Genomic DNA, 72,089 nt, shown 5'->3' on the forward strand with positions numbered 1-72,089 from the left:
TCTTCCAGGGGTGACTGTATCGGTGGTTGAAGAGATCCAGTTGGAGAAGTTTTGGACATCGATGTTTAATACAAACAGTAGGAATAGGTATTGCTTCATTGAGGGTGGCGGTTCAGAGGGGTTCGGTCACTTTGCTTCAGTTGCATTGAGGGAGGGATTGGTGTTCATCGGGGGTTGGAGAGGGCTGTCAATGAAGAAGTGAACGATGCTGTGGTTTGTCCTGGTCAGCTCAGTGGTGTGTGAGGACTTGGCATGGTCGTTGGTGGAGAAGATGGGGTCCAGGGTGTGTCCAGCACTGTGACTGGGGGTGTTATTTAAAGAAGCGTGGTGGAGAGTGTGTTGTTGGGGTCCTCGAGGTGGAAGTTCAGGTCTACCAGGAAGGTGTAGTGGTTGGAGTCTATAGCCAATGGGGCGATGAAGTCCGGTATGTCGATGCGGTAGCTGGAGCAGAGGCTTGGTGGTTTGTAGGTGAGGGTTCCTCTGGTGGCGGTTTTAGCATCTGAAAGTTGAAGTGTTCCATGACTAGGTGTTGCGTTGTTGTCCAAGACGTTGCATTTGAGGGAGTCCTTATGGATTATGGAAATGCCTCCGCCGGGTCTAAGAGGCAGTCATGGTGGATCATCCTGTATCCTGGGGGGGTTGTAGCCGTGGCAATGACAGTGTGTGGATGCATGTATGAGCCAGATTTTGGTGATGAACATCACGTTGGGGGCAAGGGTGGATGTGGTGTTCCAGATTTCCGCAGCGTGCTTGCAGAGGGATCTGATGTTGAGTAGCGTGCAGTGGAACTATTATCTCTGGTATGGTGTGTGTTGCTGATTGGAGGTTGTGGGGGTTCTTACGTTGCAGAGAAGCTGCAGTGGTGGTAGGGGAAGGGACCTTCGGGGGAGCATGGCGTGACGTTGCTGCAGTTGTTGTCTCATGGCTTGGGTTCAAGCTTTTGTGGCTTGGGTATGAGATAATGAGCAGTGCAGTGTGTTAGGTCCTTGTTTGTTCAGATATCGTAAATTCCTAATTTCAGTGTCTTATAGCTTATGTTTATTTATCATAAAATCATTTTTGTTGCATTTCTCAAGGAATTGCTGTGGATTTTTTAAACAAAAGAAACCATAACGTACCTGAATGTATTTCAGTGTTTTAGTTTTTTTGATGATCCAACTCCCATAACAATATATTTCACTATTTCAACCCATTGTAAAGCCAGCACCCACTTTACATAGCCTTGTGCCACGTACAGTGGGGCTGCAGGATTTGCACCCAATCCATTGTGTGCTCCCATTCTTCCATGTAACCAATGTCAAGTGTGCATGGCATTCAGCCACCTACATTTGGGTTCGCTGAAGGACATGGCTTATAGCCACCTACTGCACTAAGCCCATCTTTTGGCCAAGCCCCTCTTCACAGACCCAGGACCCTGAGAACAGCCCACCATGCAGCCAAACCCACAGTGCATATCCGCTGGCAGAGCACAGTAGGAGTTGACTGCAAGACCCGACCTTTGACAAGGCAGTGCACCTAATCTTTATTTTTCCCCATACCCCTCTGCATGTATCTTTAAGCTGTGCTCAGAAGCATGTAGCCACAGGGCTTTCTGCAACCACCATATGGCTTGTCAGAAAGACAAGCACAGCAGGGTTAAACACAGGGCTTTGCTTAAATTCTAACCAGTCAACCAGCAGCACGAGACCCGGTACCAGTCTCTAGCCCACTGAAAAAGCTACATAAGGCCTTTGGCCTTGTGCAGCAAGCTCAGGGTGCAGCATCCTATTCCGTGTCCATGTCCACGGTACTTACAGCACACTGTCCTTGACAGTGCATACTAGCACAGTATGTTTCTTTTCTTTTCGGTCCATGATTCTGTCACCAAAATGGAAACTTGTTTTACTTTTTGGAAAATCATATGCAAATCTGGAATTCTCCCACGTTGGGGCATGAGATAGCTATCCTGCCCACTTATATTCTCCCTACTACTTTGTTTTTTAATTCAAGCTTTGATGACTGTAGCAGTCACCTCAACAAAAATGTCTGTAGCTGCCTGTCAATCAGATTGTTTAGTTGTTTTAGCCCAGAATCATAAACTGTTCAGGAACTAATGGCACAGATATACAAATTTCCCTGGATGATTAATCTTTTGAAGTACACTCAATGAATCAGGGTTTGTGACACAATAAACTTGGTTTTTGGAGCAACCCTCCTGAGAGAGCGCTTTCATTTGGATGGACGTTGAACTTTCAGACTAGCACGCTCTGCATGCACTACACCTTCGGGGCGTGTAAGGTGTAATGGGAGCCTCTATTTCACGGAGGTTAGGGTGGAACGGGAGCCTCTATTTTTGTGTATATATGTAAAAAAACTTAATGAAAATTGCATTGGCATTTTGCTTTTTATGACCCCCACTTTTTACTTGGTCCCCGCATGATGAATCACTCTGAAACTTCCATGAAGGAAATAAGCAAAAAGGGTCACTTTCTTAGAAAGATTCGACAAATGCGCCAACGCTTTTAGCAAACCAAGCAAGCCATTTCCTATGGAAACACCATTTTAAGTATAACTACCCAAATAATAGGCACAACAAAGCTGCTATGTAGTTATGGTGCAATCTCACCGAATAACTGAATATATATACACACGTCCAGTCACACTTCCAAACAGCCGCTCAGACACCCACTCACATAGGGATACACACAGTTACACAGCCACTTACATAATATATGTTAGAAATAGTATCACTAATTAGTAGTACACAAAGTATACTAATTTAACTTTCGTTGTACCTTGGTATATATGTTTAACAGTTCTAAACATTTACAAAATACTTTTAATCACTAGATGATGTCATGAGTGATGTCATTTGAGATGTCATGAGTGATGTCATCAGTGATGTCACTCAGCATGTCATGATTGATGTAATATGTGTAGTTATAAGCAGTGCATTGCATGGGCATAAGTTCAGAGAATTTCTAAGGTTTTTTTTAATTCTATTTCCTTGCTATAATGTTGTTGCAAGCTATGTTTTTTTCTGTGAATTTCGGAGGCGATTTTTTTGCTCTATTTTCTAATTCTAATTTCACTGTAACTTTTGTTTTTTTCAGTCAATTTCAATGTTTTGTTTAAACGCTATTTCCTAACTATAATGATCCCTGTAACCTTTGAGTATTGTACTGATTGTCTAAGGATTTTACAATCTTTTTTCCTAACTGTAACCAGTAACCTTTGAGAGTGTGTGTGAGTGGCTCTAGGGGTTTGTGAGTGGGTATGTCAGTGGCTATATGGGTCAGTGAGTGGGTATTTCAGTGGCTTTATGGGCGTGTGAGTGGGTGTATGAGTAAGTGAGTGAGTGTGTGAGTGACTGTTGGAACTGTGATTAGATGTGAAAGTGGCAGAATAGGTATTGAAGTGGGTGTCTGAGTATTTCTGTATGGGTATATCAGTAGCTGAGTGAGTGATTGCACGAGAATTGAATCTCATCTCTCCCTTTCTCCAACAAGAGTCCACAGCTTTGAGCAAAATATCTACCCACCTAGAGTATTTTCTTCTAGATAACTAGTAAGTGCTACCTCATTGAGTTAATGTCTAGTGAGTATTCCACACTGCAGTTGCATAATGGACCACAAGGAAATGTCTCCAGCGACCTTGTGTGCATTTCGGCAATGTGACTGCTCATCCAGAAATCTGTGATAATATGAATCCTCCTATATCAAAGACAACAAGACTACAAAGAGGCAAATATCCACCAAACCAAGGTACTTTCTCCTAGCTATATAAAGCAAATGCTTCTTTTTTTGGTGATGTCCTCCTACTCTTTGGTGCCAAGAAGGTTTCATAAAAATTGGCAGGAATTGTGCTGGAGGACCTTTTAGAAAGGCATTCATCATCCTGGTGGGAAGACCTTTGCACACTGCTAAGGTGGATGTGGCAGGCCACACTGCGGGACCTTCAAGTAATTTAGCACATTTGAACACTAGTAGTCATTTAAAGAGAGAACCATGGTCTCTGCTTTCACCAGGAGAGAAAAAGAAAGAACCAAATTGTCACAGTCATTAAAGATTGCACTCTGATAGATCAATGATGTATTCACCTTCACCAAATATTTCTGATTTTGTTTAATGTGGAACTGCAGAGAAAACACACCTGCTTTGCCTTCACCAAGCCTAGGAAGTTAGGATCATTCCTCTGATACAGTAGTGGAGCTTCAACTGGGGCACCTGCTATTTTTACTATGTAAGTGCTTCCTGTGGAGCTCTAATTTCTATAAAATGAGACTCAGGGCCAGAACGGTCTAGCCAAATCTTAATGGGGAAGGAGGCCACATGACCCTCTTTCTTGGCCTATTTTGGCCACGGGAATTCCATCCCTTGTGGCCCAGCAAAAATTCAATGGGTGAGGGGAGCTTTACCCCTTGGGCTGATTTCTGTCCCAGGGACCCCATCACACGGGCCCAGCCCCTTGCTCCTGGGTGCCCTGGACGTTGAGGTACACAGGGGGACCCTCAATGCCCCATGGTCCCTGCCAGTACCCTGTCTCCAATGGGGCTGTCATTCATCCCACATGCAGGGAGCAACAATAAATACTGTTCCCTGTATATGGGAGCAATTCTGTCATCTGTTGTCCTGCCAAATTGACAGTGGGGAGGGAAAAAGATGAAAACTCCACTTCCAGCGGGCGAGAGCAGTTTTCCTGCTCCTCCCCACTGGAAGCAGGTTTACAGTTTGATCTTGCTTGGAGGGAACTGTCAAAGCCAGAGCCGGCCTTGGTGGGTGGCATTCCCCAGGGCCATTAATGGGTCCAGGCGGGTGGCTACTTGGCTCCCCTCCATTTGTATGCCCAGGACTGGACCTGGAGAGGTGGTGGTGCACATGGCTAAATATGGCCTGGAAGGAGGGCCACTTTACCCCAACCCTTTTCCTTAGTACTGTTGTGACAGTGGGGGTGGCAGTCCCTAGGGAAATTAGAAAGTAAGAGGGGGTTCTGTGCAACCCCCCTCTTTTTTAATGCATAAGCCCCGGGAAGGTGGTGGTCCCCAGTACCTTTAAAGGCATGAGGACCGGGGGTCGCGTGCCACCCTCTAATTGTAAAAATAAATCCTGGGGAAGTGGTCGCCCCCGGGGATAAAACTACCCTAGGGAAGGGGGCTTCATGTGCCCTCCTCCCCTTGTTTTTAATAATTTTGTTGTTACCCTGGGGCCATGGCCCACCTACGGCTGAAAAAAGAACAAGCGTGGGAGATGGCACTTGTTTTTTAAACATTTGTTTTTTGCTCTGAATACTTGTGATTTTGCAGCGAAGTATTTGTTGTGCCATAGCGGGGTCTCTGGTGGTCCCCAGCACAAGGGCAAGGGTATCAGGGTATTCTTACCCTGCCCCTTTTTCTTTATTGTTTCATTTTTGATTGGGACTTGGCTGAGGCCAAGTCCCATAATGGCTGCCAGCACTTTCTGGTTGAAATGTTGGAGCTAATCAGATCTCTGCACGAGATCATCAATACTCAAGAAGGTTTTGCGTCCATATATATAGAAATGTGGACTTTCTTTAATATATTGAAAACTACTGAACAGATGTCAGGTTGTCAGTAGCACAAGAAAAGGAAAATACGCCACTGACCCCTTCTTAGCGGCCAGCAGGAACGGTGACGTAGCCTCCTTCCTTCCCTGATCACTATTCCCAACAATGTTAGAATACCACACTGGGGAAGCAAGCACCCCGAGAAAAGGGCAGAGGATAAAATAATAAAGAATCGCTGTGGAATCGCTCCTGCCTCCTAGGTCTGGTCAAGGTCTAGAACGCCTATCTCCATCGATCAGTGCTGTATAGGTACAAAGTAAGAAAAAGGTATAAGAGGAAGCATTTATATTCTCCCTACTACTTTGTTTTTTAATTCAAGCTTTGATGACTGTAGCAGTCACCTCAACAAAAATGTCTGTAGCTGCCTGTCAATCAGATTGTTTAGTTGTTTTAGCCCAGAATCATAAACTGTTCAGGAACTAATGGCACAGATATACAAATTTCCCTGGATGATTAATCTTTTGAAGTACACTCAATGAATCAGGGTTTGTGCCACAATAAACTTGGTTTTTGGAGCAACCCTCCTGAGAGAGCGCTTTCATTTGGATGGACGTTGAACTTTCAGACTAGCACGCTCTGCATGCACTACACCTTCGGGGCGTGTAAGGTGTAATGGGAGCCTCTATTTCACAGAGGTTAGGGTGGAACGGGAGCCTCTATTTTTGTGTATATATGTAAAAAAACTTAATGAAAATTGTATTGGCATTTTGCTTTTTATGACCCCCACTTTTTACTTGGTCCCCGCATGATGAATCACTCTGAAACTTCCATGAAGGAAATAAGCAAAAAGGGTCACTTTCTTAGAAAGATTCGACAAATGCGCCAACGCTTTTAGCAAACCAAGCAAGCCATTTCCTATGGAAACACCATTTTAAGTATAACTACCCAAATAATAGGCACAAAAAAGCTGCTGTGTAGTTATGGTGCAATCTCACCGAATAACTGAATATATATACACACGTCCAGTCACACTTCCAAACAGCCGCTCAGACACCCACTCACATAGGGATACACACGGTTACACAGCCACTTACATAATATATGTTAGAAATAGTATCACTAATTAGTAGTACACAAAGTATACTAATTCAACTTTCGTTGTACCTTGGTATATATGTTTAACAGTCATAAACATTTACAAAATACTTTTAATCACTAGATGATGTCATGAGTGATGTCATTTGAGATGTCATGAGTGATGTCATCAGTGATGTCACTCAGCATGTCATGATTGATGTAATATGTGAAGTTATAAGCAGTGCATTGCATGGGCATAAGTTCAGTGAATTTCAAAGGTTTTTTTTAATTCTATTTCCTTGCTATAATGTTGTTGCAAGCTATGGTTTTTTTCTGTGAATTTCGGAGGAGATTTTTTTGCTCTATTTTCTAATTCTAATTTCACTGTAACTTTTGTTTTTTTCAGACAATTTCAATGTTTTGTTTAAACGCTATTTCCTAACTATAATGATCCCTGTAACCTTTGGGTATTGTACTGATTGTATAGGGATTTTACAATCTTTTTTCCTAACTGTAACCAGTAACCTTTGAGAGTGTGTGTGAGTGGCTGTAGGGGTTTGTGAGTGGGTATGTCAGTGGCTATATGGGTCAGTGAGTGGGTATTTCAGTGGCTTTATGGGCGTGTGAGTGGGTGTATGAGTAAGTGAGTGAGTGTGTGAGTGACTGTTGGAACTGTGATTAGATGTGAAAGTGGCAGAATAGGTATTGGAGTGGGTGTCTGAGTATCTCTGTAAGGGTATATCAGTAGCTGAGTGAGTGATTGCACGAGAATTGAATCTCATCTCTCCCTTTCTCCAACAAGAGTCCACAGCTTTGCGCAAAATATCTACCCACCGAGAGTATTTTCTTCTAGATAACTAGTAAGTGTTACCTCATTGAGTTAATGTCTAGTGAGTATTCCACACTACAGTTGCATAATGGACCACAAGGAAATGTCTCCAGGGACCTTGTGTGCATTTCGGCAATGTGACTGTTCATCCAGAAATCTGTGATAATATGAATCCTCCTATATCAAAGACAACAAGACTACAAAGAGGCAAATATCCACCAAACCAAAGTACTTTCTCCTAGCTATATAAAGCAAATGCTTCTTTTTTTGGTGATGTCCTCCTACTCTTTGGTGCCAAGAAGGTTTCATAAAAATTGGCAGGAATTGTGCTGGAGGACCTTTTAGAAAGGCATTCATCATCCTGGTGGGAAGACCTTTGCACACTGCTAAGGTGGATGTGGCAGGCCACACTGCGGGACCTTCAAGTAATTTAGCACATTTGAACACTAGTAGTCATTTAAAGAGAGAACCATGGTCTCTGCTTTCACCAGGAGAGAAAAAGAAAGAACCAAATTGTCACAGTCATTAAAGATTGCACTCTGATAAATCAATGATGTATTCACCTTCACCAAATATTTCTAATTTTGTTTAATGTGGAACTGCAGAGAAAACACACCTGCTTTGCCTTCACCAAGCCTAGTAAGTTAGGATCATTTCTCTGATACAGTAGTGGAGCTTTAACTGGGGCACCTGCTATTTTTACTATGTAAGTGCTTCCTGTAGAGCTCTAATTTCTATAAAATGAGACTCAGGGCCAGAACGGTCTAGCCAAATCTTAATGGGGAAGGAGGCCACATGACCCTCTTTCTTGGCCTATTTTGGCCACGGGAATTCCATCCCTTGTGGCCCAGCAAAAATGCAATGGGTGAGGGGAGCTTTACCCCTTGGGCTGATTTCTGTCCCAGGGACCCCATCACACGGGCCCAGCCCCTTGCTCCTAGGTGCCCTGGACGTTGAGGTACACAGGGGGACCCTCAATGCCCCATGGTCTCTGCCAGTACCCTGTCTCCAATAGGGCTGTCATTCATCCCACATGTAGGGAGTGTTGGAACTGGCCCTTCTTGCAGGGTCATCCCCAAACTTTTTGCTTCTTCCTCCCTTAGTTTTCCTGACCCGTGGCTGTTGCCAATAGGACTCTGCGCACTTTACCACTGCTGATCAGTGCTAAAGTGCATATGCTCTCTATGTAAAGTGTTATTCTAATTGGATATACATGTTTGGCATATTTGTATCATCATGAAGTCCCTAGTAAAGTGCACTGGGTGTGCCAGGGCTGGTGATGACAAATGCTACTAATGGGCCTGCAGCACTGATTGTGCCACCCACAGGAGTAGCTCTAAAATGGAGTCTCAGGCCTGCCACTGCAGTGCCTATGGGCAGTTTAGAACTGCCATGTCCGCCTGGTCAGTGTCCCCACTGACCAGGCCTAACCCTTCCCTTTCTGTGCACATCAGTCACCCCTATGGAAGGCCCAAGGTACCCCCCTGGGCAGGGTGCAGTGTATGTGAAAGGTAGAGCATGTACTGGTGCAAGTAACATGTTCTGGTAGTGAATTACAGCCATTTTCGTTTTTCACTATTGTAAGGCTATCTTGCTCCATAGATTAACATGGGGGATGCTGGCTACAGTGGTTAACAGCATTTCTTCCCATAGGAACAAGATAGGACATAAGTATCTAGTATCCCTGAACTCAGAATTTAATAACACATCTTTTAGGAAAGGTTGTTTTTAAATCCTGTGTTTGGGAACAGCACTTTTAGAAAGTTGCTGTTCTGTTGTCTGACCCTTCTGTGTGCCTGGGCCTGTTTGTGTGTTGACTGTCTGGTTTGAGAGTGACAGAGGCTGGGGAATTCCCCAGGAGGGAATTCCCCTGGATGAGTCAGCACTAGGCTGAATGACTGCATTTGCAACTGGAGTAGTGGGAGGAGTTAGCACCTGGGCTGAATAGGGCTGTGCCTGCCTTCCACAATGCTGGCTCCACCCCCCTGCTGGGCGGCTGAGGACCCTGCCCCTCACTCTGAAAGGAAGTCAGAAGCCAGCAAAACAAAGTACTCAGGAAACACCCAGAACTGGTTCAGACCGGGCTCAGGGCCCACATGCACCAAGAGAACAAAGACTTTAGGGGTATAAGTACAGGACCCCTGACAACCGAAAATTAGATCATCCTGGAAATCAAGAAGGAACCTCTGCCAAGGAGAAAGCTGAAACTGAAGAAGGAAGATTGTCCTGCTGTTGCTCTGCTGGACTGACCTGTTGCTTTGCTGCCAAGGAGAGGGGAATGACTTTGCTGCTGAGCTGTGTCCCCTGTCTTGAAAGGAATCTCCAAGGGCCTGAGAAGAGCTGGCTCCCTGTTTTGAAGTCCCAGGAACAAAAGGACTTCACCCCCAGCTTCCCTGAACTCTGCTGAGAGAGTTCTGTCCCTCCCAGAGTGCTTGATCCAGTTGTGGGGCCTCTGGAGGTTGTACCTGTGCTGGGAAGCTTGAGACTAAAGCTTGAGAGACTTTTTGAAACTGAAAAGTGTTGCATCGCTCGCTTGCGGAGCGCATCCCCGACAGTGCGAGAAGTTTCCCGCCGCTACGGAGGTCGAGATCGTCCAGAGACGTCGCATCCTTCGTTTGCGGGACGCACCAGACCGGTGCGGGAGAATCGAACATCGCTGCGATTATCGTCGCAGAGCCTGTCGTCGCTGGGTGAGAACGCCGCACCGCTTGCTTGCGGACCGCATCACGTCGCTGCGAGCATCGTCGCAGAATCAACGCATTGAGGAGCTGCGAGAGAGAGGATCCCCGCTGGACCGCGCATCGTCGCCCCGGAGATCGTCGCAGCCCCTACGAGATCGTCGCATCGTGCCTTTGCGAGAACAGACTTCCTACAGAACCTACGCACCGGAATCCATACAAGTGGCCTTCCTCCCCATACAGACCGGATTCGTCGCAACACGCCCGCTGCTGCAGCGGGGCTGTCGCAAACGCCTCCCCAGGGTCTCAGGAGCAACGCATCGCTTGTTTTCCACCGCACCAGCTTCTGCTTTTGGAACTTTGTTGCAACTAAAGGTACTGTGAGTAAACGTGACGCAACTGTGAACTTTTCACGCATCTGTGGTTTATTTGACCGCAACTTGAAGAATTTTATTGCAACCTTAAGAACTCTTTTTGAAACCATATTCTTGAACTGTGTATGTTGGATTTTTGTCGTTTTGGTCTTGTGTAGTTTAGATTAAAAATACCTTTATTTTTCTAAACTGTTGTGGAGTCAGTTTGTGGTGTTTTCACTGTGTTACTGTGAGTGTTGGTACAAATACTTTACGCATTGCCTCTGGTTAGCCTAGACTGCTCGCGCCAAGCTACCTAGAGGGTGAGCGGAGGTTATCTTAGAGGGTTATCTCCTTGCCCTGACTAAAAGCAAGGGTCCCTATTTGGACAGTGGTACCTACCTCTGCCAACTAGAGACCCCCAGATCTAACATTGGTGGTCAGGCGGTGGGATTTGAACTTGTATTTGTACTTGACCCACAGTAATTGGTGTACATCACTAGTGAGTGCAGACCACTACGCCACCGCATACTACATTTTTTATTTTTGGTTCTATTTTTGATCATAACCCTGAAAGAATCCAAGCATCATGTCTCAGAATGGTAAACCAGCAAGTGATGTTGCAGAACTGGAGTTTGATATTGAAATGTTAAGTGATTACAAAGTAGGTCAACTCAGGCAGTTCTGCAGGAACTTTGGATGCCCCATGAAGCGCCGCTCCAAGAAGGAGGAGCTACAGGAGGCCTTAAGGGCCTGGTGGGAGACCAAAGAGCCTGGGGAGACAGATGATGCAGAAGTGGATGAGGATGCACAAAGGGATGGTTTCAGGCCACAGGATCTGCCTGTGTCCAGAGCAGCCTCAAGGGCTGGCAGCAACCATTCAGCTGAAAGCTTTTCCCCAGAAGAGTTGGAGGAAAACCAAAGGGCTAGAGATCATAAGTTAGAAATGTTGAGGCTTGAAATGGAGCTGAAGCAATTGGAAATGGATAAAGAGAGAGAAAGGGCGGCGGAGGAGAGCAAAAATGCCCGTGCCCTGGAAGAATTGAAATTGACCTTGGCCCATAAATTAAGAATGAAGAAACTTGAGTTGGAGCTCAGGAGGCGCGAGGCCATGAGGGTCTCAGCTGAAGAAGAAACATGGGTAGCTCAAGAGGTGAGCTTTGCTGAGTTGGAGGTGGAGTCCAGCTCAGATGGTGGCAGCATGATTATGATATCTAGTGTGGAAAGAAAGGTACAAACACCCAGAGATGTGGCGCCTGACTTGAGGGAGGGGGTCGACATACACCGGGGGGTTCAGGTTTATGATGTAATTCCAGTGGAGTGCAGTGTCCCTGAAGTAGATTGGGGGACTGGCACAGGGGACCATATTCCTAGTGGTGGGAGGGACACTCTACTGACTCTAGATGAGAGGCAGAGGGAGAGGGGTTCCCCCATGGTAGAAACCTTGGTGTGTGTGTGTGAAGACCAGCCAGAAGAGTGTGGGTTGTGTGACAGAGGCAGTCAGATACTGTCTTGCCAGTCTCAGGAGAGTGGTGTGGGGTACTTGTGTGAGGCACTGGAGGGTGAGGCAAAGGGTAGCTTGGTTAACAACTGTGGGGGGCTGTGTGATTCATTTGTTGGAGAGCATATTTTAAGTCCCTGTTTTCCAGAGCTATGCCAACACCCGGTGGAGTGTGAGTTCTCTGATCCCAGAGAGCTTGCGTTGGAGGCAGACTTCTTGGTGGATTCCAGAGAGTCTGAGGAGGCATTGGGGAGTGATCCCAAAAGGAGTGGCTTAGATATCTTCCAGACCTGTGAGGTGGAAGAGGTTCAGTGTAGCCCAGTTAGGTCCCCGTGTAGTGGGAGGGGTGTAGGGGCTCATGTCCGGTCTCAGTGGAGAAGGAGTGAGTGTGGGACGGTGTGTCTCACGGTGCTCGAAACCCAGTCTCAGGGCCTGGAGGTTTCCTTGAGGGATCACCAGGTTGGGGACCTAGACTGTACTAGTAGGCCATTTGAGGAGGATCTCCTAGTGTCTGTTGAACGGGGAGTGCCTGTAACCAGGCCTCCATCAGTTCTGGTGTCTGGCAGTGCCGCTCCATTTAGGAGGGTACCGAAGTCCAGACAGAGGGATGAGAGGGGGAAGGAGTCCCCAGTGGGGGAACCAGTGGGTCAGGGACCAGTCAGAAGGGCTGAGTCTCCAGTGAGTGACCATGGTGACCACACTTCTGTCCTGGGGAATCTTCCCGCGCTGTCAGGAGGACAGGGGTCGGGAGATCTGCGCCAGGCAGACTGTCACAGGACACATGAGTTGTGTGTCACCCTCATGGGAGTACTGTGTAAGTCCCCAGAAGTCCTGCCGTGCCAGGCAAATGCACAACCGCAGGTTTTGGTCCCTGGGTTAGGAGACCCGGTTCAGGATTTGCCTGACCTGGAAGGAAGGACATCTGTAACCAGTGTCCTGACCAATATGGTTCCCAGGGGTACCCCTCCAGTAGGGATGGTGCAGCGCTCTGGAAGGGGGTGCAGAGGGAGGGAGTCCTCGCCTCTGACCCCGGTACAACCTGAGGGGTTAAACCCTAGGTTGGGAGACCAGATGCTGAAGGGAGGTCCTGAACTGGTAGGAAAGTTGTGTTCTTGGTTGTCTTGGTGGAAATGGTTGCCCCTGATAGGAGGGCTGGAGTCTCACCCTGGGGGTGGACTGGGCCACACCGTTGTGTTGGCCAGGTGGGTACTGTCTACCAGTATAGGCACCTCAGTGAGTGAAGTCCTGGTGTGCCAGGCAAGTGTTCCACTGCAGGGGTTAGTCCCTGGGTGGGGAAGCCAGGTTCAGGTGCTGTCTGACCTGGAGGCTTTGGAGCCTAGGTTTGAGGGCCAGGTCTGGGGTGTCCCCCCTGACCTGGAATACCAGTTGCAGGATAGCACCCCTGAACTGGTGGATGAATGGTGCGGGGCACCTGCCACAGGTGCCCTGGCTATTCTAGAAGGGGGTACCGCTCCAGGTGGGAGGGTACAGAGCCCCAAGGAAGAGGAGGACCTGGTGTGGGGAAGCCCACCTCAGCCTCTTGTCCAGCCGCCGGATACTGGTCCGGGACTGGTGGGTCAGTGCCAGGATGTCAGACATGACCTGACAAGAGAGGGAGTGGACAAAGGGTGCCAAGCACCTGGGGCTACTGCCCCCCACCGTCTGATGCCACAGGGGTTTGAGAGCCATGAGAGGCATGAGGCCTGGGTCTCATCCCTGATCACTGTTGGTGGTCACTGTGGCTTGCTGTCGGTCTGTTGGGACACACCTGTGAGTAAATTAAGGTTAGGTGCTGTACAGGTGGTGTCCACAGGTGAAGAGAAGGTTTCCACATGGATTGGCATAGTGGACTCTGAGAGTATGGATAGAGTGATCCAAATGGGTTTAGGACGGCGTAGAACAGGACTGCCCTGCTGTGTGAGCCCGTTTCCGTGTTCTATCGCCTTAAGCAGGGAATCCCATCGAGGTATCGTTTGGTCTACCCTGGCTTTAGGCTGGAAGGGGGTTGTGTTGGAACTGGCCCTTCTTGCAGGGTCATCCCCAAACTTTTTGCTTCTTCCTCCCTTATTTTTCCTGACCCGTGGCTGTTGCCAATAGGACTCTGCGCACTTTACCACTGCTGATCAGTGCTAAAGTGCATATGCTCTCTATGTAAAGTGTTATTCTAATTGGATATACACGTTTGGCATATTTGTATCACCATGAAGTCCCTAGTAAAGTGCACTGGGTGTGCCAGGGCTGGTGATGACAAATGCTACTAATGGGCCTGCAGCACTGATTGTGCCACCCACAGGAGTAGCTCTAAAATGGTGTCTCAGGCCTGCCACTGCAGTGCCTATGGGCAGTTTAGAACTGCCATGTCCGCCTGGTCAGTGTCCCCACTGACCAGGCCTAACCCTTCCCTTTCTGTGCACATCAGTCACCCCTATGGAAGGCCCAAGGTACCCCCCTGGGACGGGTGCAGTGTATGTGAAAGGTAGAGCATGTACTGGTGCAAGTAACATGTTCTGGTAGTGAATTACAGCTATTTTCGTTTTTCACTATTGTGAGGCTATCTTGCTCCATAGATTAACATGGGGGATGCTGGCTACAGTGGTTAACAGCATTTCTTCCCATAGGAACAAGATAGGACATAAGTATCTAGTATCCCTGAACTCAGAATTTAATAACACATCTTTTAGGAAAGGTTGTTTTTAAATCCTGTGTTTGGGAACAGCACTTTTAGAAAGTTGCTGTTCTCTTGTCTGACCCTTCTGTGTGCCTGGGCCTGTTTGTGTATTGACTGTCTGGTTTGAGAGTGACAGAGGCTGGGGAATTTCCCAGGAGGGAATTCCCCTGGATGAGTCAGCACTAGGCTGAATGACTGCATTTGCAACTGGAGTAGTGGGAGGAGTTAGCACCTGGGCTGAATAGGGCTGTGCCTGCCTTCCACAATGCTGGCTCCACCCCCCTGCTGGGCGGCTGAGGACCCTGCCCCTCACTCTGAAAGGAAGTCAGAAGCCAGCAAAACAAAGTACTCAGGAAACACCCAGAACTGGTTCAGACCGGGCTCAGGGCCCACATGCACCAAGAGAACAAAGACTTTAGGGGTATAAGTACAGGACCCCTGACAACAGAAAATTAGATCATCCTGGAAATCAAGAAGGAACCTCTGCCAAGGAGAAAGCTGAAACTGAAGAAGGAAGATTGTCCTGCTGTTGCTCTGCTGGACTGACCTGTTGCTTTGCTGCCAAGGAGAGGGGAATGACTTTGCTGCTGAGATGTGTCCCCTGTCTTGAAAGGAATCTCCAAGGGCCTGAGAAGAGCTGGCTCCCTGTTTTGAAGTCCCAGGAACAAAAGGACTTCACCCCCAGCTTCCCTGAACTCTGCTGAGAGAGTTCTGTCCCTCCCAGAGTGCTTGATCCAGTTGTGGGGCCTCTGGAGGTTGTACCTGTGCTGGGAAGCTTGAGACTAAAGCTTGAGAGACTTTTTGAAACTGAAAAGTGTTGCATCGCTCGCTTGCGGAGCGCATCCCCGACAGTGCGAGAAGTTTCCCGCCGCTACGGAGGTCGAGATCGTCGCAGCGCCTGACGCCGCTGCCAGAGACGTCGCATCCTTCGTTTGCGGGACGCACCAGACCGGTGCGGGAGAATCGAACATCGCTGCGATTATCGTCGCAGAGCCTGTCGTCGCTGGGTGAGAACGCCGCACCGCATCGCAGAATCAACGCATCGAGGAGCTGCGAGAGAGAGGATCCCCGCTGGACCGCGCATCGTCGCCCCGGAGATCGTCGCAGCCCCTACGAGATCGTCGCATCGTGCCTTTGCGAGAACAGACTTCCTATGGAACCTACGCACCGGAATCCATACAAGTGGCCTTCCTCCCCATACAGACCGGATTCGTCGCAACACGCCCGCTGCTGCAGCGGGGCTGTCGCAAACGCCTCCCCAGGGTCTCAGGAGCAACGCATCGCTTGTTTTCCACCGCACCAGCTTCTGCTTTTGGAACTTTGTTGCAACTAAAGGTACTGTGAGTAAACGTGACGCAACTGTGAACTTTTCACGCATCTGTGGTTTATTTGACCGCAACTTGAAGAATTTTAACGCAACCTTAAGAACTCTTTTTGAAACCATATTCTTGAACTGTGTATGTTGGATTTTTGTCGTTTTGGTCTTGTGTAGTTTAGATTAAATATACCTTTATTTTTCTAAACTGTTGTGGAGTCAGTTTGTGGTGTTTTCACTGTGTTACTGTGAGTGTTGGTACAAATACTTTACGCATTGCCTCTGGTTAGCCTAGACTGCTCGCGCCAAGCTACCTAGAGGGTGAGCGGAGGTTATCTTAGAGGGTTATCTCCTTGCCCTGACTAGAAGCAAGGGTCCCTATTTGGACAGTGGTACCTACCTCTGCCAACTAGAGACCCCCAGATCTAACAAGGAGCAACAAGAAATACTGTTCCCTGTATATGGGAGCAATTCTGTCATCTGTTGTCCTGCCCAATTGACAGTGGGGAGGGAAAAAGATGAAAACTCCACTTCCAGCGGGCAAGAGCAGTTTTCCTGCTCCTCCCCACTGGAAGCAGGTTTACAGTTTGATCTTGCTTGGAGGGAACTGTCAAAGCCAGAGCCGGCCTTGGTGGGTGGCATTCCCCAGGGCCATTAATGGGTCCAGGCGGGTGGCTACTTGGCTCCCTTCCATTTGTATGCCCAGGGCTGGACCTGGAGAGGTGGTGGTGCACATGGCTAAATATGGCCTGGAAGGAGGGCTACTTTACCCCCTCCCTTTTCCTTAGTACTGTTGTGACAGTGGGGGTGGCAGTCCCTGGGGAAATTAGAAAGTAAGAGGGGGTTCTGTGCAACCCCCCTCTTTTTTAATGCATAAGCCCCGGGAAGGTGGTGGTCCCCAGTACCTTTAAAGGCATGAGGACCGGGGGTCGCGTGCCACCCTCTAATTGTAAAAATAAACCCTGGGGAGGTGGTCGCCCCCAGGGATAAAACTACCCTAGGGAAGGGGGCTTCATGTGCCCTCCTACCCTTGTTTTTAATAATTTTGTTGTTTCCCTGGGGCCATGGCCCACCTACGGCTGAAAAAAGAACAAGCGTGGGAGACGGCACTTGTTTTTTAAACATTTGTTTTTTGCTCTGAATACTTGTGATTTTGCAGCGAAGTATTTGATGTGCCATGGCGGGGTCTCTGGTGGTCCCCAGCACCAGGGCAAGGGTATCAGGGTATTCCTACCCTGCCTCTTTTTCTTTATTGTTTCATTTTTGATTGGGACTTGGTTGAGGCCAAGTCCCATAATGGCTGCCAGCACTTTCTGGTTGAAATGTTGGAGCTAATCAGATCTCTGCACGAGATCATCAATACTCAAGAAGGTTTTGCGTCCATATATATACAAATGTGGACTTTCTTTAATATATTGAAAACTACTGAACAGATGTCAGGTTGTCAGTAGCACAAGAAAAGGAAAATACGCCACTGACCCTTTCTTAGCGGCCAGCAGGAACTGTGACGTAGCCTCCTTCCTTCCCTGATCACTATTCCCCACATTGTTAGAATACCACACTGTGGAAGCAAGCACCCCGGGAAAAGGGAAGGGGATAAAATAATAAAGAATCGCTGTGGAATCGCTCCTGCCTCCTAGGTCTGGTCAAGGTCTAGAACGCCTATTTCCATCTATCAGTGCTGTATAGGTACAAAGTAAGAAAAAGGTATAAGAGGAAGCACAGAGAAATACAAGTATACCGTAATATCAAGATTTTTGTATTAACATACACACTCACAGAGAGCTCAGCAGTAATTCTCCCAAAACGTAGTAGAGGCACAATACCTCCAGAACCCAATAGTTAAGTGATAAAATCCGTTGTGCACTGATGTCGTACACAGGTGACAAACAATGTTACTATTGAAAGAAGCAAGAGAGCTTGCTTCACCACTGTTGTACTTCACAGCATGTGTACCAGGAATCGGAGTGCCCTGGGAATGGTTGAGTCTTGACACCAAAGGAAAACAAACACCAAAATTCAAACACGGACGAATCAGGGGATTTTATAACAATACGTACTAGTCCACTGATAACTTTCCACCGTTAGTAATACAGGCATAACAACAGAAACATGGCAGGTAGGAGAGGAGAGCACACCTGTGCATCTCTCTCTCTAACAGGAAATACCTGAAAACTTCCGGGCCGGGAGTTTAGCCTCGCAGTCCTCACGGTCCAAAAACAAACGCCTGAATGCTCCGATGGTCACCAAAGAATCCTCGGGAAGAAAGCAGCGCCTCGGAGACGTTGCCTACGAAGGCCCTCCAGTGGGGAACACCTTCTGCTATACGATCTTGAAAGATTGTCAAGCACCGACTTACAGTAGAGGAGGTGCTTATATTGAGACAGGCTGTTCTTGGACCAACTGGTTCTGTATTCCTCTACTGCACCCCATGGCCTTATGGGACTTGTAGTGTAGTGGTTCTGGAAACAGGCAAACCAGCTTTCACACATGCAGTGAAAGGATGTAGTGCGCACGTTACCCAATCTGCCCTCCCTTCCTGTCTCTGACATGTAATCGCTACAGAACCCCCTCTTAAGGATCGCCTACTAGGCTGTCGTCCAGGTTTACCTGAATGTGCAGCATGGAAGTGTTCAACCAATTCAGGACAGTGAAGGTTCTGTACTGGTTCCCAGGTTCTGTCCTTCACCCGAACCCCTTCCAAACCACCAGATACTGCACACGCCCCTCACTATCCGGGAATCTAGGAGTTTGTGTACCTCGAACTTGTCCTGACCATTAATTTCCAAAGGGAGGGGTCGTTCAAGTAATCTCATGCTAATAGGACAGGGTTGGAGGAGTGAGACGTGTAATACAGGATGGATGTGCCAGGAATTGGGTAAGGATAGTCTCATGGCTACGGGGTTTATGATTTCCTCTATGCTATAGGGGCCACTGTACCTAGGTTTTAGTTTGTTTGCTCCCTTAAGGTGTAAGTTCTTTGTAGCTAACCATACTTGTCCCCCACCTGATAAATGGGTTATTTGGTTCTTTTTCTGTCGGCGAAGTGTTTTTGTGCAAGTTGAGCTGACACAAGATGCTGTTTGGCATCAATCAACACAGTCCTGAGGTGAGCATGATGTTCTTGGATGCTCAGAAGCCTGGATTCTATTGGCCATGCAAAAGGAAGCATATTGGGATGATGACCGTACAAGCAAAAGAACGGAGAACAACCTAGTGTGGAGTGTTCTGCATTGTTGTAGGCGAACTCCGCCATCCACAGTAGTGTATACCAGTTCAATGTATTTGGGAGGGTGAAACAACGGAGATACTGTTCCAGGGTTTGGTTCAAGCACTCTGTCTTTCCATCTGTCTGCGGATGATAGCTGGTGGAAAGCCTGGCTTCAATGTTCATAGTTTTACATAACGCCTTCCAAAAAATGAGAAGTGAACTGCGTTCCTCTGTCTGTGATGAGAACACTTGGTATCCCGTGCATTCTTACCACGTGTTGTAGAAAAACAAGGGCTAATTCAGAGGATGTGGGCAAACGTTTCAGAGGAATGAAATATCCCATCTTCGTTAAATGGTCAACTACCACCAATACTGTTGTGTACCCTTCATATGGGGGCATTTCAACTATAAAGTCTATAGACACTGTATACCAGGGTCAAGGGGGAATGGGCAATGGCTGTAAGAGACTTGTAGGTTTTTTATGGCTAGCCTTTCCCTGTGCACACACGGAACAATTCTGTAGGTATGTCTCAGTGTCTTTCCTCAAGACTCGACATGCCTGGCGCACCCACACTTGTAGTAATCTTAGCAGTGGTAAAGTGTGCCGAGTCCTAAAGCTAGCAAAAAACAAAGTCAGCAAAATAGGAGGATTGATGGCACAAAGTTAGGGGAGAACCACACAAGGGATGCCAGGTCTAATAAACTACAACAGATGGAGTAGATGGAGAACTGGTTAGGGAGATGAGATGGGTGGGGGTAATTGGTGCATGGTTAAGAGGGTGGAGTGATACATCATAGGCAGGCATGAATGAGATAGTACAGACGTGAATTTATGATTGATAATGCATGTTTACATTGATGTGGGCCTTGAGCTCCTTTATGAACTGTAGAACTGTAGGAACAAACATAATTTGGAGGGAGAAAGATTCCATTAGATGGGGCAAAAATTGAGTATGCCTGTATACTAATTCATTCTATCTTGGAGCTTAATTCGACAAGGAACTAATGTCAGGTGCTGCAAACTCTGACAGGGAACACAAGTGTTTCTTGCAGATAGCGTAGGGGTTACATTATGATAGCCTTGCATATTTTTCAGATTATCTTGATGGTGATGCAGTCTTGCAAAGGGAGCTAATGTAATTTGAATAGGATGGGAGTAATATGTTTAAAATAGGTTCTAATGTAGAGCAGGGGATGCCCATGAATATGGCATTTCTCCCATCCAGGAGGTAATGAACTACGTTCTGAGGGTTGATCTGAATGAAGTTGGTGTCCGATAGGGTGAGTTTTGTCTTGTATAAATAAACATAGTACAGGAGTTCAGTCTCTCCATTGTGTCATATGCCGATGACACACAATTAGTGGTCTCAATCTCTGACTCCATAAATTCAGACCATAGGCAACTAGCCCCTTGCCTGGAAAAGATTGATTCATGGATGGCCGACTGTAGGCTTAAGCTGAATGGGGATAAAACCGAGCTTATGATCTTGGGCAGTAACTTCAGCCCACGCTCGGAGATCCCCTGGCCAGCAAAATAGGGTCCATTCCCCCTAAAATTTCCATTAAAAACCTGGGGATGTAGCTGGACCAGAAACTAACGATGGAGATGCAAGCAAAAAAACTTTGAGCACCTGTTTTGGGATACTCCGAATGATCAGGAAAATAATTAGACTGCTCCCAGAAAACTCAAGGAAGACGGTGGTTCAAGCCTTGGTGATGTCGAGTCTTGACTACGGAAACACCTTATACCTGGGCTCCCCCAAATATGTCACAGACAGACTACAGGTTGTACAGAATGCAGCAGCCCAACTGCTCCTGAAGATACCCAGGCATCAGTCAGTAAGAGCCTCCCTTAGGGAGCTACACTGGTTTCCGGTCCAGTCCAGGATCAAATTCAAGTCCCTCTGTTTAGCCCATAGAGCTATGTAGGGAAAAGGCCCTGCGTTGGTACGAGATCTGATCTCCCAGTACTCACCTTGTCATCATCTCAGATCAGGATAACATTTTAGATGGGGTGGAAGGTCGTTCAAACACCTGGTACCCAAGCTGTGGAACAGTATGAACCCAGAGCTATGAATGATTGAGAGCAAAATGACCTTTAAAAAGAGACTAAAAACATGGCTGTTCTCCTAAACCAATGTGCACAATATTTTCCTGTCTTGTTTCATACTAGCGCTGGGATGCCATGGGTAGCCATGCATTTTACAAATCCTTAAACGTAAACATAAAAGCAGTAGTTGATTCCCTGGTTTTTCTTACTTCTAGGCAATGCACCTCACCAAGGAGAGGTATTTTGGGTCAGCTGATTGCTTATTTCCATATACAGCATTGCTGATAGCCATCCATGACTTTTGGGATGATCAGTGTTGTTGGAGATGAAAGAGATGAAAGGAACCCAGTCGTGGTGGAATTAAGCTTTGCATTTGCATTGTCTATTTAGGGCTTTCATTAAGCAGAACTTGGTATGGTGGATGAATTTAAGTGAGGACACTTTAAGGCATAGGTGATGGTCATATGGCTATAGAGGAATGTGGAGACTGTGACCGGTAGAAGGTTTGGAAGGAACTCTCTATATACAGTGAAGTTGACAGGTGAGGGATTGATTTTTTGGTGAGTCTCTATTGGAGACTGGCAATAGTGAAGCTGGATGGGCTCTTCTAGTGTAGTTGTTGATGGTCTAAGAGGTCTGAGGTGAAACAGTGCAGGAGATTGTCTTCTTTGCTAATCCGGCTCTGGAGAATGCTAGTCTTGCCTTGGTGAAAACATGTGCTGAATACTTCTGAGTGAAGAATAATGGTTTTCATCATCCAGCATGCAGATGTCATTATTCATGACATGGTATGTAACCCTTTCTTCTATACATTTGTGAATAAAGCCAGGTTGACAATTCTGAAGGTGGTTATGGGTGTAGATTTGTTTGTAGGTAGATGACTACAGCTTCTTCAAGGGTCTTGTGAATAAAAGAGATTATAGTTGCTGAGGCCATCGGGATCATTTGATGGCTCTGTGAGAGAGGTGAGTATATGGATAGATTTAAGGTTGACAGAGGTAGTCTTGTAAGAGGTTTACATTGATTAAAGAGAGATGTGGGTGCAGATCTTTGAATGTAGCGATTTCAAGACAAAAACAGGTAGAAAGCAATCGATATAGTCAGTGGCCTTGGTGGATGTAAAGATAGGCACGGTCCGTGCAGGTAACAGCAGTGGGGAGGTGGGGCTGGGTAAGGGGTTTTCGAGGGACGATGCAGAGGGAAAATTAAATATTTATTTAATTTTCTTCAGCATCGTCCCTCGAAATCCCCCCTTACCCGACCCCACTGCTCCACCACTGCTACCAGCACAGACTGTGGCTGTGTAAAGATGTTTGTAAGGGATTCAAGGATAGTTGTAAATTGTAGAGTTTGCCTTTGCGCAATGGAAGGAGCAACAGACATTAGAGAGTTTACTTTTATATCATGTCAGATTTTGGGGACTTTGTCAATGATGGCTTGGATGCAGCTAAACTTTCAGGTGAGTGTGGCATCACAAGATTAGTTAAGCTTTGTAACTCAGCTGTAGAATTTTGATAGTGGCTTACTTTGGTAACTCTGATCAGTGTGTAGTAGATTGTGTTTTGCACCAGAAATATTTTTTCTGTGAATTGCACTTTTGCTTTATTTAACTCTGTAGTTTTCTATTGTGCTGATGACTTCCATTTGCTCAGTTTTTCTTAACATGGTCATCTTTGTCTTACTTTGGTGCGAGAGTTGTGGTGCTCAACATTACATTATTTGTTATGTGAATCAGAGAGAGTGTGCGGCTTTGTGGATTGTTAAGATACCATAGACAGTTCATTTTTCTATAGACAATAATTATAATTTGCAATTGAAAAGTTATAAGAAATAAAAGGGTGGTTCAGAGTCCCCAGTTAAGCCAGTGTTTGTATAAAGGACAGTCAGTTCCTGTTGGACAAGGGGCCATGGGTTACTGTGCCTAACAAATACACACAGGAAAAATCACACATACATAATTAAAGTGCAAGGTACAAATGAGCGGTAAAAGCAAAATAGTCAAACTTAGTTTTGTCTTGCTAAAACATCTTCCATGCATTCATTCATTTATTTTTGGACAAATGTAAGTCTCAAGAAATGTAGAGATAAATGAAAAACTGATAAGTCAAATGTCTTTGAGAAAAATCAGTTCTTCAGAGATCAACAGAATGTGAAGAGATTGTGGTATCTCAAAGATATAGAAGTTCTGAGTTCCATTTGGAAATGTTCCTGTCTAAGATCCTTCTCTGACAAACAGAGGGACACTTGAAGAAAGGAGAATCATTTAGCTCTTGTTGGTTGGCTATAGATGTGCTGATGTGCTATAAGACATTCTAAATTAATATGTTTCCATACCTGGTTGAACCAACGAACTGCAGACATCCAGTTTACGATACAATCAAGTAAGAGTAAAATTGACTTCCTTGACATTACCATCGCTGTAGAGGCTGGTTTTCTATTCACCACCTTGTTCCGAAAACCATCTGAACGGAACTCCTTGCTCCAATATTCAAGCCACCACCCCAGGAGTCTTCGAGATAATTTGCCTTACGGACAGTTCCTTCGAGTGCGAAGGAATTGCAGCAAAAAAGATGATTACATGCTACAATCAGGAATACTAATGGAACGACTCCTAGAGAGAGGCTATCCCAAACGTCTCATCAAAAGGGCCAAGAAGAGAGCCTGGTTTTGCCATCGAGATACATTGTTGGAACCTAGCACACGCACAGCCCAATCTGAGAAACGCATGATTTGTGTTACAACTTTCTCTACAAAAAGCAATGCCATTAAAAAGTTGATCAACAAACATTGGGGGCTCATCGCTGAAGATCTAGAGATCACCTGTGTACCCATGCATGCTTTCAAAAAGGCAAGGAATGTGAAAGACTATGTTGTGTCATCTTTTTTGGAAAATCCTCCTGAACCGACTTTGGCATCGTGTTGGAATCAATCGCCAGTCGTGGGACATTTCAGGTGTGGCAAATGTAAAGCTTGCCCGTCTACTATTCAGTCTAAGGAATTTGTCTTCAAGAACCACCGACATGCATATAAGGACCACACAAACTGTAACACGAAAAACGTGATCTATGGGATCATCTGTCCCTGCGACTTAATATATGTCGGCCAAACCCAACAGTGTGTGAAAACCAGATTCCTTTCTCATTGCAGTAGAATTAGGTGTAAGGTGGTGGGGGCTCCCCTTGTTGAACACTGTGAGAAATATAATCACCTGCCAGAAACACTAAAATGGGCGGTTTTGGAACACATAACACTGGGCCCTAGGGGTGGCAATCTATCCAGCATCTTAAATACCAGAGAGATGAAATGGATATATATCTTCAACTCCGTTGCAGAGGGTCTCAATGAATCTGAAAGTAGCTTTGCGCAACTAGCTAACCTCTGAATGTGTTTTTTCTGAATCAGTATTGTGGTTCCACACTGTGACCTGTTACAAATCCTATACACCAAGTATAACTGTCAATCAAATATGCATATAATGTGTATGAGTTTACACCTTCCTGCGAGAAAGGTGCACTCACTATTAACTCACGGTTACAGGCCCTAGGCATGAAGTATAATTATTAATGGGAAGGACATATAATATATATGACATCCTCCTGTGGGAAAGATGCATTCACTAATAACCCATTCCATCACTTTATGCATGAACGTGTGAGTTTACACCATCCTGCGAGACAGGTGCACTCATTATTCCATTTATTGTCTACTTATCCAACCAGATAGAAAATCTTTGTCCATACTGATCCTGAGCCTTGTATCATATGAAAAACATGAGTCTATATTACTCCATGGGACAGGTGTACTCATCCGCTAATACTAAGTTAGTAACTCCCTCTGTGATGTATGTCACGCTATACGCGGGTATGCTATAAAACTATGGAACAGGAGGCAGGGATATAACTATGTTGGGTAATGTGTGTTTATGTTGATGTTAATTATTTAATTCCAATTATTTGTGGAATGTAAGGAACCAACTATATATATATATTTTTCAAGCATGCTAAAAGTACCCAAGATGAGGCATTTATCTATACGGAATCTAATTTGCTCTTGGACCATTTTGGTGGGTCGGATTGCCTAACCGGTTGCTCATTCTCTTTTTTCACGGACGCCCTTTTGGGTGCGAGCGATGTTTCCCTTTGCTGTAGTCCTAATAATGGTTTGGACTACTTGGTTAGTCTTTCCTCCATCTCGGAGGCTCGTGGGAACGGGACTCCGCCCACTGCTACCACCTAACCAGGAAGTAACGCATAGCAATCGCGGCTGGTTTCACTGCCGAGATTGTGGCTACCGGAGTCTTTGGAGATTCACCCTACAGGTAAACGGCTCGGATTTTTGTATTATATTGTGCTTAAAAGACAGTATCAATATGGGATGGGACGGCGAGAATGCTCACTGGGGCCGTTTTTCTAATATTCCCTAGGGGCACTAATTTGACATTTACTCAGCCATCAGTCCCCGTGTCCGCGTTGGAAATCGACATGAAGTGAAACGATCGTTTTTCCATTTGATGGCGGCAGTCTGGCCAATTTCTGCAAATACATTTTGCACTTAGGTATGTGCTGTATCTTACACACGTTTGTTATTGAGTCCTTTCAGTTTTTTGAACCTTTAAGGCTGACATACCAATGCTTGTTGTTTCGTATTTTCTCAGGATCAAACAATACAACTTACCCAATATCTTCCGAATGAGGATTTTACTTAGGAACTACAGCGCTATTCTGACCAAATTTGACAATTAATGGTAAATTGCTTTTTATTATTATATCTAGCTTTACCCCTTCCACAATGATACTGACCTGCGCCACTTTTACGACCTGATAGTTTGTTAAGAATAATGAATACCCCTCTTCATTTATTTGGCCTTTAGCGTTAACTATGACGTGGACAATTGACCCCCGTTTGGTTATGTACTGCCTATTTTTATTTTTATTTTTATTTTGACCTTTAGGCTCCAATTTGGAGGTAATTACTACCCTCCATCAAGGTACGACCCCGTAACCTAAGAACCTTTGTCTTCTATATCTTTCGGCTGTCTGATCATAGGACAAGTGGTAAGCATCGTCCTGTTGAGTATCGTTGAGCTTATTAACTTGGTTTGTAAATATTTTGGCTCAAAATTGCTTCTTTTTATCTCTATACCCAGACAGGATATTTTGATTGTGATTTTAGATGTGATACCAATCCGTGCACGTTGACGTTGTACAGCTACCACTGTACCACTGTGGTAAGCAACTTTTTGTCTATGCATTTAATCTAAGGGTGAGAGCCCCGTTTTTGGTATATGAGACGGTACCTTCCACTCTTTTTGAGTAATCCAGAGTTGTTTTCCTCTTTTTCTTCTTTTTTCCTGGCATAATCCTTGAAATAGATTATATGCAGATTCTTTTTGATCTATCCCGATAATCCATCCACCCCTGACTCTATATTCCAACTCGGAGTATTTTCTCGACAACACGTTTTTTAATAGCGTTTTTTAATAGCTCTAGTTACCCTTTCAATTGATCCACCGTTTATGTTTATTAATTAACATAATTGGTGTTTACTGAATAATGAAAACATTTTTCTACCTTGTAGGAGGTTGCCCGCCCACAACTTTATACTGTCCTGAAGAAGACCCACCGTGTAAGGACCAAATACCTACCTTTTTACGGGTCGAAACGTCGACTTTATTTAATACGACCAAATCCCCTTTCCCAAGCAGAACATTGACGGTTATCAGGGATTTTGGATCTGTGTTGCTACATTTAACAGTCTGACTCTTTTTGAGCGCTTTTTGTTTCTTGGTCCTTGGTGATCCAGGGGACCATGTGTATTGTTTCTTCAAAATTTGTAATATGTTGTGTCACCGAATGACTTTCACTGTTATGCGATCCCATCTTTCCCTCACTTCACCTTCACTCCCCCTTTTCCCGTTGTGAATGTGGGCACCTATGCTAATTGACATTGTGTCTCAGTTGCAATGAACCGTATAATATGAATAATATCTAATGTACAGAAAAATACAGAACTGATTAAACCGTTTTGTATGAAGTAACGGCTGTTCAAATTCTTTGTGAATGAGTTGTTGAATTTTCATGTTCTTTGTCTTGGACCATTTGTCTTCCATTCCCATAAGACATTCTAAGGCCTAAGATATATTTGAGGATCCTGATTTTCTGCTTAGCCTGAGAGATACTCTTGAAAGAATTAGAGGGACCCTTTCTGCACCAAAGTACTAGGGTTCAATCTAGAAAAATAACAACATATCCTTTGGTTGGCAAATACTGAGAGAACTCTTACTCATTCACTCACCTAAATCACACACTTTCATTCATGGGGGATAGAGTACCAATTGTAAAAGCAGTGTGCCAGTACACAAGAAACATATTAGAAATGTTATGTATCAATTTATTAAAAGCATATAAAACAAATGTAGCAAACTAAAAAACAGTTAATCATACATAGTATATTTATGTTCAAAATCAAAAAAATCACACTATAAATAAACAAATGAACAGACTCAATAACAAAGACAATTAGACAAGAGTATTAAAAAGACCCTACACTTTGTCATAAAGGGACCATATTCGTATGAGGTAACATTGGGGCTGGACCCTGATGTACAAAAGACAATCAATATCTAGTGTGGCAGCCCACTGTGCGAATTACTGTTCTATTGCGTTGACGCATTTCAATGGTATTATCTTGGTTTAAACCATCTTTATCAAGACTGAAGATAATACTCTCTGATGATATCTTTAAAAAGTAGCTTGACCAAAGTGCAGAGGTCACTTCTATCCTGAAACTCCTTGTCAAGGAATATAAAATGCTTCTCCCAACACCAGAAAATATATTTTTTTTTAAACTTGTATAAGGATCAATACGAAATGCAGATTCAAACAACAGCTAGCCTCACTGTCCTTCTGTTGTTGTGGAATCTCCAGCACCATTAGGGGATAACCTCCAGTGTGGGTATAATGCTGCCTACTTAGGCCTGAATGATATATCACAGATATGCCCTTCATTTGATAGGGTCTTAAATCCTTTAGTATGGCAGCACCACCCCACATCCGTCCGCTGTTGTTGAAAGAAGATAGCCGAATGAGTCTATGTGCAAGACACTCCAAGTCTTGGAGCCTACTGTCACCCTTTGGTAATAATAACTAAGATTTGAGCACAAACACAAGATTTGACAAATATAATGGATCAAGGGGACCTATCAGCCCTGGATTTTAAGAAAAAAGAACAGGACTGGACTAAATGTATGTAGATCATAGAACACTGGCATGCACGATAAGGCAATCTGAATGCAAACAAGAACAGGACTGGAACTATGAACAGAGGATTAGGAACATGATCAAGGACAGGACTATGGGCCAGATGTAGGAAAATCGTATTTACCGATTCATAAATACCGAATTTTACCGATTTGGTATTTATGAATCGGTGAACATGAAGGAGGGAGATTTAGGTAGATTCGGTAATTGAATTACCGAATCTGTAATAATCGGTATTTACCGAATCGGTAAATACCGATTCGGTATTGCCCATTGATTCCTATGGGCTGAAGCCCATAGGAATCAATGGGCAATACCGAATCGGTATTTACCGATTCGGTAAATACCGATTTCAGCAAGGGTGCAGGGGGTGTCACTTTGACACCCTCTAGCACACCGAATACAGGCATGTGTGCCATGTGGCACACAGACATGCCCTAAGGGCATGTCTGTCTGTCACATGGCATAGGTGTGCATGCACACATGTGCATGCACACCTGGATTCGGTATTTTACCACCCAATTGGATTGGGTGGTAAAATACCGAATCTGTAAGGCCTTTGGGACTCTGAAGAGTCCCACCTACATCTGCAATTTACCGAATCGGTAAAAATACCGATTCGGTATTTTACCGATTCGGTAAATTTACCAATTCGGTAAATTTACCGAATCGGTAAAATTGGCCCCCTACATGCCAATTCTTAAATACCGGTCGGTAACAACCGGTATTTAGGCTCCTACATCTGGCCCTAAAAGTATATAGATTGAACTAGGAAAAGTGGAATGCAAGACTAAGATTCTCCTCTCATTAACAAGGTCTGGACATGGAGTATGTAAAGGGGATGAGGAACAGTCGAGCACAAGACGGGGAATCTGCTTACAAACAAGGATAAAGCCAGAAAATAAAGAGACTGAAGTTGTAACCCTGGCACAATGACAGAAGGGCTGTAATAGTAGGGAACCGAAACAGAGGCTAATGTAGCAAAACAGTTATGGGAAAAAAAAGTATTACAACCAATGTGCACAAAAGCCAGGAGCAAATCTGAAAGCACTTCAGCAAGAGAGCACCTGACCACTCAAAGAGTCAGCAGTATGTGAGTGTGAGAATGCATTCCAGAGCCCACATGGCAAACATAGTTGGAAGCTCAGGGGAGGATCACAAGTACAAGGATAAAGCCATGTGTGATAAATTAGTCATGTCTTGGGTATCTGGGAACCACTGATGAAGGAAAGACTGCACCGAGAATTGGAGAGGGAAAGACTAAGAAAGCCAACAGCAACAAGAAAGGAAAGAGGGCAAGAGCAATGGAGTGTGCACCAGAGCTGAAAGCTTGGAAAGCCCAATAATCAAGCATGAATAGGTCAGTATCTCCATATCCATTAACAGAACTCCACCTCCAGGACATAATCTATGCAAGACTTTACAAAAAAGGAAAGTACATGGACCAGAATGCGTCAGGATTGTGACGTGGAAAACAGAACTGGTGTCTGATGTGGCCCAAAGTGTGCAGACTACTGGAGACTTTTTCCTTTCTGAGCATCACCTAATGGCAGGTTGGCAGAATTGTGACAATGGTATATTACAGTGGAACACCTTAGAGATTTGAACCAGGTTTTTGTCCTCACATCAATGTAGCCGGTATCCTCTATCCTTGCCTTCTGGAAACATCCTACATCTTTCTGTATGATTCTGTTTTCAATAGGAGCCTTGATATCTTTATAATCTACTATACAAATCATGGATTGCTGGACAGGTCACTGGTTATCGACTACCTCAAGCATCCCAGCTTTTGATCACTGAGAAGTTGGAGAAAAACACTAAAAGCTTTGGAGCAGCAGTACTGAATGTGGAGAAGAGGGCTCTCTGCTATCCTCTCACAGGATAAATGAGGCCTTCACAAGGTATTACTTTTTCAATGGATTTATCAAGACGAGAGAGAAAGAGTGTGTGGGAGAGGAGAGACAGACAGAGAAAGAAAGAGCATTGGGAGGCAAAGTGAAAGACACGGAAGTGAAGTTGTGAGAGAAGGTGAGAGATGGAGCAAGGGAGAGAAGAAGAGCTCTGGAGGAATTAACAGATGAGTACAGAGGGAAACAGAGAGAGGGAGAAAGAGAACCAACGAGAGAAGGAGAGGCAGAGAGCAATAGAGCAAAATAAAGGTGAGAATTAGGCAGAAGAATGTCAGAGAGAAAGTGAGGGAAACAATGAAAAAGAGGGAGATGGTGCGGTAACGTTTTCTAACACCTAACATCTGCTAGATAGACTGCAGATAACTTTTCAGTGCTGGCACGTCTTGCTTTAGATTTTAAAATGGACAACATGGCATGATGCGTCAATGTTCTTTCTGCAACAAATGCATATCAATCATGGCTTTTTTTCAAGTCTGAAGCAGCCTTGAGGTTCGACTTGCCCTCAGGATGAGCAAGCGGTCTGCCTTGAGTTTGAACTAAAACATGTTTTCGAATCTGTCAACATTTTGAACAATGCGTGCTTTTAACAAGGAAAGCATTGAAAATTCAATGGAAACTAAAGTAAAAAGGATCTGTCATTGTTACATTTTGTGTTAACTTTTGTCATGTAGGCAGGCGGCATTAATATATTGCTTGATCAGGTCAGACAAACTAAAGGAACTCGAAAGAAGGTCGCTAGACTGCAATTTACAGGGAATATACATTTCAATTACATTTTTTTAAGCAGTGGACTGAGTGTCTCGAGGAAAAACAAACATCAATTAGTTGAATATGACGAGAAAGACAGATGAGCAGGAAATGTAATTTTAAGTAGAAAATGGAAACAACTCATAACATTCTTCAACACTTGATAGCTTGCTAACACCTAGGGAAGCAGCATCACAACACCAAGTAAAAACAATAGGAAATATATATACATATGGGTTTAAATACACCAAAGCCACAAATAATCCAGTGAAAGTTCAAATAGAAAGAATTAACTTTTTCTTGGTTCAGTAGTACTGGAAACTAGGAATAACCCAGTCTTCACTGGGGCGTAAAATACATAGGAGGGAGTGGGGTTTTCGATTTAATAGGGTATATTAGGTGTAAGGAGTGTTAAAATGATGGATCTTCACAAACTGTCACTGTTTAGGCTTGTTTTTGGATACTTGCATAAACAAGGTTACTGTAGGTGCGACATGGTGTTTTAGTAAACTTAATAGTGTGAGCTTAAATAGGAATATCCCATAGAATGAGAGCTGCCTGCACAATTCTTTTAAAAAATATATATTTTTTAATTATTTTTATTAAATGATAAATACCAACAAATAACATTTGGCAGTAGGGGGGCAAAGTGTGTGTGCATATGGATAGTAATTTCTTTACAATAGATCAACATTGTCATATCAGTTGTCACAATTTCGATCTTGATGTGAACGTCGAGCGCTCGAATCTCTGAAATGCTGCAGGGAAGAAACATTAAATGGTGTACAAATCATACCTCTACATCTATACCACGCCCCTCAAATGTTGGTCCATTTTTTTGGGCAGCCTCTCCCTTTATAAATTCCCCTCTCCGCAAGCATACACCAGTTCATATCCGCTTCCCACTTTCGCACTTTGGGCCTAGCATCACCTCTCCAAGTTCTTGCTATATTGCGCTTTGCCACCACACATCCCAGGGAGACCCAGGTTCTCTCACTAGTCGTCAAATCTGTTGAGTCCCATATATTGAGGAGACACCATCGGGGTGAGATCTCCATTAGTTTCCCACAGGTTACCAACATTTTTGGGGTTATACTCTCCCAGTATACCCAGAGGATAGGGCAGTCCCACCATTGATGTATATAGGTCCCCTACCGGCCGCAGCCCCTAGGGCATATTGAGTTATTCAGGGCCACCATCTTTGCCAGCTCCACACTGGTGTAAGACACTCTGTGTATGATCTTGAGTTGGATCAATTTAAATCTGGAACTGATTGCGTCCTCTCGAAGGAAGGCAAACGCCACCAGCCATTCTTCATCACTCATTTCACCTATGTCCACCACCCATTCGTATGTTTGCCCCTTTGTCCAGTGTGTTATTAAGTATCTTTTTATAAGTCAGAGAGATCACTTTCTTCTTGAGGTAGTCATTGAGGAGTCTGTCCTCCAGGAGTGGAAGAGGCCGGGAGATCCGAGTCTGTGGAGATTGCTTTGTGTAATGCATTTTGGACCTTTAGGTATTGAAAGGTTTCCTTTGTGTTCAATTCATAATCTCTTTGGAGATCCTGAAAGGGGACCATCCTCCCCCATCCACACTGCCTGAACCTTGAGAGGCCAATAAGATCCCATTTGAAAAACCCTGAACACTTAGCTAGTAGCCCCAGTCGATCCGTCTCCAAAAGGGGGATGGCTAGTGTGATTTTATCTCTCTATCCCAAAGCCGTTGTTGCTGTGTGCCACAGCGCCACGGTGGTTGAGGTTGGCTTATATTTCGGCCTGTTTTTCCTTCTTCCATAAATAGCTCTTAAGTAGTTTCCTGGGGTATATTATATGTATCCATTCTATAGGCAGGCTCTGTACTTTGCCAGTGCGTCCAGTAATCGGTGACGACCAATTGAGAGGCCCAATAATAACTTTTGGTTGCTGGAAGGGCAATCCCTCCGTCATACCAGCTTTTTGACAGTTTGGTCAAGGTTATACGTGGAATACCGTTATTCTAAAGAAGCGTCCAGACTGCTGATTCTATATCCTTAGAATACTTATCTGAAACCAGGTTGCCTGCGCAATTCTTGTAAGCAGGGTAACCAGTACGGTACGCAGGGTGTGCTCTCCTATGACATAAATTGGCTTCCATTTGCAATTCAGAGTCCTCCAAACGACTGCAAATGACTTATTTACCAGTGCAAATACAATCCTACAATTCACGAAATGTGAATTGGCACTCATAACGGATTTTGTCATGTTTTAACAGGGGTAAGGAATGGGGATTTCAGTGCAAGATCTCCTCAAATGTTTGGGTACGCCCACAAACTAGTGAATTTGGGGCGCTAGTGAGCGCGCAAGCAGTATGGCCGCATTCACGTGAGGCTCCTGCTGCCTGGATAATTATCCGACATTTATCCTACCTATTCCGCCACCTTTGTCCTTCCTGACCCCTCCCGGACTGAGAGGTGGATGGCTGGCGCCCTCGGTGAAAGTTTCAGAAAAATCCGCTTTGCCGATTGAAAGATACAGCGCCCGGTTTTTTGGACCGGAGCTGAGCTTGGAGCTGGTTGCTGAGGCTGGCCGGATCGGCGACCTACGGGAGGCCGCGGCGCGCCACGAGGAGTCAAGGCCCTGAAGTGATCACTCTGCTGTGGTGACCTCCTGGACGCTTCGAGGCCCCCTCTCGGACGGGGGGGTGGCTCTATGACTGCCCAGGTGAGGTCTTTTGCATGAAACAACACTTTGCCGCTTTAAAGATACAGCGCCCGGGATGTTGGACCGAAGCTGAGCTCTGAGCGGACTGCTGAGGCCGGCGGGATCGGCGATCTGCGTGGGACCACGGCGCACCGCGAGGACTCGGGGCCCTACAGTGCTCCTTTTGTTGTGGTGATTTTCTCAACACCTCGGGCTAATTCGAACCGCACTGCCCACGCCGGGAAGCTTGCTATTGGGGGCAACCTTGTGAGACGTGTGCCTGCAGCCCCCGCTTTGGCCCGGCATTACTTGCATGGGGACGCTGTGACAGGCATGGTGCGGCCCGACCCGGTGAACAGCGACAAGATCCTGTAGCCTTCGTGGAGCGCGGCAGTTTCAAGACTCAGAGGTACTGGGGGTGCTGTGGGGGTCTGGATGGCCGCGGCGACTGCTGCTTCCTCCCGATCGACTGCTGCTTCCACCCTCCCCCACCCCCCCCACATCGGATCTATGAACTTGTGCCTTGAGGTGGCACACTGCCCCCCTCCTTGCTTAAAGACAAGCAACTAGTGAGGAGGGAAACCTGTGTGGGATGTCTGTGCTTTGAGAATAGCTTGACCACCATCTCTCTTTGAACTCTGGTCCCTCAGACTCCGGAGAGCGGCTTGCTGCACTACATACCATACCTCTGCTGGGATCGTTTTTTGCCACAATAGTAAAACTGCCTGTGTACTCACTACTCCTGCAAGGTCCCATCCCCCCCCAAGGACACAGTGGCTTTCACGAGCAGTGTACTAAAACGAGGGGCAATCATTTATGAACTCGGACTCCAGCCCACTCCGTGGCACCCGTGGGCAGCGCCTTTCGCCGACTGCGACAAGCCCCTACAGGAGACCTACAATGGGCAAACCAGATCATAGGCAGCCCAAGCTGTCGTTTGACCCGCTCTCCACCAAGAGGGGGCTGCGTGGCCTGCAGGATGCAGGTACCTCCCAGGCCAATTCGACGCCCGAACATGCCGGCCCCTCGGTCACGGCTGACTTGCAACAGATGATGCAGGAGATGAGGCAGGGCTTTGCCACTATAGTGGACAAAGTAGACAGGATGTCCTCCAGAATGGACGCCATGGTCCAAAAAATAGACGTGCATGAGGAGCGCATCGCTGCAACTGAACGCCGCATCTCGGACAACGATGATACCACTGCATCTCATACGACGCAACTCTCGAGAATGGACAATGTTCTACGAATCATAGCGGCTAAGAACGAGGAGTTGGAAGCCCGCAGTCGCCGGAATAATATACGCGTCATAGGTGTGCCGGAGTCTACCAACACAGGACGTATGGAGGAGTATGTGGAAAAAATACTCACAGCTGCAATTGGTCCAGACGCATTCTCCAAACAGTTTATTGTCGAAAGAGCACATCGATCGCTGGGGCCGAGGCCCAACCCTGGAGCAGCACCACGACCCATTATCGCGCGTCTCCTTAATTACCGGGACCGGGACGCTGCACTGAAGGCAGCGCGTGCCAACCGCACCCTTGCCTGTGATGGAGTCTCCTTCTCCATTTATCCTGACTTCACCCCTGTGGTGCAAGAACAACGCCGAAAATTTCTGGACGTAAAGAAAAAACTCCGAGAGCTACAGGTGGATTATGCACTCTTATACCCCGCCAAACTGAGAGTGACCCACCAAGCCAAGCAGCACTTCTTTACAAATCCACAACAGGTGGAAGACTTTGTGAAAACTCTGAAGCGTGAACGCGCTGGGGACAGGCGTAATCGCTATGACAAGCAGGATGACTTCCACTCAGCGAACGAAGATGAGTAACACTGATCATTTCTCACTTGGGTGATGTTTCATTTCATGTACTTTCCTCTCAGATCTACTGGAAACCTGCCGCAGATCTAGCCTCGATAGCCGCTTGGTGGTCATGGGATGGACATTGGACTTCTGGTGGTAAAAGTATTCCAGGCACCCCCCCCCCACTACCCGACTGAACCCCAATGTGGCCGTGCAGGACGAGGGGTGAGGTGTGGGGGGTGGATTTGTGCGCAACTAGACTGCACCCTGAAGGGAATACCCCATTGCACTTGTTGATTTTGATCCAAATGTTGGGTTGTTTTAGATTTGTTAAGGGTGGGGGGAGGGTTAGGGTTACTGGCAAGTTGGGGCTGCTCCAGTGGGTGGAGGGTGGACGTGAGCTTCCTAGAGCGCTGTGGCGCTTCGGTGCCTTCTTTTTGAAATATCTTAATTTGCTAGTATTATTGCATGTTTATGTTGGCTTGGAATGCATGTTTCAGCACCTTTGTTGCATGACACTTGTTGTAAGCGATGCTTCTATCACACACGGGTACCGGTCCTGCGTTTGGGCGAGGGCCAATGCATACTCTATTATGTGGCAATGTTGGGTGAAGGGGAGATTTTGCCTGGCGCAACGCTATACTGACCTTTCTGCGTTATACATTATTTTGTTTGCCGGGGCCCTGCCGTATGGGGAGATTAGAAGGTGGTATCCTTTGCATGATTTGACGCAACATATGGGGTGGATTGCATTTACTTCTTTGCAGGCTTCTAGGTTGCGACTGTTGAAATTGTTCATCAACGGGGGACGGGGGGTCATTTTGTTTCTTGACCATGTTAAATTGTTTGACACGAAACCTACCATAGAGTTGCTAAATCTGGCCACATCAGGACTTTGTAAAAGTGAACGAGACAGGGGTCTCACTAAATGTATTTCGATTTATATAGCGCACGAATCACCCAGGGGTCTCAAGGCGCTTGCTTAGGGAACCCGTCCTGGTATTCCCCTGTGAGATACCCCGGCAGGGTATCCACAAGGTGAAAGCCAGGCATCCCGCCGCGAGGGGCCGTAGTGGAGATTAAGCAAGCTATTGCCCAGAGTCGCAGAGTGTGACCCCGTGAGTCGAGTAGGCACCGGAGAGAGAATTGTCGAGTCCGTGGAATTTTGAGCCCGAGACCCGCCGAGGTGGGGAATCGAACCCTGGTCCACGGCCGATCTCAGCTTCCGGGTCTGCTGCCTCTAACCACTGAGCCACGCTTCTCCACTAAGCAAGTTACACACACGAGTATTAGGCTTTTATTGGGAACCGAGATGCAGGCTTTGCCTCAGTACAGAGTGATGGACCGCGGGCCTCGGCACGTGCTCCCCCACAACATCAGGCCATATACCACTAATGGGTGACACTGACCTAAATATTTTAACGTGGAATGTACGTGGTCTAGGGGACCCCAGGAAGCGTAGACAGGTACTGGCGTATCTAGACCGTCACTCAATTCACAAAGCCTTCCTGCAAGAAACCCACTTCAGAAAACAAACTTCACACACCTTCGCCAGCCGATGGGCAGCCCACACGATATTCTCGTCTTTTTCAACATACGCTAGAGGCACAGCAATCTTAGTGAAGAAGGGCACACCCTTTGTTGTTGCTGGAACCAAGATAGGCGCTCAGGGGCGGTACTGCATGATGTGGGGCAGGCTGGGGCATATGGCAGTCACATTGATATGTTGCTATGGTCCCAACGTTGATGACCCGTATTTCTTCACTGAGTTGTGGGCGGCGAATGTTGGTACGGGGCCCCAGCACATTATTTGGGGGGGTGACTTTAATACCACATTGGATCCCACCCTGGATAGGTCGCACCCAGCCCCTCACCACTACACTAAGGCGCGTGCGGAATTACGTGTTACACTCACTGATCATAGCCTAATTGACGTCTGGAGACGCCTACACATTGATACGCACGAAGGCACACACTTCACTGCCCAGGCGCGCTCGTGGGCCAGACTTGACTATATTTTCCTAACCTCGTTACTCTGCACCTCACTTACCAAGGCCAAGCACCTCCCCAGAACATATTCTGATCACTCCTCTGTGAAGATTACACTGCGCTCAGGAGACCTGGGCCCCCCTGCGACTGCTTGGCGGATGAAGCCCATGATGTTATTGGACGTCACCTTTCAGGAAGAACTTAGAGAGGAATGCTTAGATTTTTTCAGGAGAAATAAAGATTCAGTTAGAGATGTGGAAACTATTTGGGATGCATTCAAGGTAACTCTCAGAGGGATCTGCATCACAAAGGGAGCTGGGGTCTTGAAGGCTATTATTGCCCGGATAAGGACACTTGAGAAGGACCTTAAGCTATTGGAGACTACATTGGCTATTGCCCCCACTGAGGCTACACTCTTACAAGTGCGGGACAAGATTTCTGAATACACTGCGGAAGCTGCAAGAGAATCGAACTTTAGAGGGAAATATTGGACCGCACGCCGCTATGGCGAAGGCGTGAGACCTGGGAAGGCCCTGGCCTCCACGATTAGGCTAGCTCGCACACCTAATATTATACTTGAACTCGAACACCCGGATGGGCTGGTGGTTCGAGACGCTACACAAATCCTCAATTCTTTCGTGGCACATTACAGTGCATTATATGATTCCTCGAGGGTGGGAGCACTTCGATTGCAGGACTATCTAGCTGACGTCTCCCTTGGATGGCTGAGTGATGCCCAGAGGGCCTTTCTTAGTACGCCGTTCGAACTGGATGAGGTTCGAGAAGCAATTATGGGTATGAGGTCAGGGAAAGCCACCGGGTTAGACGGTATCCCAATAGAGTTCTATAAAACTTATATTGACTTTATGGCCCCAGTGTTACGTGGGCTTTTTGAGGACGCCCTTGAGGTAGGCCATCTACCACCGTCAATGAGAGTTGCGCTCATCACTTCAATACTCAAACCCGGCAAACCTGCAACTAAATGTGACTCCTATTGCCCGCTCTCATTACTTAATTGCGATGTTAAGGTGCTTGCTAAGCTTATAGCTAACCGTATTAGTCTTCTCCTTCCCACTCTGATACTACCTGACCAGTCCGGCTTTGTGCCTGGAAGGGCGACCTCACATAACCTGCGAACCTTTTTCTCGGTCCTTAACTCAGTGCACGACGATCTACCAATGGCGGCGGTCTTCCTCGACGCCACCAAGGCGTTTGACTCCCTTGAATGGGATGATGTTTTTCGGGTATTGGAGAGAATGGGTTTTCCGTTGATCTTTATCTCCTGGATCCGGCTTCTTTACGACAGGCCTGTTGCCAGAGTACTCATCAACGGCAAATTATCTGAAGAATTCCCCATCACCCGGGGAACCAGGCAGGGATGCCCCCTCTCCCCTCTTTTATTTGCGATAGCCACGGAACCCCTTGCTGCCAAATTGCGCCAACATTATAATGACAGAGCGCTCCGCTGCTTTCAACGGCAACTATTGATATCAATGTATGCGGATGATATCACCTTGTATATACGTGATCCAATCGACAATTTAAACCCTATTCTTAGAGAATACATACAGTTTGGGAGGCTCTCCTGCGTCCAGATTAACTGGGATAAATCTTGCATTTTCCCACTCACAACCTCCACAACGCGATTTGACTTAGACTATCCCGTTTCCTGGAGTGACGGGGATTTTAAATACTTAGGCATACACATTGAGAGGGACAGGGACGAACTACTTCGTGCCAATTACGGTACTACTATGATTCGCATCATAGACAACGTGGTACGCTGGATTACACTGCCCCTTTCTATGGCAGGCAGAACATCCTTGATTAAAATGGTGATCCTCCCACAACTTCTATACCTTTTTTTGAATATTCTGTTTTACCCGGGAAAATCTTTTTTCCAACAGCTCCGATCGGAACTCATAAAGCTCGTATGGGGCAGAAAATCCCCTCGGATAAGATGGGACACTTTGACTCGACCTTATACTCAGGGTGGATTTGGAGTGCCTGACTTCGAGTTATATTATCAGGCAGCGCAGGCCCACTATGCGTACTACTGGGTGCATCAGCCTAGATATATGCCTCAGCTAGCCGATGAGCACTGGTTGGCCCATCCTGTTCCTATAGAGGGCGCTCTCTACTCTGTGGTACCTGGCAGGGATAAGACACCTACAACCGTGATGAGCACGGTTACGGCATGGTCCCGCTTGACTACAAGACTCGGAGCTACAATGCTTTATGCGCCGCTGCTACCGCTGGCTTATCATCCGTATATGCCATTATTACAGGAAGGAGGGTTCCGCACATTGCTCCACAAGATTCATGTGACAACTTGGGGTGACTTATACCACAACGGCACATTTCGCTCCATGGAACACCTATATGAAAGCATACGACCCTCCCCACTTGACATTTTTTTCTATATTAGGCTCCGCCAAGGGCTTAAAGCGTTAACGCCTGACTTTCCTACCGAACCTGCTGCATTGGTTCCCCTGCAGCTTATACTCCAGACTGACAATCCTAGCAAACTAGTGTCCACTATTTACAGAACGGTGCATACACATATGGACTATCAGCCTTTGATTGCACGACAGAAATGGGACCTGGAACTGGAGAGCCCCCTCACAGACAAACAGTGGACATTCTGCCTTCAGCAGACTGAACACATATCTGCGAGTAGCCGGCACAGAATCATACACTATAAGTTCCTACATAGGATGTATTATACCCCTGCCCGTATGTGTCGCCTACAGCTCCGCACTACTGACAATTGTGATAGATGCCGGGCTCCCGGGGCTGATTTCTTACACCTTGCCTGGGCATGCGAATCGGTCCAACTCTATTGGACTCAGGTGCCTGAGGCACTGTCTAAAATGATTGACATTGTGATAACTCCATCCCCTGTACTGACACTATTGGGGTACGTAGAGCCCATACAGGCGACACACCGTAAATGTGTTGCTCTAGCCCTCCTAGTAGCGAAAAGAAGAGTCGCCTGTCGGTGGGGCAGAGGTAGGGCCCCTAAATTCAAGGAATGGCTACATGACTTAACATACTGCCAGGAACAACTAAACACGTATTCTGACTTGTTACCTACCGCTTCACGGCCAAGTGACATATGGGCCCCTTTGCGATGTTACCTTTCCCAAGTACATGCTGACAATGCAGAGCGCACTATGGGCTGATTCCCCCCCCCCCAGCATTTCCTCTAGACACCCCCCCCCCGCCTTATGAACAGATATTAGACACTAAGGTACTGCACGAGACTTTGATAACTGGCTGTGCCAGCCCCTGGGAGGGGGCAGGAAGATATTGTGTGCAACTAATACACCCTCTCGCTATAAGACCTCACCCTTGATTCTTGTTGCTGGAGACGCTCTCTGTTGTGAACTGTTACTGACAATGTGTAAGCACCTTTCTTGTGGGAAATGATTGACTACTTGCCCTTTGTGGGGTTGTATGCCTGGATTATTGCATTGTTAAACTGACTATTTCTACTACTGTGTTCCAGCACTGTGCTGCATATTCCGGTGTCCTGTATAGCTTTTTATGCATATTGTACCAATGACTAACTGTGTAACTGTGATGCACTCCTTGATGAAGGTTATCGATGTAAAATCCAAAAATAAAGTTAAAAAAAAAAAACTAGTGAATTTGCAGGTATTAACAAACCTGTCCACTAATAAAACTCTTTCCTTGCCTGCACTCCTCTTTATATATGTGACATTCAAGCAAGTCTCTGAATTCGTCCATCTATCATATCATCTTGTCTATGACATTCCTACCATGAGGACATAGATTGGCCTGGAAAATATAGGACTAAACCAATTTTTTGGTATGGAATGGAAAGTGGGCTTCCATAAAATTGTGGTGAGCAAATGGGAAGTTGTTTCTGCTTCAGTGAAAAACATGTTCTCACTCAAAAAATAGAAAAAATCAATTACACTAAGTCAAAAGGATTTTTGCATGTGCAATTGTAAATTATGGGCCATATTTATGTTCAAGTAATGCAGTGCAGGGCAGCTAGTCACCTTGATGTGCTGCCCTGCGTTACAGAGAAAGGGCAGGAATGTACAGTACTTAACTCAATGTGGTGCATTCCTGCCTTTACCTATGAGCTGGGACCCTTTTTGGCAGCTTAGCGCCAATTCAGGCACCCTTGCATCATGGTGAAACAACAGAAAGGGAACAAGTCCACTTTTGCAAAGGGCCTTCCACTGCGTGGTAACACGTCCCTCTGGGGGTGATTCACAATGAAATGGCAAAACGGCACCACAAGTAATTTTGCTGGACTGAGCTGCATCATTTAGAAGATGCAGGTATGAGCTGTATTTACAGGAATATGGCACACCCCTGTGTTCTCCACTGCACCGGTGCTAAAACAGCAGCTGTGCACCAACACAGGCACTCTTGCACTATACTGCATGGGTGGCAGCGCTTCAAGAATCATTGTGTTTGTGCAGGGACACCATTAATTGTGTTTTGCCCCTTCTATGTGTGCTGCATTTAGAAAGAGCAAAATAAAGAAGTAATTAAAGTATTTCTTCTTGTTGCACCACTTTAACTCCTCCCCTTAAAAGCTGTTATTTTTTTTCACTGCCTCCGATTTACCAATCCTTGTACATCTGTGGCAGTGTCAACAAAGCCATGGGTGTTGCTTGGGAACACCCAGAGCAACGCCATGATACGCTCTTTTAACACAGAATACTGCGTTAAAGAGGGACAAATTCACAAGGCAGTGTAAAGCCACACAAAGTGGCTTTCTGTGGCCTTGTGAATATGGGTCAGCACACAGTGCCACCGTAGCATCAAAAAAAGTACACTCATGTGGCTCTAGGGGCATGTAATTATACCCCTGTGTTTTTAGTAACCTTAGATCAGTTAAGCTAGAAAGAAATTGTTTTGTTTTTTGCCAGAATCTACAGATTATACATCATGGGCCAGATGTAGGTAGCCCAATACCGGTCGGAAACGGCCGAAAATACCGATTTTCGGCCGTTTCCGACCGGTATTGGGCTATGGAGATATAGGGGCTCAAAAAACATACAGATTCGGTAATTTTACCGAATCGGTAAAATTACAGAATTGGTAAATTTACCGATTCTGTAAATTTGACCGATTCGGTAAATTTACCAATCGGTAAAATTACTGAATCTGTATTACCGAATCTGTATTTTCAGATGTAGGTAGCACTTTGAACAGTGCTTCAGGCCTTTCAGGATTCGGTATTTACCATGTAATACAATTGCATGGTAAATACCGAATCCCTGTGTACATGCACATCTGCGCATGTACACCTGTGCCATGTGGCACACAGACATGCCCTAAGGGAATGTATGTGTGCCACATGGCGCACAAGCCAGTTTACAGGGGTGCAACAGGGTGTCAAAGTGACACCCTATCCCCCTTTGCAATTCGGTATTTTTACCAATTCGGTAAATACCGATTCGGTATTTGCTATTGAATCCTATGGGTATTTACGGAATCGTAAATACCGAATCTTACCGATTCGGTAAAAAATACCGAATTATTACCTACATCTTATTTACCGATTCATAAATACCGAATCAGTAAAATTCGCTATTTATGAATCGGTAAATGAGATTTACCTACATCTGCCCCCATATGTTTAATTATGTGGCAACTCCAAAATTATGTGGAAAATTCAGCGGCTGCACAATCTCATTATTCCAGTGTCCCCGAGCATACATCATTAACTTCACATTGGCATGAGTAGGAAATCACACACTTTTTCCAGGAGTATTCCTGGACACCTGGGACAGTTGTAAATTTCCAGGAGCAGTCGGAGCAGGTTGTGCAAATCCCTGAAGTGTGTAAATCTGCACCCACTGTCTTGCTCAGGTGCAGTCCTGTGGGTGCATTTTTATGAATATTTTTGTTAATTGGGCATGCAAGATGCACTTGGTCTGTCAGGACCATGAAACGTGAATCAGTTTGGTGTTATGGGCTACTGGGTGTCTTTCCAGCTGGATGATATGTGGTGTGGCTAGTGTAGCTTATAATCCTGCTATGAAAGTTATTCATCAGGGGTAGTAAGCGCTATATAAATGCAAACATTTTCCCTCTTCTATCCCTTCTCTATCCGTCTCAATCCCAAAAACAGACTAAGGTCAAATCAATGAAAAATGTTATTGTATGTTTAAAAAACCTATATAAACAGTAACAAGCATTGAAAAGTAAGAAATTCAACAAAACAATAAGATAAAAACGTTGCTAGGGCCACTGAAGAAAGATCAAATTGATCCTGCTTCCCAAGTAGGTGTAAACACTTAAAACATGTAGCAGGGTAGACCTTTATAAATAGAATCAAACAGAGGAGCTTTGACACAAGGCACCGGTGCCAGAGCCAATCCTTTAAAAGGGGTAAAACAGGGGGCGTGGTTTTGGCACCGTGCAAGACGGCCACCAGTGTTTGGGACTCCGCAGCACCGCGACACACAACGAGCCACAAGTGCATTATTTCACACCCTCCTCAAGCGGACTCCACCTTATTTGCAATCGGATGATGCTGTGAGATAGGTGAAGGTTTTTGCAAATGAAAGCGCGCCATGCTTACTGTCAATTCCTGTCACCGCAACCGCCATTTTGTATGCCGCAATATCGTCTCTTGAGCGTTCCGCATGGATTAAAAGCGGATTCTCCTACTTCCAAGCACCAAACTTATTATTAAACTGCAGCATGTCTCTCCGCTGTAGGAGTTTGGCACTACAGTCAGCTGTTTTTGTCTTTTAAGAGCTCTATCTTCCACAGCCTGTTTGGCCATACCATTAACCTCAGTGCACCAGTCCACCCTGTTAGCCAATATCATTATGGCATATAACGTGCTGCACACACCCGCTGGAATCACTCATATCTTCACAAAGCTGCTTTAGGCATTGGGTGTTCCCTCTTCCAGAAGACAACCTGCTTCTTGCCAGAATGCTCTTCAACATAGTTGTTCTTACTGGATGCCTCTAACTTCAGTTATGCACCACTTTTTTTATCACCTGCATCCTTCTATCTTTAATGTCAGTGAAAATTCAGATTGTTTTTCGATTGGTATCACCGTCCAGGTTTACATTGGATTTGTACCTTCTTCTGTGACATTTTTAGTCAATTCAAGAGTTTTTGTGGTACTAGATTGTCACTTGTTTATATGCAGACTACGCAAACCACAGTTTGTTTTTGTCCCTAAGGCTGCCTCCATATTGTCACCTGCACCTACTTTGCCTTCTGCATCTACTATTCCCTCTTCCACTGCAGACATGGCTGGTATACCTTCTGCTCGCACCCAATCGGCAGACTCAACACCACATAAATCGTCTCTCCCCACTTTTACTCCTAAATCCTTCTGCTCGCACCCAATCGGCAGACTCAACACCACATAAATCTTCTCTGCCCACTTCCACTTCTAAACGACTGAAGCAGGAACCTCCATCTCCTGTGTTGGAGGAAATTCGCGCTTTGCACCAGTTTGTGGAAGAAACAAACAGTAAAATGCAATTTCTGGAAGATAAGTGGTTCTCAATGGAGAATAGTGTCCCTGCAATGGAACAACAACTCTCGACTGTTCAAAGTGACGCTCATAGACTTCCTCACTAGAGAAGGAGGTTCATAAGCTTCAACAGAATACTGAAGATTTGGAAAACCGCAACAGGAGGAACAACCTACGCATCTACGGTTTACCTGAAACTTTGGAAGGAGAATATCCAGTCACCTTTTTTTCTTCTTTTTTGCCGAAACTACTGGATATGCCTCCTTCAACAATGCTGAATATCCAGAGAGCTCACAGACTTGGTCCACATCCTTCACTCTGTTCATCTTCGGTCAGACCGTGGGGAGTTATCATCCTTTTTCTGAAATTTACTGACTTGCTCTCTGTTCTCTCTGCAACCAGAGCCAAACGCCAAATTTCTTGGCTAGGTCAGAGAGTCTATCTTTCTCAAGATGTCTCTAATGTTACAGCAGCCAGGTGAAAAGAGTTTCTTAATCTTCGCCCACCTCTTCATTCAATGGGTGCTCGATAGATTTTTGTTAATTAAATTCACATTTAATTTAATTCATTATTCCCTAGGCAACTATCAATCATGGTGCAAGCCAGAATGTGGCCCTCCGTGTAGATGTGATGAATTTTCTACGCAGGACTCCATGCATTTTATCATGTTTTGTACTTTGTACACGGACCACAGGAAGAAATATCTGACACCGCTACTGAGAGAGGCAGGGTTTATCCAGGTTAGGCCTGCCTCAGTATATTTACAGTCCCTGGGTAGCAAACGGGTTATTTTCTGTGTAGCTAGCTTCTTAGTTGCCGCCTATAGAATTAAATCCAAAAGAAGCCACTGAGTGATTTTGTACAGTTATAGTGCGTGATATTAGTATAACGTTTGCATTGTGTACATGTTTACATCTATCTTCACTTCTGCCTGATGTACGCACCCACAATGATTTTCATGATTGTGTATATGTATGTAATATGTGATTTTTAAATGTATATAAATGTTTTATTCCTTTTATGATTTTAACAAATTGAATAAAGTGTATTTGACTGACTGACTGGGTGCTCGATATGGCCTTTTTCACCCCTGCATCTTTAAAGTGACCTTCCAAAATCGAACTCTGTCCTATGAAGATCTTGCAGAACTCAACAAGTTTATCCACTCTCATACTTTGACTAGCATGGACACCGCTGCTCCTCCTATGAGTTGACTTGTTAAATTCATATTTCTATCATTCTCATTGTTGCCATACTATTAATGTATGATTCTCTTATGTTTATATTTGTTCTTCTTCTTACCTCTTCTACATGTATATATGTCAATATAATCATTTGTTTGCATTTTTCTCACTTCCAATATTGTTGTTCTTCTCCATCTATTATGTTCTTCTCATGTCATATTAGTTGCTCTCTTCTTCCTCTTACTTATTTATTTTTGTTTGGCTATTTTTCTTAACTTTTCACTGTGCATCTAAATGTCACCTCTATAGTTCATATTTACTACTTAGTTTTTGCCTGACATGTGTCTTCTAATCACTCTTTATCAATATTTGACATTTTTCTTAATTTCCTTCCATATTGATACAGGTTCCGTCTGTCATTTTTAAAGTTGTCTGGTCCGTTTATACTCCCTTATTTGTTGTTGTGGTGTGGCTGGACTTCCTTGTTTGGGCGTTTCCGTCTTCCGTTTATCGCCATTGCCCCAAACCTATCTTGTCTCCATTCCCCTCATTTAGGTTTCCTCAGTCGTCCTTTAGATATGTTCTATCTCTCCTTGTATTTCTCCTTTCCCTTCGATCTTGCCTTTCCTAATTTTCTCTCACGGTGCGAGGCTCATCGCTCCTACCCACCCTACCCACCCTGCCTGCCCCTGTGACCCTGCCCCCCACAAACCCCAGCCTTATTAACTCCAACTACCCTTCACCTTCGCAGCTTTCATCAAACCGGCACTCTGAGAGATGGAAAGCTAGGCAGCACTGAGGAGAACGGAGGGGGGCCTGGAAAAAAAAACACAAAGCAAAAAAAGGGGAGAATTAATAGAGGGTGAACAGTGGGCTAACAGCCAAACATTCAACAGCAGCCAAACGAACAAAACCACATAAAAAGCCACCTAAAAGTCCGAAAGCCCACCACTTATCTCCCTCAACAAGGTATCACAACCTTGCAGCTTTGCCACTAAGAAGCATAAGAGAAGTATCAAGAAATACAAAGAAGTATAAGGAAGCACAAAAGTGCAGAAAGAACAGCACAAAGCTCGCAATGAGGTCAGGCAAAGCCAGGAGACCAACAGATGACGTCCCGGTCAAACGGCGCAGGGCCAACAAGAGGAAACTTAACGCAGACACAGACATAGATTCAGATGCTGTGCTGTCAGAACAAGGAGATACCCTACTACTTGACATGACGCCAGAAATGACGGAAAAAATTACCTCAAATACCAGCAGAACGGACAGAAAGAACGCTCAACCAAAAATGTATTCCATTTTCTCACTTCTGAGAGAACCTGGCTCCTACCTAAGCTCTTCAAACAGTAATCTTAAGGGACTGCCCTCCCCAATGGAACCAATGGAACCGGAAGGGAGTCTGCAAAGTAATCGTTCTGAAGCCGCTGTATACAAGGAAGGCAGCAAAGCGTGGAATTTTGACACACCAAAGGAACGTAGCGCACAACCAGATATTCCCAAAGAAAGCGACGGCAGAGAAGACAACATCATGATCACAGATACCATCAACAAAAGGGGTTATCCCCTGGAGCCTAATATTGTAATCCATGTAACCTCGCAGCACCAATTCACAGCAAGGGGGCCAAGAACAGCTGTGAGGAGATAAACATCATGAGCAAAATAAATCCACTAGGAGCAATTGAGCAAAACAACCCAACCAAGCAAGATTCAGAGTCCCCAAAGGAGACGGATCCAACAAATAAAACAGAACTCAACCAAGGGAAAAACACTAGCACCGTGAGGACGGCTCAGACTCAGGCCATACATCGGTAACCAGACAGCAACCTGACAATTCAGCAAAGTCAGGAACATGCCCACATGGGGCGGGTTAGCGAGACAGAATCAACGACGGAAGGTGAGGAAATTGAAGCCACCAAAGATATGGAAAAAATCGCTATTACTGAACCAGTCCATCTGGGGTGGTCAAGTGAGGCAGAAAAAACACAGGAAAGGGAGCCTATCGAAGCTATCGAACTCACTGAAAAAAACAGTACAATCGAAACAACTCAGGCTCTAAACCTACTGGCATCTTCTAACCCTGAAGAGAACTCCCAGCTAACAACAGAAGAGTGGGAGAGACTGGTAGCATCATACTCACTAGCTACCTTTCAGCCCAACCACAACACAACAGAGAGCAAGCAAGACCACACGAAGGATCCACCAATCGACAATCTCCCAAAAAGTGCTGAAGTTCTATGGTCTTCCTTGCTAAACACACTGCAACTATCCATAAAGGCCATGCAGTACCACTCGGAAAAAATGGACATCCAACTATCCCTTTTAAACTTCTTGGCCATACATGTAGCCAAACTTGACAACAAGCTGGCAGACATGAACAGTATGTTAAAGAGGGTGCAAGCAGAAACCAAAATAGAGCAGCCGAGTTGTGCATGTCATACAATAGTGGACAAACTCATCACCATCCCTCACCTCCTGGAAGGCATCCTGGCGGCCCTAAAACAGAAAACGGAAAAAAACACCCCAATGAAACAGAAACAGAAAACGGAAAAAACAACCCAAAGTAATCCAGGAACCGGAAAAGAGGGCGACAATCAACATCTCACACGCCCCAGAGAACATCTGGCTACCCCAAACTTACAGAACCTTTTAACTACACCAACCAGTCGAAGAGATGAATCCGAGCCAAATAGCACAACAGGGCTAGAAGCCCACAAATCGACTTACGACACCTACGCGGACGCCCTAGGGAAAACCTCAAGGCAGCCTCCCGCTAATCAAAGGAGCGAAGACCAGGCACAAAAAGAACCACACTCTGGACACTTGCAAAGGCCAGAACCTGACATAACGATAACAACTCACAATGAATCCATCAGAAAGGAAAGCAAGGAAGAAGCCATGGCAGAAAACAAAAGACCACGAAAACAAAAAAGGAAAGGAAGAAAAAAAGAGGACCAACACAAAAACAATCTTCCACAGTTCAATCACGGTCCCTGACATAGTAGCAGTAGAAGCATCAGAAGAAGAAGCAGCAGACGAAACAGAGAGCCCACTTAAGATCATAAAAACACCACCGGCCAGGAAGATGGACAATCCAACACAAAGTGAAAAACCCACCAAACAAAAATCAAATAGGGGTGGATCAGCAGACAGAAGCAAGGGCTCACCCTTGAAACAAGACTCGAGAGCAATACCCAATATGACACATTGGGAAAATCTGGGGGAGGACCAAAAATCCTGGGAAAATCTGGGGAGGACCCAAAAGCCGACAAAAGTCACAATAGCTCACAGTTTGAAATGGGCAGAAAAGACCACAATAAAGGGGTGATCGGGCAAACGGAAGCCGATAGCAGCACCATACTGTTCATTCCAGATTACAAGTCAAGAGGTAGAGGAGATACTCTCAACAGAAGAAACATCCTACTCCTACTATCAACCATCAGCAGTCTGACAGACATCAGCACCAAAGATCTTGCAGCAGTGGAATTCATACACAGTAACCACCTGTCAGACCTGGAGGTCACAAACACAACATGGGCCAGGAACGAAACAGCCACTAGAATCATGGAATTTGTACCTCATTTTCTATCCTGGGGGATACGCCTAAAAAGATTGGGAAAAAACGGGTACCCAGATCCCCTATGCCAGGCATACAAAGAGAGACAAGCCAATAAGGCAACGAGCAAGCCACTTCAAGGAAAAACAGAAAGTGTATTAAAGGGGGATAGAAGCCAATCAGTATCAATGATGACCTTTCAGACCAAAGGGACGGAGCAAGGCCTAACTGAGCAAGAAGATTGGAACTGGATAGCTAGGACAATTAACACAAGGGCCCAAAAGTTCTGACAAAATACCTAACACAATACTCAACAAAATATCACGGTAAAGCAACAACTAAGAATATGTTCTTGGAACATAAATGGCCTAGCAAATAAAAAAGACGATGTCCAGCTATTTTCCTACTTCCAAAAATTTGACATAATAGCCCTACAGGAGACCTGGCTAGAGCAAGCACATCATATTCAAGGCTTCAAAACATACCATCTCCCAGCAACAAGAAACGCAAAACACGGCCACCCAAAAGGTGGCCTAACAATATACACGGCTATAAGGAGCTTTAACTAATCAAAATATAGAAACTCAAAACAGACAGGCAACAATTGCACCCTCACAATAGAACTAGAAGTGAGGGAAAAGACCTAAACCAAAAACTAAGGGTGATAGCTGGTGTAACTGGCCGCTGAGGCTCTGCGCATGCATCTTGCATAAATTTTAATAATTCCTTTGTGTTTTTATTCTGTTTGCTGCTCCTTGGCGCAACGCGCTATTTGGTCACATTGTTGATTTAAAAAACAATTTACCTGTCAGAACGCCGCTCTTCGGCGCAACGCTTTCTTTTGGGCCTGTCATCTTTCCGCTCTAGGCACCGATCCGCCACGGCTTGTGCCGTTTGCAGCGGCGGGGCCACTCGAGCGAGACTCATCCGGCCTCACATACTCACTTCCGCCCTGCAGGCTCATTGGCAAGTTAGCGGGCTAGTGTGTAGAATAGGCTGTGGCTATTTAAAGATCAGTTCAGCCTCAGTTGAGGGCTGATAGCTGGTGTAACTGGCCGCTGAGGCTCTGCGCATGCATCTTGCATAAATTTTAATACTTCCTTTGTGTTTTTATTCTGTTTGCTGCTCCTTGGCGCAACGCGCTATTTGGTCACATTGTTGATTTAAAAAACAATTTACCTGTCAGAACGCTGCTCTTCGGCGCAATGCTTTCTTTTGGGCCTGTCATCTTTCCGCTCTAGGCACCGATCCGCCACGGCTTGTGCCGTTTGCAGCGGCGGGGCCACTCGAGCGAGACTCATCCGGCCTCACATACTCACTTCCGCCCTGCAGGCTCATTGGCAGGTTAGCGGGCTAGTGTGTTTCTTCCTTCTGGGTACTTAATGACGCAATGGCGGAAGCGCAGCGGACGAGCGCAGCGGGAGCGCCGACTTCGCGCCGAAGTCGTGCCAAAGTCCTGCCCGTCTGCGCCCGTCCGCGCCAGTACGGGACCAGGGTCCATTCCATCTGCCCCAGGTCACATAACATATTCTCGCTCTGCTTTATTGAGTCTACAGCTACCTCCCTGTACCTTTGCCCCTACTTTTAATTGTCAAGATGCGCCGTTAAAATGTCCTGAATGCGCCCTTACCCTAGACTCTGTCACCTCGGTTACAGGCTCTTTATCTTCTTCTTTCTGGGTCACTCCTCCTGCCACGCTTCAGGCTTCTTCTACTACACCCAAAATTGGTCCTGCTCTGAACTTTATCAGCATAAATTGCCGATCTCTCTCCAAACACAAGAGAGATATCTTTGACCTCCTTGAGTCAGCGAACCCGGCAGCCGTGTTTGTAACGGAAACATGGCTTAATGAGAGTTCTGGCCCTGACATTGCCATGGCTCTCCCCAATAATTACACCTTTGTGGGGAGAAACCGTGTTCTCAAGGAGGGCCGAGGTATTGCGGTAATTTTCAAAAGAGAATTCTCTTGCAAATGGGAAGACTTAGATTTACCCAATTGCGAAGATGGTCTTTTTAAACTTCTTCTCACTCCTTATTTTACTCTAACTGGAACCCTGATCTATCGTCCTCCTGGCTCGGGCAGCGTATGGGCTTCCTCTTTCCCAGAGCTCATTGCCCCTCTGATATTACAATCCACTAATTTCCTTATAGTGGGTGATTTAAATATTCACTTTAATCTTGCATCTTGTCCTATTAGCATGCGTCTACTTCAGGATTTAGCCGCCTTGGATCTCCATTTACATAACTCCGGCCCTACCCACAAAGCCGGCAATTTATTAGATCCCATTATCTCGAACCTCAACTGCATCACTCATCACTCTTCCTCCCCTGTTATTTGGTCTGATCACTTTATCATTAACTTCTCAATCAAGATACCGGCCCACAACTCCTCCACTAGCTCTCATCCTCATAAAGCTGGTAGGAACTGGAAACGATTAGATAAGGATAAACTGAACAGCTGCCTTGAAAATTCTAAACCTACGTTTCCACTATTTCTACTAAGGAGGTGTCTGCTGTCAGCTTTTGGCTGACAACAGCCTTAGATTCATGTCTTCCAACCCAGAGAAATAAGTCACAGATCCATCATCCACCAGCACCCTGGTTTAATGATTCACTTCGCCAGGAAAAATCTCGTTGCAAGAAACTGGAGCGCATTTGGCGCTCCAATTACTGTACAGATAAGAAAACAAAATACAAGGCCGCCCTCCTGGCTTACCATTCTGCCTGTGATACCGCCAGAGCTAGTCATGCTAATAGTACTATACTCAATGCCCAAAATAGATCGAAGGCCTTGTTCAAAGTAGTAAAAGATCTTTCTGGCGTGTCTTCTGCACCTAAAGACCCTTCTCTGGACACAATACAATGTAACGCCCTGGCAAACTTCTTTCTGGAGAAAATAGACAAGATCTATGCCATCTTTAGCGCCACTCCCATTGTATCTACCACTCTTGAGCCCTTATTACCTACCCCCTGTCACGCTGATGCTACTAGTTTAACTCCCACTGCCCCCCAACTTCACTCTTGGGAGCCGATCTCTCCCATGCTCTTTCAAAAATATTTACATGAAATAAAATTGGGCTCTCCCCTTGATCCTATGCCTCCTCAAATATTGTGCATCCTGGATCCAGCCATACTCCAGATCATCTTAGATATTTTGAATGCCTCATTGGCTGAAGCTACTGTCCCTAATGAATGGAAACATGCGATGGTGGTTCCATTGCTAAAAAAGGCCAATGTGGACCAAAACAATCCCTCTAACTTCTGTCCTATCTCTCTGCTCTCTTGCTACTCTAAGGTTCTTGAAAAGCACATTAACTCTCTTCTTAGCTCTCACGTTGAATCTTCCAATCTTCTTCACTGTTCACAGTCTGGGTTCAGGGCTGGCTTCTCCACTGAGACCACGCTCCTTGGTGTGGCTGAGACCATCAGAAGACAGGTGGACAACGGGGAGACAGTGGCACTCATTTTGTTAGATTTGAGTGCCGCATTTGACACCGTCTCCCATTCCATCTTGTTGTCCACCCTGAAATCTGTGGGGATTGATGGTCCGGCCCTGGCCTGGATTGCTAGTTTTCTCTCCAATCGCACTTTTCAAGTCTTCTCCTCCACTTCTGTTTCCTCTATTTTTTCCTCCCCTCACGGTGTTCCCCAGGGGTCTATTCTTAGTCCCCTTTTCTTCAATCTTTATGTGAGATCTCTTGCTTTCTTGGCAGAGCAAGCAGGCCTCACAATCTATTCTTACGCAGACGACACACAAATCGTCTACTCGCTCTCCACTAATAAACATCTTCCCACGTCCTCCCTGCAGTCTGGACTAAAACATATCTCCAACTGGATGCACAGACACAAATTAAAACTAAATGGTGACAAAACAGAGCTGCTCCTATTCGGTCCAAATACATCGCTCTGGGGCCCGCAACACTGGCCTCTTCAGATGGGCCCCCTACCCACCCCTTCAGCTACAGCCCGCAACCTCGGGGTTCTTCTTGACAACCAGTTGTCACTGAAGCAACATGTTGTAAAAGTCTCGGCCACCTGTACCACCATCATCAGGTGGTTGAGAAAAATCACGTGGATACTTCCAGCTGATACCCTGAGGACCGTGGTCCAGGCCCTTGTCACCTCACGGATGGACTACGGGAACATTCTACTTCTGGGTGCCTGTAAGGAGGTAATAAAGAAATTTCAGGTGGTTCAGAACATGGCAGTTCGCCTGATCTGCAACTTACCTGTCAGGTCCTCGGCCGCCATCCATCTGCGCAAGCTGCACTGGCTGCGAATTGAGAGCCGAGTAAAATTTAAAGCCCTCTGTATCATGCACCACATCAAAATGGGTAAAGCTCCGAAATATTTGTCCTCTTTGGTGCAGCAATATGTTCCCTCCCGTACGCTGAGATCTTCCACACAAAACAAGTTTCAGATCCCCCGCGTCAACAGAGCCAAAATGGGAGGTCGCTTGTTCGCCTTTTTGGCACCCTCCTTTTGGAACTCCATGCCCCAATTCTTGCGCTCTGAAATCTGTTATCTGACATTCCGTAAAGGAATTAAGACCTGGCTTTTTAATACTTAACATGCATGCTCATAGTCTCCTAAACTTAGCTCATCTTCTGTTTGCTTTAGCGCCGGGAAACCTCCGGGTAGCTGCGCGCTCAATAAATGCAATTATAATAATAATAATAATAATGAATGTATACCTTCACCCCCGGGGAAAAAAAAAGGAATGAACCACCTGGTGGAAGAAATCTCCAAAACACTGACAGAGACAGCAATTCCCAGTCTAGTAGAAACAGGGGACTTCAATATGATCCTAGGAGGGCCCCAAACAAGGGACACAGCACTAGAAGAGCTGTTCCTGGCCTGGGACATTCCTCAACAAGCAATAAGCAAATGGGGCAACCAAAACCGGTTGGCAAGGGCTAGCATAAAGGAACTAGAACACCTCAACCTGGCAGCATTAAATGGTCGCTTCCCAAGTGATAGCCCGACGTCAGCTACTTTTCATAATTCAACAGCTAGTTCCACCTTAGACTACACATTTGTATCCCTGCAACTCTTCGCGCAAGTCACGGACTTCCAAATTGACACGATGTCAGCAAGCGACCACCAGCCTCAAGAATTCGGCCTTAACTTCGAGGGGACTGTGCTAACTAGGCCAGCGACAAACCTGGGATGTTCACTGGCGGTGGCACAGAAAAGAATTAAATGCAACACGGCAAACTTGGAAGGCTTCATAATCGACGAAAAAAGCAGGTGGGAAGAGTGCATCACAAATAAGTGTGAGTACCTAAATGCCTGGGAACAATTCACGAGGAGCCTGGGACAGGCTCACACAAGGAAACCCAAGATCCTTTGTGAAATAGGCAAAAGCCGAGAAAAGAGAACCGATCCAGCTGGTAACTGCGACAAGCCCCTAATCCAAAACATAAAGTTAAAACTCCTCAAAAGCAACATTAACAAAATACTGCGGAAACTACATCGCGACGGACCGGACGCCGTAACACAATTGGAATTGCAAAACTTAAAACAGAACAAAAAGAGAATAATCTGGCAAGAAAAAAGGAAAGCAGAGGAAGACCTCTGGGTGAGACTCCTACACGACGCTAAAGGCACCAACACAAGCGGAAGATTCTGGAAAACAGTCAACTCTCTCCAGAACCCCAGGCCTCCAACCATTGACTCCTATGTAACCGAGGAAGCCTGGGCCAACCACCTCCAGATACACTTCAACACAGCATCACAGTTTGCAACAACCAGTCGACTGAATAAGGCTAACAAAAATCCAGCAGTGTCAACAAAATCCGTCAGTACCTCACTTGACCCAACTGAAAAACAAATAATAAGCAGGATCGCCAAGGAGAAAGCGGAGGGGGCTCCAGGCCCCAACGGGATTCCCCCAATACTGTACAAACAAAACCCGGATTACTGGGCAGCGGCCCTATTGGCACTCTTCAAACAGATAACAGATACTGCAACAATCCCAGCATCATGGAAAGGCTCGATAATTGCACCTATACATAAGAAGGGCAATGTAAATGATCCAAAAAATTACAGACTAATAGCCCTAATTGACAACGAAGCCAAGTACTACGCTGGTCTCCTATTAGAGGAGCTCTTGGATTGGACAGAAGAAAATGCAGTAATCACTATCACCCAGACAGGATTCTGCAAACAAATGGGCACAACATCAAATATGTTAGCCCTCTCGCTCCTCATTGACGCCACTAAGGCAGCTAATCTGCCCCTGTACGTATGCTTCATCGATTTTACCTCAGCTTTTGACACCATCAACAGAAACTTACTATGGTCAAAGATGGAGAAAAGGAACATTCCATCGGGCCTTCTCACACAGCTGATCTTACTGCACACTGATACATGGGTCCAAGTAAAGCTAGGGCCAGGGGATCTCCTGTCAAGAAAAATAAAGACCACAAAAGGCTTAAAACAAGGCTGCGTGATGGCGCCAACACTATTCAACATCTTTATGTCAGACCTTGCACAGCAGCTGGATGATACTCTCTCCCATGCCCCAAGCATAGGCGGACTCACCCTATCCAATTTAATGTACGTCGATGACATTGTTCTAATCAGTAGAACACCAATAGGGCTACAACATCTGATCAGCACCATGTTTAAGTACTCGACAGAAACCAGTCTAAGCATTAACCTCTCAAAAACTAAACTAATGAGGATAAACGCAAAAACATCATTTGCAGGGTTTCACTGGCATATGGGAGGGTCCACACTGGAAACAGTAGAGGAGTATAGGTACCTGGGAGTAATTCTTGACAGAAAGGGCTCTTTTTTCCCGCAAAAGGAAGCAATAAAACAGAGGGGTATTAGCATAGGGATTGCACTAAGGAGCCTCAAAACAAAAGCAGTCGGCCGAAGATTTACTCCTCTGCTTCAAGTGCTTCAGGCAAAACTAACAATGGCTTTAACCTACGGAAGCGAATGCCTCCAAGGAAGGGACGCCCAGCAACTGAACAGCACAATAGCGAAGGCCATGAGAAGGATTTTCAGCCTGCCCAACTATACATCACAGGCAAAAATAAGGCTGGAATTTGGCCTGAGAAATCTAACGCTGGAGCGAATGGGTGCCTATGCCAAAAGATGGCACAAGATCCAGAGTGAAAATGCCACAAGCCTAAACCACCATCTATGGAATGAGATGAAAAGAAAGAGCAATAGTCCAGCCGCGAAATACCTCAAGCACTCAATAAATAAATAAATAAATTTCCTGTGCCTACAAGAAGCCTGGAAGCACAGTGGAAGTCACAAGACCTTTAAACAGCTAGTGAATAAATCAGTCAGATCAATGTCGCTAATCGAAGATAAAGCAAGTCTAGCAACCGGGGCCCATGGCTGGACGGTAATCCAAAGCTACACAAGCAGCCTCAGCCAAAGCTATCTAGGAGTCGGGTTCACTAGGCGCACAAAGGAGAAGTTCCTACGCTTACGGCTGGGCCAACTTCCAGTACAAAACAATCTCCCCTCATGGGAAAGGCCTAAAGAAACAATCAATTGCCGAGTATGTGGGAACACAAAAGAAGACTTCCTGCACCTGATATGCACTTGTAAAGGCCTGGACAGAGAGCGTAGATTCCATCTAAAACAGCATTTCAACCAGCTGGGTATAAGAACTCGCCGGCAGGCGATAATAGCTTGCTATGATGGAAAGAACATTCAACTAGCAAGCCATGTCGTCAAATTCTTGGAGGAGGCAGAAAAGAAACAAGAGCGACAGAGGCCCGAAACAGGATGAGGCCAACCTAAGAAGCAAGCCTCAAATGGTCACTGAAAAGGGATCAATCACACTACATGGGCAACAGACTGTCTCCTGATGGGCCCCTAACATACAATAAAATAGTAGGGGACCCATAAAGAACTAACAGACTTTACAGAAAAAACAGAAAATTACGCACTTTTTACGCTTGTAACATTTATCACAGTTTGGTCCCTATTGGAGCCACACAAGTTACTCACTCTCCTTTTTTATTCAACGCTCAGCCCGAAAGAAGTATAAATCTTTTTGTACTATTTACTATTTTTATACAAAGTTATTCTCATTTTAAACCTTTTTATAACAATTGTATTTAACTAATCTTTTCTTTTTAATTTGCTAACATCTGCAATGGTTTTAATTAACTGTGCAATAAGGATTTACTTACTTACTTACTTAATTTTCTCTCCCTAATCTGCATTTGTTTCTCTTCTTTCTTTTCCTGTTATTGCATATTTGGTTTTGTATAAGTCTTTAATCTGTCTCTCCTTATATTCCTTTTCCTCCCTCTCTCTTTTCCCTACTCTCTGCTTATCACATTTTTCCCTTTATTCATTGACATCTTCTTTTATCTTCCTATTATTGCATATTTTGTTTGTTTACATTTTTTATGTTTCTGCATTCAGAGTTATCTCCTGGAATGTAAAAGGTTTTAACAACCCTATTAAAAGACAGAGCATCCTTTCCCACCTTGCCTCGTATAACCCTGACATAGTTCTTTTACAGGAGACCCATTTTACAGAAACTGAATCACTTAAGTTAAAAAGAAGCTGGGTGGGTACGGTTTTATTCTCTCCGTCTACTAATAAAGAAATGGAGTTGTTATTTTATGTCATAAGAAATTGAAATGTAAAGTTTTATCACAAGAAAATGACGCAGAAGGTAGATGGATATTAGCCAAATTGCCAATTAATTTGGTTCCTTTAACTGTTTTTATTATTTATGATCCTACTCAGCCTGATTGTAATTTTTTGCCTCTGATTACGCAAAAATGTATTTAATTACAAGATTATCTATTTATACTAGGTGGTGACTGTAACCAAGTTGTAGATCGATTTCTCGATCGCAAGTCTAAGGTCCGTTTTATTCCACTTAAGACTCACAAACAATTCCTTGATACTATCTCTCAGACACATCTCATTGACTCTTGGAGACTTTCTCACCCTGAGACTCTAGATTTCTCTTTTTTTCTCTCCTCCTCATGCATCTCTTTCTTGCCGACACTATATCTTTCTTTCTCAGTCTTTGCCTCAAAATCTACTGTCTTCCTCTATTGAACCTATAGTTACTTCTCATCATGCCCCAATTGCAACAGACCTTGATTTACTCCCTCCACATCCCAAATCTTCTCGATGGCATTTTAATAACTCCCTTCTCTCCGATCCCCTTTTCTCCTGCTCCTTTTGTTCCTTTGCTAATGAATTCTTTGAACTTAACTGCGACTCTAGCTCCTCCCCCCATGTCATTTGGGACTCTTCTAAAGCCACTGCAAGAGGTTACATCATAGACTTCATCTCAAAGAAAAACAAACCCTTTCTTCAGCAGTGGAAAACTACTTTAGCGCATATTAAGCTTCTGGAACATGAATTTTATATCTCTTCAAAAAATTCCATCTCACCAGAGTTGATACGATCTAAACTCGCTTTTAACAAAACCACTACTGACAATGCATCCTCAGTGCTCCTTCGTAGTAGCACCCATTACTATGGTGGTCGTAATAAAGCAGGGAAACATTTAGCAAATTACCTCAAAACACGCAAAGAGAGTACCCTTATAGATTCTATTTACTCTTCCAATAATTCCCTTCTACATAAAATTCAAGAAATACTTAATGAATTGAAACTTTTTTTATCAAAATCTCCACATACCAGAATCTCCTCCCTGATCTTCTCTCATTCAGACTTACCTTGATAAACTTCCTACCCCCTCTACTTCCCATCTTAACCTTTTTGATCTTGAAAATGATCTATCCCTTAATGAACTTTCTACTGCTTTAAATACTCTTAATAAAGGGAAAACGCCTGGCCCAGATGGATTTTCTGTAGAATTTTAACGGCACTTTTCTGATTTGTTACTCCCGAAACTTTTAACGCTTTTCCATTCATTATACCTAGCTGGTAAGACAGAAGGTACTTTTCAGGAGACCACAATCTGCCTTTTTCCTAGAGGGTCAGGATCCAAACTTTTGTAAGAATTATCGGCTGATCTCCCTAGTTAATGTTAATTATAAATTATTGGCTAAGTTGCTTGCTTTACTTTTAGATCCCCTCATGCCTCATCATATTGGTAAAGAGCAATGTGGTTTTGTTAAGGGGAGACTGACTTCTGATAACTCCTGTCTTTTCCTCAATGTTTCAAATACATTTCCCTCCCTTTCCACTTCTCTGGCAGCTATCTCTGTCGATGCAGAGAAAGCTTTTGATAGAGTAGACTGGTCCTTTTTATTTGCATCATTACATTGGCACAGTTTTGGCCCTAAATTCATATCACTTATCTCCTTACTGTATTCTGCTCCTAAAGCCTCGTTCTTAGTTAATAGTCACATCTCATCTTATTTTCCTCTCCAACGTGGCATTCGTCAAGGCTGCCCTTTATCCCCTCTTCTTTTCGTTCTAGCTCTTGAACCCTTTTTGTCTTCTATCTGTAATAATGATTCCATTTCCGGTTTTTCTTATGGTGACCATCAGTTGAAACTTTCTGCTTATGCAGACGATATTCTTTTATTTATTTCTGCTTCTCTAACCTCTGTTCCCCCTTCACTACTTAAATTTGAATATTTTTTGTAGGTCTCCGGCTACAAACTTAATTCAGACAAGACTGAAATTCTACCTCTCACAAAATTCTGTCTTCCCCATTCATTCTCTTCCACTGGGTTTGCTTGGAACAGTTAAAAAATTAAATACCTAGGCATATGATTTTCCAATTCCATCGCCTCCTCAATTAAATTAAATATGTCTGCAGTTTTATCTTGAATTGAGAAATTTCTCTCTTCTTGGAACCCTCGTTTTCTTTCTTGCTGGGGTCCGTTAGATTAAATCATCATTAAAATTATGATTTCCCCATGCTCCCTGTTCATTTCCCGACATGAATTTTAAAAGTATTGATTCATGCCTCTCTCAATTTCTCTGGAAAAATAAAAAAGCCAGAATAGCTTTATCTTCTTCTCTTCGTAAACCAAAGTCTAATGGTGGGGTGAACTTCCCGGATTTTCGTTTCTATCACAAGTCCTTTTTCCTTTGCCATGCCTCGAAATGGCTCATATCAGATCCCTCCCCCTGTACTCCTCTTTGGCTCTCCTTTGAACAAATCTTATTACTACCCTTTTTTTAATATATTTTTCTGCCAAAACTTCTCATACCTCCCTTCCCTTATTTAGACATACCTGTTCCCTCTTGAAACGTTTGGTCCAACCTAATACTATCTCCTGTGAATCTTTCTTAGATTCCCCTATTTGACATAACTCGCTTATCCTCCTTAATAACAGACCTATTTTTTGGAAAGCGTGGAGATTAAAAGGTATTATTTAGGTCAAAAATGGGGATTGGGAGCATCTTTTCAATTGAGTTTCAACTTGCTCCTTTCCCCAATTTCAATCTTTATTCCATTGCCCCGTTCCCTTTTGCAGAAATGTACTACTCTTATGGCGATTATTCTTGACGTTTGCTTTTCCCTCCACTCTTCATCCTCATCTCACACCCAAAGCTCTCTTCTCAAAATACTCCTTACTCTACCAAAATCCTCCCTTATATACAAATTCTTCTTAGCCCCCAATCCAGATTGCGCTAAATCTAAATGGGAACTCTCTTGGAAATCGGATCTGGGATGCGAATGGTCTATCATCTTCTGTGGGTAAACTTTGGTCTAGATCCTTAAACATTTCTCATTCTGCCTCTCTTACTCAATCTATGTTCTTCCTTTATCACAGACTTTATCTTTCCCCTGCCTCTTTAGCCCAATGTTCCTCCTCTACTGACTCTAACTGTTGGACTTGTGGCTCCTCAAATGCTAATCTCATTCATCTTCTCTTTCTCTGTCCTACAGTTTCCGACTTTTGGGGGAAGGTTTGGTCATACATTTCCCAACTGTTTACAATTTCCATTCCTTATTCTATATCCCTCCTCTTCGCTGGCAGCCTCTCTGACTCTTTAGATCTACCCTCACATAATCATGGTCTTTTTGATCTCATTTTTGCTCTAGCCTTTCAACACATTTCCTTTAACTGGAAATCTCTCACAAAACTTTCCATACATCATTGGTGGAATACCCTCTGTCATTTTCTTAGACTTGATGTTACTTTCGCCTCCTCTTGTAAACCAATGGTTAATAGAGATCTCTTCTGGTTACCCCTTACCACCTATTTAGATCAAATTGTTTTAAAAAATATTTCACATCTAACCTCTGAAAATCTCAAACCCCCTTGAATGATATTATCTCTGTTTTTCATTTTTTACCCTGGTTACGCTAATAAATGTATTTATTTAATCAATAATTCATATTTATTTATTTTCATTACACAATCTAGTATGCATTTTTCTTTTTTCTTTTTTATGTCATAGTGTTGGAATTCCGCCCCCCTTTTCTGCTCCCCTCTCTCCTCCTCTTCTTCCCTACCTTATATAAAATCCCCAAAATCGCTTTTATTCTTCTCTTTCAGGTATCAGCCAATTCTTTTGTTATATTTCTGCTTTTGCATCTTCTATATGTATTGCTGGTATGTTATATTTGGTATTGATTGCTAAATAAAGCTTTTCAAACATTAAAAAAAGGTGTAAAACACATAAAGCGTGTAGTGAAGTGGAATTTTATGGGTAAGGTTAAACAGTGGGGTTATGACACAAGGCACAGAGGCCAGAATCAATGCTAAAAAAGTGAGCAGAGAGGAAAGCTCTTGTAAAAGCGAGTAAAACCAGCGGACAATACATAACATGGGGCTAGCTATAAACAAAAGATTTCAAACCATGTGCAATTTTCGCAAGGCATGGGCCTAAATGTGGAACAGTCAAGATGAAATTCAAAAGTTCTCTTGCTCGAGGCTGGTCGGATGCATACCAGATGGAGTATTATAGAGCTTATCTATACAGGGTGAACCATCTTAAGGTGCGTAAAAAGGAAGTAAACTATGCACAAAACGTGTTATGTGCTGACTGCAAGTTTCGCATAACATGGGTCTGGATGTAAACTGTCAACTGGAGTAGGGAGAATGGGTTCTAATATTCAGTGGTGTGCCTGATGCAGTCCGGACAGTTGGTTTTGTATCAGATCAGGTGAAGGTGGTGAGTGCAACATTTGAGAGTACATTAGCACTGCACTGGTGCCTTTTGCTGAATCCAAGGAGTTGCATACAATGTACGAATTCACAGGGCACGGCCTAGGTATTTAATGGTTGATATGGTAATTGGAGGCTCTCCTGTATTAAGTCTGGCCTGGTACAAACCAAACATTGCATTTTAAAGAGGCTCTGCTCAGGAGGTGTCAGTGTTCAGGGCATGAGAGGAACCAACTATGCGCAAGGAATTGTGAGCTAGTTTTGCAGGGCAGGGGCTTGGATGTAAGACCAACATCATATTCAGTGCTCAAATTACTTTCATATTTCGCTATACTAATTCACTACTAATCCTTAATGGGTTCCAGAGTAGCGTGCTACTCACCGAAAAGTGCTTTAACACCTCATCAGTGCTAGCAAGCGCTATATATATGCAAACCTTTTCCCTCTTCTATCCCGCCACTTCCCTTCTCAATCCAAAAAACAGACTGACATATCCATTGCTCAAATTACTTTCATATTTCACTATACTAATTCATAACTAATCCTTTAATGGGGTCCGGAGTAGCATGCTACTCACTGAAAAAGCGCTTCAACACCTCATCAGGGGAAGCTAGCGCTATATAAATGCAAACATTTTCCCTCTTCTATCCCTCCACTATCCTTCTCAATCCAAATAACAGGCTAACATATCCATCACTCAAATTACTTTCATATTTCACCCAATTAATTTCCCACTAATCCTTTATGGGTTCCGGAGTAGCATGCCACTTGCCGAAAAAGCGCTTCAAAGCCTCATCAGGGGTAGTTAGTAAGCACTATATAAATGCAATTGCAATATGATACAATTCACCACACAACTTTTTTATGTTCAGGTTTGTGATTTTCCTATACTTTTGGTTTCTACTTTACCACAGTTATATTTTGTAACTTTTACTCCCTTGTTTCATATCAAACTAATTTAGAGTGCATCACAGGGTGTATAAGCTCCTTGGGCTTTGTTCAAAACATAATTACAATTGTACTGTCAGTTGTGCCCCGCTTCTACTGCAGAGAGCGAACAGGGTGCAGTGAAGTGCAGATAAAATGGGCAGTCAGTGACAAGAATGCACTTCGCGTTCAGTCACAGATCTGCCTAGCCTTTCCTGCACTCCCTTTTCGTTTTTGTCTTACCTGCTTGGGTCCCAATGTCCTGCAGTCGGGTCTTCTTGGTTCATTGATTGGACGTCTTCGAACGTGTTCCTGTTCCGTAGAGCGGCTCTTCCTCTTCCCTTGTCGCCCTTATTAATCATGGGCTGGCTATAAAGACAAATAGATATAAGTTAGCTTCCTGATTTCTTAAGGAGAAGCAATGTAGTTATCTGAACCCAGCATCTTTTTGTGTAGTTTTTTCATAATACATCCTGTCTAGGAAAATACATCCTGTCTAGGAACACATGTTTTTTGGAGTGCCACATTGGCATTTGTTAAGGTTAGTCCAAGATGACCAAGATGGCCGACGGATAGGAGCTCTTGGTAAGAGCTCCATGTGCTTGGTATCCCACTCTGGGATTTTATCCCTGTTAGCACCCGATGCATCAACGAGTAACTGGATTTAACAAGTAACAGGATTCAACAAGTAACAGGATTTGAGCGCGATATTCCTTACCTGTCTCTCAGAGGACGAGGCACTCTGGGGATCCCCCGATCTGTGCAGAACATCGTTGGAGAAGACCTCGGACCCTGACTGTCCCTGCATCGTTGGAGAAGACCTCGGACCTTGACTGTCCCTGCATCGTCGGAGAAGACCTCGGACCCTGACTGTCCCTGCATCGTTGGAGAAAACCTCGGACCCTGACTGTCCCTGGCCGCTGGCGGAGAACGACGCGGAGCCTGGAGCGCACTGTGAACGCTGCTGCCTAGAACCAGGGACCCGCTGTGGACGACGGGTGCTCGTTGTGGCTGCGAGGTGAGCTGTAGCGGACTACCGAAGAGTCGGACCCGCCTGATTCCGACGCCGCCTGCACCGGACAGACCGGAGGGAGGTGGACCTGGACCATATTCACGGCGGCCGCCACCCAAATGACTGATAGCAAGAGTCGCCGGACGAGCATCGGAAATGCACTGCGGTGTTACCCTGCTCGCCTGCGGGCATCGTGAGGTCCGTCCCGGTAGCCGACCCACATCGGGAGTGATCTCCCCGCCTTGCCCGCTCAGCTGTCAGGAACATCTCGCTCTGACAACATCGGACTAAGCGGAGAGCCCCCTGTCGACACCAGAGGAAGTTGACGACCTGCTGACAGGGTGTGCACGGTGTGCCTGGCGCCCCCCCCCCCCCATTCCCACCACCAGCGGTAGCGTGGAGCCACAAAGCAGGCAAGTCAGCGCGGCCGGGAACAGCGCTGGCGAGCGAGGGCGTCAACACCCCCGGGGAGACTCAACTGGGAAGGAGGATCATTCGATCATCATTTACACATTTTGAGCAGACCTGCAAACGAAGGCAAACAGCGTCTTTGCTCCCTAAGGCTGGGACTACAGAGCACCTTCCAAGCAGAAAGCGGGAAAAGGTATTTTCTTTGCCTCACTCGTTTTTCTTCACGCACAAAAAACCTCCTTTGTTCAAAATTGCTGGGGCCATAAACTGATGCAATAAATCCCCTCCTTTACCTCCAGAGCCCACGAGGCCCCTCAACAGCTCCTCCTAAGATAACAAAAATAGAGATAAGACTCCCCACAGTATGCATGATACTGAGCCAGCTGGAATAGAAACTGAAACTGCCCTTCCCTGCTCGCAAAAGAGCAACAACTAACAGAGGACTAAGGGCACTATTCCCTATTTGGCGGCCATCTTAGACTATTCCTATTCCTTCTCTTTGGTGGCCATCATGGACTAGTCACCTTGACTAGTTTGACTATCTGTTCATATAATGCAAACTTGTCATTGCAGACTAAGCTCATTTACCGCGCACTTTGCATAGCCCTATAAACACTCCTTCCTCTAACTTAATATGTGGCTATTAGTGCAGTATTATATATATTTTTTTTCTGACAATTTGTACACTTATAGTAACCCACGGCACAGCTGCCTTTTAGTGCAGCAGTATATTTATTATATTAGTTTGTAAACATGTGTAACCTGCCCCTCGGCACTTTTCATTTGTAAAGTATCTTTTCATTCATCAACTTTTCATTTGATTAAATATCTGCCTTTTATTGCAGTATTGTATGTCTTCTTGTATTTTATACATTTGTTGTACTTCTACCTGTATGCTTTGCATTTTTAGTACCCTGCACACATGTCACTTTTTCTTCACCTGTTATGCACCGATCGCTACCTCATATATGTGTGATTAAGTGTCTGCCTTTTATTGCAGTATAATACTCCTACCTGTATTTTGTACAGTTTTTGTATCCTATACCTATGTCACTTCTTCCTCACCTGTAGTGCACTGATCGCTACCTCATATATATCACCCAGCTCACTGCTATCCCTATTATGCACTGATCGCTACCTCATATATTTTGCTCATTCTTGTAAGCTGCACACTTCCACTTTTATTACTGGATTACACCGATGCTACCTCCTACATTCTGGTTATTTTTGGTTATTCACTAGTGCCACTTGGCCTCCATTTAAGTGGCTGCCACTTCATATACCTTGTAAAATTTTTGTAAGCTGCATCCACTCACCGCTACTTCTGGACTGCACCGATTGCTACTTCTTATATTTTGGTTATTTCTGGCCATTCACTTGTGTCCCTTTTGTGCTAAGTAACCTACGGTTGACAGTTATCTTTTGCACATTTGTATTATTATCGTTCGCCCTCCCATACCCACCTCTACAGCCATCCCAACATGGATCTCATCGGCAAGCACACATATAGAATAAATTACCCATCCACACTCACCAAAAAAGCCGCTAAACGCTTTAAACACAACTTCCTGAGGTCCCACCCTGAAACCCCCTTTGCCGACACCTACTTCTCACCGGTCAATGGATCCCTGAACATCGATATCATCTTCCACACCTCACGTAGATCTCAATGGAGAAAAGCGTTCCTCACCCTACTCACCGTCTCCACCACCAGGAAAACAGCTCATGGCCTAACTCTCTCCATCACTCCATCCCATCTCTTCCCTGGCAGAACCTCCATTACTATCTACAATAACGGGATTGTCCTAATTCAATCCACAGACAAGAACCTGGAACTACTAGACAACCTTTTCTCCAAGTTCAAAGAGCACCTTTCCAAGCCCAGGACCTCCACCCATATCTCCTCCAGCACTATCACTCCTGACATCTCAGCCCTCACCCACAACCCCTCTAACCTCGCTCAACATCAGAACGACACACACCTCACCTCTACCTCCAACACCCTAGTCAATCACCCACCTGCTGCTACCACCACACATCCCTCAATCACAGTCACAAATCTCTCCCCCTCACACACTAATCGCCCCCCTAATTTCAACACTTGGACGCCCACACATGCCACTCCCAATACTCTCTACCCTGACAACACAGCTCCCACCCACAATCCCGCTAACCTAAATCAGCACCAGAACGACACGCATAATGACAATTCCCACCCTCTGTCCCTCCCTACTCTCAGTCCCCACTACCACCCGCTAATTAACCACACAGAGCACACCACATCTATTATTATAACTCCCCCTCCCCACGACAGGACCATCTCCAACACCATTTCCCCCCTCCCCCCACTCTCAGCCCTCACTACCCCTCAGGCTCCCCCATCACCACCAACACACACTCCACCTCCACCCCGCTCTCTCCGCCTGCCACCAAAGCCCTCCTCTACGCCACCAACCTCCTCCGTACTTCATCCACTCCCATCGCCCCCATACCCTCTCTCCTCCCTAACACCAACTCGTATGCCGGCACCACGGAGCCCTGCATGAACACCAACCCACCCCCCCACCCGCATGCTAATGCACAGGTCAGCCACTCACCCATGAGTTCCTCCCCCAGCACTAACACCTATCCCACGCTGGACAAGATTATGTCCTCCCTCCTCCAGCTCAAAGAAGACTTTCACACCATCAAAGAAGACATTCACACCATCAAAGAGCTACTCATCACACCCCCCAGACACACCCCACTTACCAACACCCGCCCTCTCAACTGGCTCCCCACCCGTCCCGATGACGCTCCCAAGCTACACCCCTCACACAGGACCGCGATCCATGCCCACAATCGCAACAACCGCACCCGCCGCCCACATTGGATGGCGATCCCTGCCCACAATCGCAACAACCACCCCCGTCGCACATGCACCCCTCTTTCGGATCTCGACATTCTTACCCTCCTCCGCTCCTACGACCCAGCTCCCCTAAACCACACAACCGCCACGCACCTCCGCATTCCCACGATACACTCAAAACCCCGGAGGCCCCCCACACTAAACAACAGAATCTCCGTCCCGAATAACCTTAGAAAAGTCCCCCTCTCTCTAGTACCCTCTACCTCCCCTGACACACCCCGTCTCAAATGCACTCTCCTCAACTGTAGATCGGCTTCTAGACACTCCTCCGCCATCGCCGATCTCATCCTATCATTGGACCTTGACCTAATCATCTTGACTGAAACCTGGCTACTGAATCTTCTACACCTATAATGGACATTCTGGTTCCCCCCAACTACCACATCATTAGGCTTGACAGGTCTGGCAAGATAGGTGGTGGAATTGCATGCATATACAGGAACAACCTTTGTTCTGAAAGTCTCCGCACCTTCCCTACCCTCCTCAACTTCCTGCGAATACATTTGCCTCGATATTATCAATGAAGGCAAACCGATAGGCCCTCTTCACGGCATTTACCACCCACCCAGAGACAACCTCACCTTCGCCCAACAAATCATGGACATGATTTCAACTAACGCCGGACGACAGCTCACCCAAATATACCTTGGTGACTTCAACCTCCACTGGAACGATCACAATGATGCGGTGGTAAATAGTCTCAAAAATGTCCTCAAAGCCCTGGACCTCACACAATTATGCAACAGCCCGACCTATGAGAAAGGTTCTACCCTCGACCTCATCATCGCCAAAGAGGACGCTATTCAACTTGAATCTATCCAACCCTGTGACTGGTCAGACCATCATATCGTCACATTCTTTATCAATGAAAGAATCAAACTCAACACGACTCAATCCTCCAGACCTAAAATATGGAAAAGAGACCTGAAAAAACTCAACCCAGACTCCCTACCCCCGAACAGCCGCGACCTACTGCTCCCTCCTACGGGCGCTACGGATGTCCAATCCTTGACTGACCACTATCTCAACGCCATGACGTCAATAATTAATGAGGCTGCTCCCATGCAGCTAAAAAGAGTCTCCGCTAAAATATCCAATCCGTGGTACGACGGGAGTCTCAATGAAGATAGACGAGCCATGCGAATGGCAGAGCGCACCTGGAGAACAGTTCCCTCTGCACTGCACCTGAAAAAGAAAAAGAGAAACGCCTACTTCAGGAAAATAAAGCGCTCAAAAGCAACTTCTTCAGCCTCCAGCTCGACCAAGCAAAAAACCGACCAAGAAAACTGTTTGAGCTAATCAGAACACAAGCCAAGGAACAACCCCAACCTATCAGCTCTTTGGGCAAAGCACCCTCCTGTGAAGACTTCGCCGCTTTCTTTACCCAAAAAACTGACAACATAAAGAGTGATCTCAGCATGGACGCAAGCCTCTACACCACATCCAACTGCATAACACCCACCGAACTAAAAAACAATGCTACATGGTCATCCTTTGACACCTACTCCGAAGAAGAAATAGGCAAACTGCTCAGCACCTTGAAACCGTCCAATCACCTCACGGATCCCCTCCCTGCCAACACTGTCAAAGACTTCACCCCATGGCTCCTTCCACTGTGGACTAAAATTATCAACAGCTCGCTCCAACAAGGATTCATCCCTGACTCCCTCAAAGTTGGACAAGTCACACCTTTACTAAAGAAACCTACTGCCGACCCATCCGACCTAAACAACTACCGTCCCATTACCAATATTCCCACTCTCGCCAAACTATTGGAAAAATGCGCACAACTACAGCTGACTAAACACATTGATCAGTTTGATTTCCTCAACGCTCATCAATCAGGCTTCCGAGCAGGACACAGTACTGAAACTGCTATGACCCACATAATTGATGACGCTCTACAAATGCTAGATAAAAATGATACCTGCCTCCTCAGCCTTCTTGATCTCTCATCAGCATTCGACACTGTTAAACATGAGAACTTACTCGAACTTTTGAACACAAGAATGGGTCTATCTGGGACTGTTCTCAAGTGGTTCACCTCCTTCTTACACAACAGGTCGCAGAAATTCAAGAGTAACAACCTGATGTCCTCGCCAATACCTGTTTTGTTAGGTGTCCCCCAAGGATCCTTCCTATCACCAACTTTGTTCAACCTAGTTATGGAACCCCTCACCACCTTGCTACAAGCATCCAATGTACTTTTTCACATGTACGCAGATGACACCCAATTATATCTCAAATTACAATCTCCCAATGACATTTTACTCCTGAACTCAACGATCAGAAGCACCCAATCTTGGCTTGCAAATAATCATCTCAAACTCAATGCTCTGAAAACAGAGTTCCTTTTGATCTCACCTCCCGTGAAGATCTCTACCACTCAAACGTGGCTTAAACAGCTAACTGCACTCAATGTCCTACCCACCATCGTGGACTCAGCAAAATCTCTAGGCATAACTCTCGACTCCAATCTCAACATGCAGCATCATATCAGCAAGGCTACTAAGGGTGCGAACTTCCAAATCAATACCCTGAGGAAACTTAAACCCTTCCTACCAGCCAAAGACTTCCAAACTGCAGTACAAGCACTAGTAATCCCGCGAATTGAATACGGCAGCATCGCCCTCTGCGGTCTCCCGTTAACCACTACTGCACCCCTAAGAGCCTCTCTAAACGCTGCAGCGAGACTCATCACTGGGTCAAAAAAACACTCGCATATCTCCCGTGACTTGAAATCCCTGAACTGGCTGCCTTTTGAAGCCAGAATATATCTGAAAATCGCCTGCATGACACACAAGGCTGTACACCTGAGCTCTCCCGGATACCTCACTCAGTAGCTGTCAATCTCTGGCGGCTCTGGATACACTAGAGGCACAAACAATTTGCTGCTAAAACCTCGAAGATTCAGGAAGGAAAAAACGTATAAGCGCTCTTTCTCAGGAATGGCACCCAGGATCTGGAACTCACTCCCTCCTGAAACAAGGCTCATCTCCTCAATCACACTTTTTAAGAAAGAAGTAAAAGCTCTTCTCATGGCCAAATACACTTGAGCTTTTAACTTGGATCTGTAAAGTATCTGCACCGATCTATATTACCCAGCTCGATCCCGACGACTATGTGCTTTTCCTGTATTATTCTGCTAGATCCCTACGAATATGTGTTGTACCTGTATTATTGTTTCACTTACCTGACTATTTACTTGCATTATTGATTTACCTGTACTATTATGCTCCCTCACGTATTCATTCTCTTGTTTGGTATTCCCTGCTTTGTAAAGCGCTCTGATATCTGCAAAGATCTTGTTCGCGCTATATAAAACTTTCAAAATAAATAGTCCCTCTCAATGTTTTTTGTTCAATTATAGGCATAACTTCATTCACCATACTGTTTAATGCTTAGTATTTTTTTCTATTCTTAGACACATCATTCCTAATTTGATACCAATTTGATTCACCAGGTACATTAATACTAATAGTATTTCAGGTCCTTTTAAGACACTACTTCCTGGCATGTGTAATTAAGATAACTTACTGTATGTTTATTTACATAGGAGGTGTATGCAGTCATCACCATACAGATATTATGCAAGACATGTCATCATGATCCTTCTCCTTCTCCTTCTCCTTCTCCCTTTCCTTGTTTTGTTTTACCCTCTTCCCCATCTTCACCACATTGGCTTTAACTGTGTTGGGCTGATCTTGGTAAGTGAGGGAAGTTGGGATCCAGTTACTTCAAAACACAAAAATGTGTCTGCCCCCTTCAATTAAACCAATGGCTCAGATAGAGTCCAATATAGGGAAAGAACAGAGATGAGTTCACTGTCACCAGAAAAGTTAAATCACATAATCAAAGTCACACCATATTAGAAAAATATACAAATAGTTTTATTAATTTTCTACCGTCAGTCTGTCTTGCCTCTTTGCCATCTTGTTTTGAATTCTGTGCCGGAGAGAGCTTCCTGGACAGACTAATAG

Source organism: Lissotriton helveticus, chromosome 2_1 (assembly GCF_964261635.1).
Source record: "Lissotriton helveticus chromosome 2_1, aLisHel1.1, whole genome shotgun sequence".
In the NCBI taxonomy this organism is placed as follows: domain Eukaryota; kingdom Metazoa; phylum Chordata; class Amphibia; order Caudata; family Salamandridae; genus Lissotriton; species Lissotriton helveticus.